The following is a 69,478-nucleotide window of genomic DNA, read 5'->3' as shown; positions in this document are numbered from 1 at the left end:
AGTCCCTTCCCTTCTCTGGGCCTGGTAAGCCCAAGAGCAGTGTGAATATTCCCAAGCCTTGTCTCATCCTACAGGATGCACTCAGGGTCCCATCTACCTTCCTTTAGGACATTTTGGGGACCTCCTGCTACCTCATTCTTCTCCCCAGGAATATTATGTAGGTTTTGAATCAGGAAGACTTAGGTTGAGCCCCTGCACAACTCATCAGGTGACCTGAGTCAACTTGATTCATCTTTTAGCACCTTGGCTTCTCTTGCAGTATGGCTGGGAGGATGGAGTGACAGCAGTGTAAACCAACAACCTGCAGCACCTGCTATGTGCCTAGCCTTGGCCTGGGATCTGGAGACAAGGCTGTGCCTTCTAAGGCAGGGGATGGGGTGGACAATAAGTGACTAAATACAAATTTAACTGGATGCGATGGTCACATCTGTAATCCCAGCACTCTGGGAGGCTGAGGCAGGAAGATTCTAAATTTGGGGTCAAATTTAGAACAAATTTGACCAAATTTGTCAAATCCTTAAGGAGAATGTTTTGGGCTTTGAGGAGAAATAGAGGAAACAGGCAAATGATGTTACCCAGAGGCTGGAGAGAGACAAGGCCAGGAACTCTGGCCACAAAAGCTCGAAAGAGTACCCCAGGTAGAGGAGCAAGCTCAGCTGTCAGGAGACAGGGGACCTCCCAGAAGTGGGTGAGCAAAAGGAAGCCCCTGGGGACTTTTTGGGCAGGAGAGTGCTATGCTTGGAGCTGTCTCCTGCCTTCTGTAGGGTTTTTGGTGGTGCTGGGGCTTGAATGTAGGACCTCACAATGGGTTACATTCCCGGTCCTCCTTTTATTTTTTTTATTTTTATTTTTTAAAATCCCCTCAAAGATCTTAGTTTTTATTTTAAAATTTTAGTCATGAGACAAATATAAAAGCTTTCAAATTTAAAGACACGTGGACTCAATAGAAAAAAACAGAGACCCAGCCAGGTGTGGAGGCTCACGCCTGTAATCCCGGCACTCCGGAGGCTGAGGCAGGAGGATCATTGAGAGTTTGAGATCAGCCTAGGCTACAAAGTGAGCTCAAGGCCTGCCTGAACTGCATAGAAAAACCCTGTCTCAAAAAGACAAAAAAAAAAAAAAAAAAAAAAAGAAAGAAAAGACAAGAAAGCAAGCAAGAAAGAAAAAAAACCGAGACCTCCCTCAGAAATATACACGTAACTTCAATGGACCAGTTAGATGTTAAGAAAAAAATGCATCTCATTATTAGGATTTATCTGGAGTCAATAACAAAAACTAGACCTTTTGTCTCTTTTCCTTTTTCTGTCTCTATCTCACTCTCCTCAAAGTTTCTATTTCAAAATGAGTAATGTTTTAGGAAAGACTTGCATTGATGGCCAAGGGTATAGTTCAGTGGCAGAGCACTTGCCAATCATAGAGAAGCTCTGCTTTGAGTCCTTGCACCACACACACAGGGCTAGAAGTGAATTTAAATCCTAAAGTAATAGCAAAATAGGTACATTTTAATCAAGGAGTTTTGAGAGATACAGTGTGTATTAAATTACTAGTTAGGCTTTCTTTTTTTTAAGGGCAGGATAGCCTCCTTTCTAAGGTCCAGATCTTTGTTTCCAGAACTGAGAATGGAACACGGGATGCTCTGAATCTGCAGCTTTTTATTTTCCCTTTAAATTTTGAAATGGCCCGTCTTGATAAATTGGTTATGTTGGCCTCCAACTTGGTATCCTCCTCCCTCAATCACCCTAGTAACTGAGATTACCACTACCACATGCACTACTGTGCCTGGCTCCAATGTCTTCAGGTTCTTACGATATGTGTAGGTCTTCTGAGACACATAGGTGGGCTTTAAGTGGTTTTAAAAGTATATTTTAGAAGTATATTTATGATTCAATTTGTAAGACACAGTCATTTGCTCTCAAATGCCCCAAGAACTTGGTTGTAGCCTGAATGTCATCAAGGGTCTGGCTTATTCATCTAATAGTACTGTCTTTAATTTGTTCATTTTAATCAAGGGGCTTTTAAGATGTAAATTTAAAAATTATCTATTCTGGATTTAGAGTGGTTGGTCTTTAAAATGCATCAATTCATTTTTTTCAATATATAACTCCATTTTAGTTCTGGAGAAAATGTTTGTATTACTCTGTAACTATAAATCAATGCTTTGAATCACAAGCACATCTATGGGCTGCAGATGTAGCTCAGGGGTACAGCACTTGCCTAGCAAGCTCAGGGTTCAGTCTTCAGTACAGAAGAAAAAGCACATCTAAGCAGATGATTTAAACTAAGAATGAATTTAAACTAAGAATGGAAGTCTATACAAGCAAACTCAAAATCCACGCCACTTCCAACACTAGGTTACTGAAAGATTTACTAGCTGCACATGGATTTGCAAACCACATTTTGTCTACAATATTTTGGGATCCCATTTCTGATTGGCTGTCTGCAAATTTCTCTTAGGAAAGGCAGCAAAAATAATCCATAAAATCCAGTTGTGGTGGCATCTACCTGTAATCCCAGTACTTGAGAGCCTGAGGTAGGAAGATTCTAGCTAGTTTGAAGCCAGCCTAGGCTTCTAGTGAGTTTAGCACCAACCTGGAACAGCAAAAGCAGACCAGGTCTCAAAACGAACACATTCCCCCCAAAACCCCACAAGTAACCTGTTTGGTAAGGTAAAACAGGAGATCAAAAGCTGTCCATGGGAGGAGATGTGAAGTAAGCGCTTCAAATTCAAGTGACATACAAATGATTTTAAAAAATTTAATGCTTTTCCTGAGCCAGAAGGAATTTACTGAAGATTTATGATGAGTTTTAGTGTTTGTTTTGTAGCATGTGTACTAAAACAGAACAAAAGGGTGTGGTGGGCTTTAAAAGCTATTGTTTTCTTTTGATTCATTCTTTTTTTTAAGACAGGGTCTTACACTGCAGTTCAGGCTGCCCTTGAACTCATTTTGTAGCCCAGGCTGGCCTTGAACTCAGAGATCTTTCTGCCTCCAGAGGGCCAGGATTACAGGCCTGCATCACAACACCAGGCAAAAATTCATCATTAAATACATAATAAGCTCTGTCTAAACAAAGCTAAAGTATCTCTCTCTTTTTTTTTTTTTTTTTTTTGTCTTTTTCATATTTATCGGTACCAGGGATCGAACTCATGACTGCCTGCTTGCAAGGCAGGCGCTTATGCCGCTGAGCTAAATCCCCAGCCCCTAAAGTATCTCTTTCACCTTTTTTCTCTCTAAAACGCAAAGGGCAAGCAAGAGCAACAACTATGCACATTTTTGGTACTACAATGCAAATATTCATCATGAAACAAAGAATACCAAACTTCTCTATGTTGTACCCATACAAAGGATAGAGTGTTCTAGTTTTTAAAAAGTACTAATTCTTAATTTTTAAAAGTACAAATATATATATTTGGTAACGGGGACTGAACTCAGGAACTTACAACCTCAAGCTTACCAGGAAGGCGCTTATGCCACTGAGCCAAATCCCTGGCTAAAACTATTTAAAAAAAAAAAAAGTTACATTGGCAATTTCTCACCTACTTATGGTGAAAATCTCCAGGGCTCCTACATGCCAAGTGCTAACAGTCACGTCCAAACAACGGTTCACTGGTGTACACGTGTGTGCTATACTAAAAATGTTTCTGAAAAGAAACTTCTGTTTATATACATTAACCAAATTACATATTCTATATGTGGCCCAAGACAATTCCTCTTCACTCTTTGAGGCCCAGGCAAATGTGGGTATCCCAAATGCATGCAGTAAGAAGAATACATCTAGCTTGGTGCCAGCTGGCACAGGAGCCTTCAGTCCTCCTTTTAAAAAGGAGGCATTTTAGGCATATAAGTTAGAAATTTATATACAGGGCTGAGAGTTTAGCTCAGAGGCACAAGTGCCTGCCTGGCAAGCTTGAGGTCATGAGTTCAATCCCCAGTACAAAAAAATAATAATAATTAATTAATTAATTTTAAAATAAAAATAAATTGGTATATAGTCAGAGAGAGATTGGGCTCTCAACGAAGTCAGTGAAGATAAAGACATCAGAATTGTGGTTATGAAGAAGAGAAAACCTCGAGACTGTATTGTACTTATTTTTGGGACTGTATGTAATTACTAACACCCAGTCCATTAAGTCCAGATATGCATCAGACATCCAGGTGAGTGACCAGAACACTTGGATCCATCCCTTTGCAAAAATGTTCCCGTTTTAGTAGTCATAGGTAAACCAAGATGAATGATGTCAGCATGGATCTAGCTCAGGACCTGTTTCCCTACTGGATAAATATCAGCTAACCAGCTCCACTACTAGTAATCCCTTAGGTGGATTACAGTTTGACCCACGCTGTGCCTACATTGTGACTTTTTTTTTTTTTACAGGGACTCAGTAGTTTTGAACACCCAACGATCCTTCTGCCTCAGCCTCTGGAGTGCTGGGATTACAGATGTGTGCCACACCTGGCTACATTGTGATTTAGCTGTAGAAATTACACTTGACAAAGGGCCTCAGTGGCAACTCACTCAAGACCCTTCCTGTCTCTCAGGAGCCATTCCTATCCCCCAATAAATCTTCTTCACTCTGAACCTCCTTTGTCCTTTGGAATTCATTTTTTTTTTTAGTGGTACTGGAGATCGAACTCATGACCTCGAGCTTGCCAGGCAAGCAGTTATGCTACTGAGCTAAATCCCCAGCTCTGGAATTTATTGTTTGATTTCAAGAGACAGCTATGGCCCATCAGACATCTAGCAGGTGGGGAGTTATATTTGTCCTGTATCATCATTAAACTGCCAAGGCTGGCCTTGAATTTATAATCCTCCTGCCTCAGCCTCTCAAATACCCAGGTTACATGCCTGTGTCACCATGCCTGGCTAGTTCTCTCTCTCTCTCTCTCTCTCTCTCTCTCTCTCTCTCTCTCTCTCGTTGCCCAGTGCTGGGAATTAAACCCAGTCCTCATGCTGAATATACAATCTACAGTATACAATATATAATCTACAGTATATAATATATTATACAATATACATTCCACATGCTGAATATACAATCTACCACTGAGCTATACCTCTAATCATCCTGAAAAATAATATTATTATTATTGCTATTTTGGAGATTGAAACTAGGGCCTCACACATGCAAGACAACTGCTCTAAAAACCAGGTGTGGTGGTAAAAAAAAAAAAGGATAAGCACCAGTGAGCTATATCCTCAGCCTGGAACTATGATTAATTTTTTTTTTAATTTTATTTTGAAAGGGGCTGGGGATTTAGCTCAGTGGCATAAGCCCCTGCCTTGCAAACAGGCAGTCGTAAGTTCGCTCCCTCGTACAGATAAAAACAAAAAAGACCAAAAAAAATATTTTATTTTGAAAGTAGTAAAATACAACAGAACAAGACAGAATAAAGCCAACTAAGATTGTACAGTGAAATTGGTACAGAACTTCACAGCAGGTTACCAGGATAGCAGTAATAGGTATCACAGTATATTTCGTTATCTTTACAATAGTTGTTCTTTCAATCACATATAGCAAAATAAAATGAAATACAGAACATTATAGAACTTATCAAAACAGAATATTGAATAGAGCAGTACTGTTAATCAGAATAGAGCCATACAGTAATAAAAATATTTGCCTTGGGCTGAGGATTTAGCTCAGCGGCATAAGCACCTGCCTTGCAAGCAGGCGGTCGTGAGTTCGATCCCTGGTACCGATAAAAAAATAAAAAAGCAAAAATACTTGCCTTCAAAGAGATGATAGAAGGAAATCCCCCTTATTCACTATGGTCAACCTCCCAGGAGATGTTCAGATTTCTGGTTCCCATTTGCTAACAGGGGGACAGGAGAAGGGGAATAGGAGAAGTGGGATGTTTGACTCTAGGCCGTGCACCACTATTGCTTAGCAGGGAGGCAGGCTGGTTGCTTGGTTTCCCAGCTTCGTGAGTTCCAACATGGTGTGGATCTCAGAAGACACTGGTGGTTCTCCCCCTGGAGGGGCTGTAGTCTGCCACACTTCAGCCACTTACTAGGGAGGGGAGCTGCTTGCTTGATTTCCCAGGTTCCTAAGTTCCAACATGGTGCAAATCTCAGGAGACATTGGTGTTTTCCCCCTGGAAGGGACACAGTCAGCCACACGGGAGCCACTTACCAGGGAGGGGAGGTGCTTGCTTGGCTTCCCAGCATCCTGGATTAATTAATTTTTATATTGCTGGAAATTGAACTCAGTGCCTTTACACTGAGTACACCCTCAGTCTATTTTTAATTTTATTTATTTTGTCCTTTTTGAGACAGGGTCTTGCTATGCAGTTTAGGCTGGCTTTGAGCTTACTTCATAGCCCACATTGACCGGCGCAGCCCCAATGAAACAGGAGAGGCTCTTGTGGGCGACAGTTAACTGCTGCTTTATTCACGCGGGCTCTGGTTTATATATTTGGCCGTGACCAATCACAGGCTGCCACGAGGAAGCAGGGCGGGAATGGGACGCAGGCTCTGGCTACTATATCCAGCTGTGGCCAATCAGGGGTTGCCACAGAGTACGGAGTGAGCACGGGGTGCGCACGGGTTGGCTAATTTAAAGAGGGACGTAGCGCATTGCGGAAGCTGGCGTGGTCCTTAGTCCCAGGTGGGGTATGGTATGTTGAGCGCCTGCGCCCAACACACATGAGTCTCAAATTCCCAGTGATCCTCCTGCCTCAGTTTCCTAAGTGCTAGGATTCTAGGCGTATGCCACCACATCTAGCTCCTTTTTTATTTTTTATTTTGAGACAGGTCTTGCTAAATTATTAAACTGTTCAGGCTGAGACTTGAATTTATTTATAATCTTCCTATTTCAACCCCCTAAAGTGCTGGTACTATACCTCTAAGCCCTGCCCACGTTGATTTTTTGTTCTGTTCTGTTTTTAACTACTGCGATTGAACCCAGGACCCTCACACTGAGCTATGTCCTCAGCCCCTTTTTTATTTCTTTTGTGAGATAGGGTCTTGCTAAATCACTAAGTTGCCCAGCTCCCCAGAATACTGGAATCACAGCTGTGTGCTATCATGACCAGCCCAAAATTATGCCTTAAAAAGTGACTGGCAGAGTGAAGCAGGGAGTGCAGGAGGCAGGGGAGCCCCCGGCAGACCTCTTGGTGGCCTTTGTGATCTGGAATAAGCCTGAAGATCATGCTCTCTTCCTGCATGTGTGAAGGTCTACACACTTGGGAACACGTGAAACAGCAGCTTCAAGGAAGATGAAGGGCGCTGTGTGGTGAAAAGGCTAGAAGAGGGGCGGGAAAGGACACTGCATTCACTGGGCTGCCTCAGTTTCCCCTGTGGGTCCACTCTGCCCTCTCTACCTCCCTGCTGCTTGCTGGGAGGCTGTGGCCCACAGGCTGCAGTCTCCAACCTGACTGGAGTCCGGGGGCCCACAGGAGATGGGTAATACTCGTTTCCTGCAGGCCTTGGGGACAGGTGTCCACTGAGGCCACAGCTCCCTAGGGCAGTCATCTCTCTGGCTCCTGACAGATTTGCCAATTAGGTTAGGTTGTGTGTGAATGTAATGGGGTACCAGCTCTTTCTAGCCCTTAGGTAGGGCTAAGGGCTTCCTGTTGCCAGCCTGGAAGGAGATGATGGCTCCCTCGCACGGTGTGAGGCGCCCAGTACTTCCTGCTGAGGCCCTGAGAGCTTTGGCACTGGATGAGACAGCAGGCAAACTGGAGCATCGATGCATGCTGTGCTGGGCCAAGTGCCCTCTCCCATGTCCCCAGCCCCCGGGGACACTGCCTGCCCAGTCCTGCTCTCAGCAGCAGCACAAGACACCAGCCTCACCCTCTACCCAGACTCTCCTGCCTCTTCCTGCTCCAGTGCTGGTTTTCTCTTGGGTCTCTGGGCTGATTCCAGCTCCTCTCCAGGACCTGGGAATGGTAGCCCCTCTGCTCTGAGCCCATGTCTCTCCCTAGCTAAATCATCTCTCCCTGCCATAGAAATGCCTGGCATGCTGAGGACTGAGCCCAGGTCCCCAGGCCACATGTCCTGTCTGATTCCAGCTCAGGCAGCTGGGCTTCGATGACGCACCACACCCCAGACACAGCAGGTCCAGCCAAGCTGCTTAGAACCCTTCCCTGTGCTTTCTTCTCCTCCTCTGTTTTTCCTCTCCCGCCTACCCAGGGGCTCCAGCCAGACACCTGGGAGCCATCAGTGCCACAGGCCTCGCCTCTCCTCCCAGGTTCTCACAGTCTGTAGATTCCAGCTCCCTGTGGTCCAAGCAGAGTTATCTCTATTGGGGACAAGGCAACAGTGCCCTCCTCTTGCCCTGACACAGTCCCCTGGCAATGAAAATGAAACCCAAAAAAGGGGCTAGGGATTTAGCCCACTGGCACAGCTCCTGCCCGGCAAGTGTGAGGTCCAGAGTTCTATTCCCAGTATCTTTCCCCCTAAAAAAAAAAAAAGAAAAGAAAAGAAACCCAAAGGCTTCACCCTGACCTACCCCTGCTACCTATGCTGCTCTCCCTTACCCCCAAGCTGGCTGCTCCACCAGCTTGCTTCAGGGCCAAGAGAGCCAATTTTACGCCCTCTTCGGTTTCCTCAGTTACCCCACCCCTAATAGGCTTTCCTCAGCAGCATCCCCCAGGCTTCACTAGAAAAGTCCCTCTGTTAGAGGGACCCCCAGGTCTCACAGCTGCTCTTGTTCTTCTCGGTCAATGCACTGACCTCTGTGGTAATCTCTCCATTATGTGTGAAGTGATTGTCACATGCCCATCTCCCCAGGGACAGAGGCCTGTCAAGGGTGGGGTTCTTCTAGCTGTAGGGGAGAGCTCAGCATGGAGTGGGTTCCCACACCACAAGAGAGAAGACTGGGGCTTAGAGAAATTGAGCCTCCAAGCTGGATGATTTTATGAGCTGTGTGCCAAGGTGAGCTCTCGGCAGGGGAGGACTCAGACCACTGTGAGGGGAAAGAATGAATCTAAAACCTTCAGGGCTGAGCCTGGCAGGTGCTCAGCTTTCAGTATTATTCCGTGCCTCAGAGTGTGATCAGAGCCGAGGGAGGGACACCCCTGTTCAGGACTCCAGCAGCCGGGAATTCACTGTCACCTCCCAGCCCTGCAACACTAAATACTAAAGGGCCGAGCTGGCACTGTCACTGAGCAATTGAGTCTCCCTTAGTCCCACCCAAAGCTACCCACATAAACTCACCGTCAAGATAAAAAAAACTCTAGTTCTTTGAACAGGTATGCCTAGGTAAACCCTAACCCCTTTCCGCAGGGGACTGCCAGCCCTGGTGCCCTCCCTAGGAGGGTTTGACACCACCCTGATTCTGCCTCCTGGCTTCCTGGCCACCCCTCCCCCTGCTGAGCTGAGTCAGACCCTGGAGCCTGGGGTCTCGCTTATGGCCTGGGTCTGGGAACACCACAGCTTCCTTTCCAGATCAGTGGACAGAACTGGCTCCTCTCTAGCCTTGATCAAACGTGAGACCCCTCCCCAACCCTCCCCAGCCCCTGCCAACCCCTGCTCTGGGGCCCTGCTGTGCCCCTCCCCAGCCCCCTGGGCCCTTAACCAATGTCCCCCTCCTCGAGGCTGTTAGCCTGGGAAGGGGGCCAGGCCCTGAGCTCAGTCCTTGGCGATTCCAGAGTGTCTGAGGCCCAGAGCCAGTCCAGCCAGCCCAGCCAGACGAGGGGAAGGGGGGGGGGGTGTGGAGTGGCAAAATGGGCACCAGGAAGCCCTCTAAAGGGGGGTTGACAGGGGAGCTGGATTTCCAATTTTGTATTTTCTGCTCCCCTTCTGCATCCCACAGGCATTTTTTTCTTTTTTCCTGAAACATCACTGTGACTTCCAAGAATGCCCCTCTTGGAGTCCTTTCCTCAGAGGGGAGCAGAGGAGAACTATGAACTGACTTTGGGGTCTTGAGACTCCTCCCCCACTCCCCCAACGCACAAGGGCGACTGGTGAAGAGCTGAGAGGCCTGGGTTCCAGTCCTCGAATCGATGTGACCCTGGGCCAGGCCCATCTTCCGGGCCGCGGAATCCCCGCTTAGACGGGGCGGGGCGCGAGGTTTAGCGCTGGCCGCGGCCCCGCCCGGAGGAATCCGGCCGCCCGGCCCGCGGGTCCCAGGTGAGGGCGCCCTGGAAAGGGCCCAGCGGGGTCCGGCGGAGGGGGCATGGGGGGAGCTCCCCCACCTCGGCCTCCCGCCAGTCCGCACACCCTCTCTCCTGCGGGCGGCCGCGGCGACGCTTTGCACAGAAAAAAAAAAAGTCTCCCTGGCTCGGGGCCAGCGTCCCAACCCCCCTCGCCGCCGCCGCGCCGCGCTCCAGCCAGGGAAAACAACTGCTCACTTCTCCCTGCGTCCTCCCCGCGCGCTCTGTGTCCCGGGGCCGCGGGAGCGCAGCCGGCCAGGGGGCGCGCAGCGGGCCGGCCGCCCGCCTTCCCCTCGCCCGCCCGCCTGCTCGCTCCTCCTCTCCGCCTCCACTGGCTCCGGCCTCCTCGGCCCGGCCTCACTGCGGGGCCTGGCGGAGCTCCTCCAGGCAGGGAAGTTTCTGAGCTCCCCGCGGTCGAGCCTCCCTCTCCCGCCGCCTCGCGCTGGGCCCCCTCCCTGCCCGCTCCCTCCTCACTCCGCCGCCTCGCTGCGCTCTCCGCGCCCGGCCGCGCGCTCCCGGCCCTCGACCCCTGCCGGCGCCGGGCCCTTAGCCCCTCGCCCGGCGCTCCCCCGGGGTCGCGCGGCCCGGATGCCCGGGCCCCGAGGGGTCGCCAGCGGCCTGGCCCCTGCGATGCGCGGGGCGGGGGCGGCGGGGCTGCTGCCTCTGCTTCTGTTGCCTCTGCTGGGCCCGGGCGGCGGGGCCGAGGGGGGGCCGGCCGGCGAGCGAGGCGCCGGCGGGGGCGGGGCGCTGGCCCGAGAGCGCTTCAAGGTGGTCTTTGCGCCGGTGTACTGCAAGCGGACGTGTCTCAAGGGCAAGTGTCACGACAGCTGTCACCACGGCACCAACATGACGCTGATCGGAGAGAACGGCCACAGCACAGACACGCTCACGGGCTCCGGCTTCCGCGTGGGTGAGGGCCGGGGGCTCAGGCTGGGAAGCCTGGGGAGCCAGAACTGCAGGCTGCAGAGCAGAGCCTCAGGCATAAGCGGTGGGGACCTAGGGTACACAAGGCAGAAGTCCAGAGCCCCTGGGCTTGGGAGGTTACAGTCCTGGAGGCCGGAGTTGGGGGGCCCAGCGGCCTTAACTTTGAAGCTTGGGTTGGGGTTGGGGACTCGAATGGGATTGTGGATGGCACAGGCTTTCAGGAAGGTGCTGGAATACACAGAGGTTTTGAGGAATGTGAGCAGGGCCGGAAGTCTCCAAGAAAGGGTGAATATTTTCCTTACAAAACAAGTCTTTTAAATGACTAAAGTAGGCCCTGCCCAGAGCATACACCTGCTTTCTCTGGAGGAGGAGCCTAGGTCACGGCTGGGGTGAAAGAGTCAGTTGGTGGCAAGGTCTGAGAGGGAACTGTTAAGTGGGATCTGAGAGGTGGGGTGCAGCCTACAGGTGGGGGCTAGCTTGCCTCTTTTTTCCATGGCTGTTGGCAGGCTTTTTACACGGTGAAGGCCCTTGAGCCAACCTCAACCGAAGCCCTTACAACTTTCCCACCCATCCTGGAGTCTACCTCTTCCCCAGCATCTCTCCTCAGAGAGCCTGACTTGGGGCTCAGGCCTCCTCGAGGGCCCTTGGGCCAGGCTGGGGGAGGTGTCCCAGCAGTAATTACCCTCCTGGACAGGGTAATTAGGCTGAGCCCAGGATGGCACCAGCAAAATAGCCCCTCTCACACATTCCTCTATTCACTCACCCACTCCAGCCCTAAGGAACCCCAATGGGAATGTGTGTGTATGTGTGTGCACTCATATGGCCCCATATCTGGGGAGGCATGGTTCTGCCTTGGAGCGGTGATTAGCCAGTGTCTCTGTGTTGTCCTGGGTGTGTGTTTGCATTCACTGTCAGGGAGGGGAGTGTTTACATAATGAGCCCATGTTGGTGTCGAGTAAGTCTGTGTATGTGAGGAGATGACTTTATGTGAATTTGTGTGTACCCTGCCTCCCAGGCCCTCAGCCGTCCTGCTCAGGCTGCTGTCTCCATCCATGCTGCCCACATCCCCAGGGCTAAGTGCCCAGGCCACAGTGGGCGGATGTCACTGGGAGGTCACCCTCACCGCTATGGGTGACTCACTGGGAGGAAGGAAGGAAAGCATTCTGCCTCTCCAGGCCTGGGACACACCTCTTCTGTCCTGTGAGGCCTCCTGGCCCCAAGGGGCCAGGCAGGATGAGCTGGATGGGGCTGGGATGGTCTTAGCCTGACCCTAATGGCAAGGGATTAGGGCTGTCCTTCTGGACCCTCAGGTGTCCAGGAAAACTTTCTTTCCCTGGAAAGTGAGGCCATTCCCTGAGGGGAGACAGGAGAGGGACTCCGGCTAGCACAGTAGCTCAGGGCTCCAAGATCCTGAAACACAGGATGGGTGTATGTGACAGAGAAACCAAGATCTCATTTCTTATTCACCCCTTCACTCATCTCCTGGACCTCTGCCCTCCAAAGTACCCTGTAGAGTGGGAGCAACAGATAAAACTATAAGCAAGCAAGGAAACTCGAGAGCAAACGTGGTAGGTGAGATGTGAGAAGGGTCCCCTTCCTGGGGAGAAGCGGAGCTCAGAAGAGTTACGTTGGAACATGCAGAGATGGGGGACAGGGCGTGGGGTGGAAGAACAGGCAGGTAGGAGGAAGGCGAACCCTGGAATGTAGGGTACACGTGGGAAGACTGAAGGGGATTGGTGAGAGAAGGTTCTGGGCTGTGAAGAGCTTTGAAAGTCCCAGCAAATTCCAGAGCTGGTGTGTTGTGCCAGAGTTCTGCTGAGAGTAGGTTTCTCTGGGGGTGCAGGGATTGAGGACAGGAAAGAGAGAGGCAGGGACATGAAGAGTCTGGCATGGCCAGAGCTGGGGGAGGGGCAGGGGCCATGAGGAGTGGGGAGATGGGCTCACTGGAGGCCGCAGGAAAAGCCCAATTGTGTGTGGCTGGGCAGGCAGGGGAGGTAGGGAGAGGTGACTGCAGACAGTGCCGGAGCAGAGGTGGCCAAGAGGTAGTGGAGAGGCTGGGGACTATGGCTATATCTAGAGATTGGCATCACTAGCAGTGTCAATCTTGGGCTCAGATGGCAAGGCAGAGGCAAGAGGAAAGGGGCAGAGCCCTGAGTTAGGAGGATGAGAAGGGAGGGATCACTTTCCCAGATAGGCCATGCGGAATCACAGTTGCTTATTCCGTAGTTCTCTGTGCTGAGCATTGCCTGGTTTAACCCATACAACATGCCCATGGCTGGGGCAGTGGGGCACAGGGCAGAAGTGAGTTGTCAAGGGTCACACAGCTGGCTCATGGCCTCGCCGGGATTTAAATTGGAAACTTGACTCTGGGAGCCACTGTGGGTATGCCAGGGCTGAGGACCAAGAGTGGGAATTTCTGTGCGTGTGATGTGTCATCAAACCAGCTTCCCAAGGACAACAGCCAGTGGGTGGCAAGGAAAGGGGGACAGGATGTGGGTGAGAGTGGGCCTGGGGGCTGGAGGCCAGCCTGTGACCTGATGCATGTCCTTTCTCAGTGGTGTGCCCTCTGCCCTGCGTGAATGGCGGCCAGTGCTCCTCCCGGAACCAGTGCCTGTGTCCCCCCGACTTCACTGGTCGCTTCTGCCAGGTGCCCGCTGGAGGAGCTGGCGGGGCCGGAGGAGGCTCAGGCCCAGGGCTGGCCCGGGTGGGGTCCACAGGCACCCTGCAGCACCTGGTTCCAGAGGGCGAGTCTGTGGCAAGCAAGCATGCTATCTACGCGGTGCAGGTGATCGCCGACCCTCCCGGGCCAGGGGAGGGGCCTCCTGCCCAGCACGCGGCTTTCCTGGTACCCCTGGGGCCAGGACAGATATCAGCAGAAGGTACCAGGCAAAGGGCAAATTACGGGAGGGGGAGAGGGGTTGGCATGAGGGTGGCTGGATCTGGGCAGAGACCTGCCTTGGAGGAGCTCAGCGCAGTCACTGGCAGCCCATGCTGCCCATGCGATGAGCAGCTCTGAGGCCGCTGCGCCCCGCCCCCAGTGCAGGCCCCGCCCCCCGTGGTGAACGTCCGAGTCCACCACCCGCCCGAGGCCTCTGTCCAGGTGCACCGCATCGAGGGGCCCAACGCTGAGGGCCCTGCCCCTTCCCAGCACCTGCTGCCGCACCCCAAGCCTCAACACCCTCGACCACCCACCCAGAAGCCCCTGGGCCGCTGCTTCCAGGACACCCTACCCAAGCAGCCAGTGAGTGATTCCATGGTTCTACAAAACCGAAGCTCCATCTCTCAGGGTCTAATCAGGACTGCGAAAACTGAGGGCTGGCAGGCTGGGGAAGAGTGCCCCAAGAAGGGGGAGTGGCGCTCTGTGACCCCTCTGCCACCTCTCTCCTAGTGTGGCAGCAACCCCCTGCCCGGCCTCACCAAGCAGGAGGACTGCTGTGGGAGCATCGGCACTGCTTGGGGCCAGAGCAAGTGCCACAAATGTCCCCAGCTGCAGTGTGAGTGCCTGGGCCCAATGTGCCACCCAGTCCTCCTCCTCCCAACCCTGCAAGGGTCTCCACCTAGGGTCCACCAACTTCGTCTCCCCATCCCCTTGGCCTCCCCAATGCTTTCCCCCACCGCTGCAAGCCCCCAGCACCCACTAGCATGCCATCCTCTCTCTGCAGACACAGGGGTACAGAAGCCAGGCCCTGTACGGGAGGTGGGCTCTGAGTGCCCCCAGGGCTACAAGAAGTTGAACAGCAGCCACTGCCAGGGTACTGCCAGCAGGGGACCTGGGGGCTGGGGAGGCAGCAAGAGGTCACTGCAGGGAGGGTGTCCCAGTGTTGGCAAGGGAGGAGTGGGACTGGGGCAGGACCCTGAGATTCTTGGAACAGCTTGTGGTTACCCTGTGGCACCAGAGGGACCACAGTAGTCTGCTTTCCACAGACATCAATGAGTGTGCGATGCCAGGGATGTGTCGGCACGGCGACTGCCTCAACAGCCTGGGCTCCTATCGCTGCATCTGCCCACCTGGCCACAGCTTGGGCCCCTCCCGCACTCAGTGCATTGGTGAGACAGGGGGTCAGGGTCCTGGAAAGTCAGAGGCACGGGTGGGAGGGGTAAAGCTCCCAGCGGCAGGAGTAAAAGCTCACAAGAGGTCAGAGTAGGGTCAAGGGTTGAGTATATGAGGAACAAGGCCCAGAACAGATAGAATTGGAATCAGTGGGGTCAAGGGTTATCTGAGATCTGAGGTTAGAGGTCACTACAGGGCAAGGCTTACACCAAGTCAGGGCCCTATAAATAGTGGGTTTGATGGGAATCAGGGTCATTGAGGTTAGTGGTCACATAGGTTTTAGGGGTCATAGGAAGTCAGCAACCATGTGGGGATAAGGGTTGTCTGGGCCACAAGAAGTGAGGTCTAGAGCAGCTGGGCAGAGGGACATAGGGAGTATGCAGGCCCAGATGCCCATGGCCCCATTGTCCTCTGCAGCGGACAAGCCGGAGGAGAAGAGCCTGTGTTTCCGCCTGGTGAGCCCAGAGCACCAGTGCCAGCATCCCCTGACCACGCGCCTCACCCGCCAGCTCTGCTGCTGCAGCGTGGGCAAGGCCTGGGGAGCAAGGTGTCAACGCTGCCCAGCAGATGGCACTGGTGAGTGGAGGGTAGGGGGGAACGGATGCCACTGGTGGGGGGCATGCAGGGGTAGGGGCTGCCTGTCTATGACATGGCCAGGAAAAATTCATTTCTGTGTCTGCTTTCTTGACCACAGCTGCCTTCAAAGAAATCTGTCCAGCTGGGAAGGGGTACCACATCCTCACCTCCCACCAGACGCTCACCATCCAGGGCGAAAGTGACTTTTCCCTTTTTCTGCATCCTGATGGGCCACCCAAACCCCAGCAGCTCCCTGAAAGCCCCAGCCGTGCGCCACCACCTGAGGACACAGAGGAAGAGAGAGGTCTGGCCTGACCCCTTGACCTCTTCCACAGCTATGATCTTGTGTCTAAGCCCTAATTCTAATCCCTGACCCCTAGGCCTGAACCTCTGACCCCTGACCCGACCCTGGATATAACTTCCTATCCCTTGATCTGTAATCACAGACATGTCTTTTTATGTTTTTATTTTTGGGCAGAGGTACTGGGAATCGAACTCAGGCTTCATGCTGGCCAGGCAGACTCTGTGCTGCTGAGCTATATCCCCAGCCCTATAACCCCAGGCCCTTGATCAACCCAAAATTGCTCTCCTGACCCGGCCCCTGACCACCAAGCAAACACATTCTGATCCATGATCTGATTTCTACCTCTGAACAAAAGCCATGACTGCTGAAGTCTTAGAGACCCTCACCATACAGCCCTAGCTGCTGACTCCCCAACTGACTCCATCTCCCACCCTAACCCTTAACAGCCTCATCTTTTTCCCCCTTAGGATTGACCACGGATCCAGTGAGTATGACCCCAGGTGAGGGGGCAAAAGAGGTGAGGGATTCAGGGAGGGCTCATATTGCTGTCACCTGCAGCCAGAGATCGAGGAGCGGTCAGTACAGCAGAGCCACCCTATAGCCACCACCTCTCCTGCCCGGCCCTACCCAGGTAAGCTGGGCAATGCAGGGATGAAGGTGGAGTATGGATGGGGAGAGGTCACAGCTCAGGACAGCAAGGCTGGGCTGTGACCTGGGGGGAGGAGAGAGGCTGTTTCTGACCAGCCTTGTAATGCTGCCTGCAGAACTGATATCCCGCCCCTCGCCACCTACCATCCGCTGGTTCCTGCCCCCAGACTTGCCCCCCTCCCGCAGTGCGGTAGAGATCGCCCCCACTCAAGTCACAGGTAAGGCCTGCCTGGTAAAGCCGCTCCCCTGAACTCCGTCTTTCTCTTCCTCCTGTACCCTCCCATCATTCTCTAGCTTGTCTGGGACTGGGCACTGCAGAATTCCCGGTGAGCAGTGGGAATCCCTCCTTGCTCACAAATAGTCCAAGTAGTGGTGGTGATCCTCCCAGACTGGGGACATTCATTCTTTCAACCTGTATTTATTGAGCACCTACTATGTGTCATGCATTTGTTGAGGTGCTCAGGATACTACAGTGAACAAAAACAGATAAAAATTTCCTGTCCTTGCAGGGCAGACAGACAAAAAAAATATCAGTATATAAAAAATTAGAAAGTCTTGGGGCTGGGGATTTAGCTCAGCAGCATAAGTGCCTGCCTTGCAAGCAAGCAGTCGTGAGTTCGATCCCTGGTACCGATAAAAATGAAAAAATTAGAAAGTCTCATAAATGTTATGAAAAAATAAATCAGAGAAGGAAGGAAGTCTGGGGGTTGTGATAATATGTAAGGGGTGAGTAATGACTTAAACTTTCTGGCAGAGTTTTAAAGATTGTTAGAAACTCAAGAGAAGTGGAGACAGGAGGGGAATGCAGGTTGAAGAGAACATTCAAGGGGAAGCTAAATTTGGGCAAAGGCGTGGAAGTATGAAACGCTGGGCGGAAGAGGGAGAAACCACATTCCGGGGGTGTCTGAACCTGGAGAGCAGGACTGCCCCCTTGTAAAGAGGCTTGGGTTTGGTGCCAGAGGCTATAGGAAGTGCCCACAAAGATCTGAGCATCATAATAATTGTTACTGCAGACAGCAATCCCTCTGTGCCAGGCGCTGCCTGAAGAGCTCTGCAGACTAAATATCGTTTAACTTTCTCATAGAGCGAAGTGAGTATTGCTTGCCTCCTTTTCCAGATGGGATATATGAGGCACAGAAAGTCTTAGTGACTTGGGCCACACAGTTAAGCCAGCATCAAGCCCTGTCACTGTGTGCCCTGAAGCACAAGGGACCTGCCTGGCTGAGTGACACCCTGAGCCTCAGTGAGCTCCTAGATGGAGGGCTCAGGTGGAAAGTGGTTCTCCTGGGAGCACTAGGAGTGTGGCTGATGAGGAACCTGAGGAGTAGGGTGTCAAGGAGCCCCTTGGAGAGCTGCTCCAGGCAAGAAGCAGCCTGCACAGCCCACCAGCTGGATGGCTACAGGGCTAGGCCAGGTGTAGCGCAGCCCAGGATGCATGGAGGTAGGGGTGGGGTGCTGGAGGTAAGACTTGTGGGTAGAACGGATCAAAAAGAGAGAAAAAGAAGTCCTTGGCTTGAAGTCAGAGAGAATGAGAGGGGTTCCTGCATCAGACCTGCTGTGCACACTGTGACACAAGTTAGGAGTCCAGCTAGTAGCAAGTTCAAGGCCAGCCTACACTTCAGAGCAAGACCCTGTTTCAAAACAATAAAAAAAAAAAGAGAGAGAAAAAGAGTCCAGCTGGGCATGGTAGTACACACCTATGATCCCAGTGCTCAGGCGGCTGAGGCAGGAAGATCACCTTGAGTTTCAGATCAGCCTGAACTACACAGCAAGACCTGTGTCCAAAACAAAACAAAGGGGGCTGGGATTTAGCTCAGTGGCATAAGCACCTGCCTTGCAAGCAGGCGATTGTGAGTTCCATCCCTGGTTAAAAAAAAAAAAAAAAAAAAGAGAGAGAACAAAACAAAACAAAGCCAAATTGGGAGTTTATAGTCCAAGGAAGAGATTCCTGCCTGGCTTTCCCCTGACTCAGGGAAGGGGTACTCCACCATCCTGGAATGGGAACCCAAGTCCCCAGGGGTGGGGGGAACAAGGTGTTTGGAGTCACTGGCTAGATGATGTTGGTGTGACTGAGGCTACAGAGTCTAGGTATTGAGGTGACTTGGGAATTGGGTCTCAGAGCCCCATGGGTGAGGGTATTGGGATGACCAGGGGACATGGCTTTGTTTGGGGTGGTTGAGGTCAGTGTCTTGGAGTGAGTGGGTATGGAAGTATCAAGGGTCCCGGTACTGGAGTGTTCAGGGTGTTAGGGACCTAGTATTGTATAGAGCCATCTGGGATCATGACACTGGGATTATTTAAGATAAGGTGTGTTGGGGCTGGGGATTTAGCTCAGCGGCATAAGCACCTGCCTTGCTAGCAGGCCGTCGTGAGTTCGATCCCCAGTACCGATAAAAATGAAAAAGACAAAAAATAAATAAATAAATAAATAAATAATTTTTAAAAAAGTAAGATAAGGTGTGGAGGGATCAAGGTACAGCTCAGCAATGCAGTGCTTGGGTGGCAAGCGTGAGGCTGACTTTGATTCCCACACACAAAAGATAAGGTGTAGAAAATTGTAAGAATTGCATCCAGGTGTGCAGTAAGCTAGGGTCAGCCTATGACTCTGCTCAGGTGTCCCCATCAGTAGGCCTGGGGTGTCAGCGTCTGCTCTGGGGACATGGCAGGAGACTCCCTGCTCAACCAACCCCCTGGCATGCTGATTTCTCCCCTTCCCCCAGAGACCGACGAATGCAGACTGAACCAAAACATCTGTGGCCATGGAGAGTGCGTCCCCGGCCCCTCCGACTACTCCTGCCACTGCAACCCGGGCTACAGGTCGCATCCGCAGCACCGCTACTGCGTGGGTGAGCACGGTCGGGGCGGGCGCGCGGGTGGCCGGCGGCGAGGCGGGCCAACTCACGACCTCCCTTCGCCGGTCCTTCCCAGACGTGAACGAGTGTGATGCGGAGCCATGCGGCCCGGGGAAAGGCACCTGCCTGAACACCGGGGGCTCCTATAACTGTCACTGCAACCGCGGCTACCGCCTGCACGTGGGCCCCGGGGGCCGCTCGTGTGTGGGTGAGCACCGAGGGAGCAGGGCTTCCAGGGTGGGACGGGCTAGCCTCCCGCCGAGGGGTGGCCCCTACCCTTCCCTCCCCTCCCCAAATCCGGTTCTCCCGCTCAGACCTGAACGAGTGCGCCAAGCCCCACGTGTGCGGCGACGGCGGCTTCTGCATCAACTTTCCCGGCCACTACAAGTGCAACTGCTACCCGGGCTACCGACTCAAATCCTCCCGCCCGCCGGTGTGCGAAGGTGGGGGCGGAGTTCGCTGTTGTCTCTGACCTGGTTTGGGAGCGGGAGGTTTACGATCGTCTCTGCCCAGCTCCGCACCTTTCAGGCTGAAGCCTCAGAGCCCAGAGGGCTGGTTAGATTTGGGACAACGGGGCTGGGGATTTAGCTCAGCGACATAAGCAACTGCCTTGCAAGCAGGCGGTCGTGAGGTCGATCCTCGGTACCGATTTAAAAAAAAAAAAAAAAGATTTGGGACGAAGGCCCTGCTGAGGACCGGGAGCGCCAAGCCAGCCCCGCTGTCCTTAGCGCTGTCCTTGTTTCACCCTGCCATGCAGATATCGATGAATGTCGGGATCCCAGCACCTGCCCTGATGGCAAATGCGAGAATAAACCCGGGAGCTTCAAGTGCATCCCGTGTCAGCCCGGCTACCGCAGCCAAGGGGGCGGGGCCTGTCGCGGTGAGGGCGGGGCATGACGCGGTGGGGCGGGGCCTTCAGGCCGTACCCGGTGAGGAGGCGGGATCTGGCTCAGGATTCTGCAGGGAGGCCGGTGGGGCTAGCGACAGCCAGCGGAACCTGAGGGGTAGGACCTCCTGGGGCAGAAGGGCGCCCCCTAGCCGTGGGCGGAGGAAATCCATAACTCAAGAGCGGAGCGTGCGGGTAGTGCCTGAAGCGGGTCATCTCTGCTGCAGACATCAACGAGTGCGCTGAGGGCAGTCCCTGCTCTCCTGGCTGGTGTGAGAACCTACCCGGTTCTTTCCGCTGCACTTGCGCTCAGGGGTACGCGCCCGCGCCCGATGGCCGCAGTTGTGTAGGTGAGCTCCCGCCGGCCACGCAGGCCACCCCCTAGCCGCTGCTTCGGGGAACACGCCACTCTGTCTGGGAAATGGCTGGGTGGTAGGCGACTAATTCACTTCAGCTCACTGATCCGGTGACTCATGGCTCTGAGAAGGGAAAGCAGAGTTTGCAGGGAGGGTCTTTGCGGCAAGATTGGAGCTGCATTCGCAAAGCATGTTACTTAAATTTATTATTTTTTTATTTACTTACTTATTTTGTCTTTTTGAGACAGGGTCTCACTGTGCAGTTCAGGCTGGCCTTGAGCTCACTTTGTAGCTCAGGCTGGTCTCCAACTCACCACGATCTTCTTGCCTCAGCCTCTCCAGTGCTGGGATTACAGGTGTGCGTAACCACACCCAGCTCATTTTTTTTTTTTTTTCTTGTAGGCATGTTACTTAAATTTGAAGAAAAAAAAAATCAGTGATTTGGGAAGCATTAGTAGTGGTTCCTGCATCAATGTTATTACACATCAAGCTAAGGGTTGAGATTCAGAGAAACTGAGGCACATAAGACAGTGTAACGGCTGGGCTCAAACCCCTGATGGAGTCAGGGAAAACACCATTGGATCGGAGCAAGGAGGTCTGAGTTGTCTAAAAGGACCAGCAGGAGCTAGCAAAGAAGGCAGACAGGGTGCCAGGAAGTGGTGGGTGGGAGGAGAGTAGTAGCTTCAGGATAGCCATGAAATGTCTGATGTTAGAGAAATATTAAAAACAATCAATTGTTGACTGGCTATCAAGGGGAAGAGAGCTCTAGGGGTCTAGTGTGGGGACTCATTGGGTAACACTGCACATTTGGGAAGGAAGTTACTGAGCTCCACTCTGGATAAATTGAGGGGGTGGCCCCGTGCTCAGCTGGAGATGCCAGTAGAGGCTGGGAGTCCTAAGCCAGAGCTTCCCTGCTGAGCTTGTGGTGCTGTGCAGGTTTGAGGTGGTACTTTCACCCAGTGTCGAGGGGGAGTGCATGGGGATGAGGGAGAATGGTAGGAGCAGGGATAGTGGAAAGAGGGACACAGGGAGGCCTGCAGAGCATCATCTGAGAAGCTAGGAAAGCCCAAGGCAGTGTGGTGAGAAAATGCAGGGAGAGTGCTCTCCTGTTTGGTGAGGTTTTTAGATCAGATGTGGCCCAGGGACGCTGGTAGCACCTGCTGTGGCTGCTGTGGCTGCTGTGGCATGGGGTAGCACATGGGAGTGGGGTGAGGGTCTCTTGCTGACCTCCGTTCAGGTGCTGTAGGCCCTGGACAGGAACTTAAAGAGTAGCAGAGGCCTGAGGCTGCTCCCAGCCTGGCCCTCTGACACTACCTTGTGCCCTGCAGACGTGGATGAGTGTGAGGCTGGGGACATCTGTGACAATGGCATCTGCACCAACACACCAGGCTCCTTCCAGTGTCAGTGCCTCTCTGGCTACCATCTGTCAAGGGACCGAAGCCACTGCGAAGGTGAAGGGCTCTAGAGCCAAGGCACTGGCCTGTACCTCCCTCCTCCAGAACCCCTAGCCAGATTCAGTACCCATCCAGCTTCCAGATAGGGTGTGGGATTCCGGATTAACCCAGAGCTCTGTGCTGGGGGTGAGGGCTTGGGCAGGTTCTGGCTGTGTTTGGGGTCAGCCCTGCTATCCTCCACCTGCTCCTTCCCTACAGACATCGATGAATGTGACTTTCCTGCTGCCTGCATTGGGGGTGACTGTATCAACACCAATGGCTCCTACCGATGTCTCTGCCCTCAGGGGCATCGGCTGGTGGGTGGCAGGAAGTGCCAAGGTATGAGGGATGGCCTAAGGGCTCCTGAGCAGGGAGGCAGGGAGCAGCAACCCCCTAGACACGCTACAGATTTTCTGCGGGTTTTTTTGCCTTCTCACCCATCCATGCTCCACTAGTCCTTCTACCCTTCCGACTAAAAGATGACAGTAATAATAACTTACTACTAACAGGCGCTCTGCTCAGCTCTTTGCAGATCAGTCTAACCCACTGACTCAGCCATACATTCATCAACAAGAGATACCTGAGCACCCAGTATTGTATTTACAAGGCTCTTACTGTATGCTAAGTATTCAGCAGCCACTTGGTGCTGTGCTCCCAGCAGGGACAGGGGGAGGAAGTGTAATCTGAGTCTTAGGGTTTGGGGGGTGTGGAGTGCTCAAGAAAGTCAAGGCTAAGTGGTTAATGGAGAGGTTACCACTGAATTGGGACTTGAAGCAGAGTAGAAGCTTCCTAAGTGGAGAAAGACACAGAGTGGTATTCTACCCCCAAGAACAGATCTGGGAGCAGCCAGCTTTTAGGGACTGGACACTTTTGTGGAGGGGGATGGAGTACCGCGTGGACCAAAAAGTACTGAAAGAGTGAGCAGAAGGTCCTCAAAGCTGAGCTGAGGGGACTCCATTCAATTGTCACCAAGGGTGATGGATGAAGTGAACATGCACCCCCTTACCCATCCACACAGATAGACTGGGGGGAGGGGGGACTTAGGTTGTGTGTACTTTAAAAATCAAACTGGAAATCCCGGTTCTGAAATCGTGCGGGCATATCCCAGGGCAGAGGGTGGGACCTCATCAGAGCCACTCCCTGCAGACATAGACGAATGCAGCCAGGACCCCAGCCTGTGCCTGCCCCACGGGGCCTGTGAGAACCTGCAGGGCTCCTACGTGTGTGTCTGCGATGAGGGCTTCACACCCACCCAGGACCAGCATGGATGTGAGGGTGAGTGTCTCCCTAGCTCCCTCCTCAGCCTAGACAATCCCCTGAGGGGAAGCTGGTGTCCAGACATGTGTCATGGTCCCACCCTCCTGAGTTTGCAGAACAAGAAATATACCTTTTGCCGGGAGAGTCCTCTAAGGGCCCTGACCTGGGGGAAGTCTCTCACGTGGCACTAAAGGGAGACAGGGAAAGTGGGAACCACTGTGACTCGGTGGACTGACGGGGCAGATGGGGATGGGGGCTGGCTGACTGCTGGACCCAGAGCTGCCTCCCTCCTCAGAGGTCGAGCAGCCCCACCACAAGAAGGAGTGCTACCTTAACTTCGATGACACGGTGTTCTGCGACAGTGTACTGGCCACTAACGTCACCCAGCAGGAGTGCTGCTGCTCGCTGGGGGCTGGCTGGGGAGACCACTGCGAAATCTACCCGTGCCCAGTCCACAGCTCAGGTCAGGCTCCCCAGCAGGCCCCTCCCTAGAGCCTTGCTTGGTTTATCTGCAAAGCGGCCGGGAGAAATGCCCCCTCCGCGGGTAGCGGGGAAGCCAGGTGGGGAGTCCCAATCTGTCTTCCGCGGCCCGCAGGCCACGCTTAGTCCTGCCTCCTTCCTTCTCCGCGGCCGCTCTCTCTCCCTGCAGCTGAGTTCCACAGCCTCTGCCCCGACGGAAAGGGTTACACGCAGGACAACAACATTGTCAACTACGGCATCCCCGCCCACCGTGGTGCGTCCCGCCCCGCCCCCAGGACGCCCCGCCTCACTCCACGCCCTGCAGCCTGTGGTTGTTTTCAGTTCTGGGGCTGCGCCCTGCCTATGCCTCCTCGCTGCGGGCGGAGCGGCTGGGGAGGTAGAGGCGGCGAGACACCCATGGCTGTCACCTCCGCAGACATCGACGAGTGCATGTTGTTCGGGGTGGAGATCTGCAAGGAGGGCAAGTGCGTGAACACGCAACCTGGCTACGAGTGCTACTGTAAGCAAGGCTTCTACTACGACGGGAACCTGCTGGAATGCGTGGGTGAGCGGCCTGCGAAGGCGAAGAGGTGGGCGAGGCCCGGGCCAGAACCCAGCCGGCCTCCGCTGCCACGCGCGCTTCTCCCCGCAGACGTGGACGAGTGTCTGGACGAGGCCAACTGCAGGAACGGCGTGTGCGAAAACACGCGCGGCGGCTACCGCTGTGCCTGCACACCGCCCGCTGAGTACAGCCCGGCGCAGCGCCAGTGCCTAAGCCCGGAGGAGATGGGTGAGGCCCGCGCCAGGCAGTCGGGGGCAGGGGTCGGCGCGCCGGGCTGAGCTTTGACTGCCACCCCTGCCCATCCCTCGCTGCCCATAGACGTGGACGAGTGCCAGGACCCGGCGGTGTGCCGCCCTGGCCGCTGCGTCAACTTGCCGGGCTCCTACCGATGCGAGTGTCGCCCACCCTGGGTGCCCGGGCCCTCCGGCCGCGACTGCCAGCTCCCCGAGAGTCCGGCCGGTGAGGGCGACTCCGGGGTCCTGTCGGTCGGGCGGAGCCCCGGGTCTGCAGCCCCCACGCGAGTGCGGCGGAGCACGACGGCTGCACTCCGCCGCGGGCGTCCTGACGCCCAGTGTCCTCTGCAGAGCGGGCCCCGGAGAGGCGCGACGTGTGCTGGAGCCGGCGCGGGGAGGACGGCATGTGCGCGGGGCCCTTGGCCGGGCCTGGGCTCACGTTCGACGACTGCTGCTGCCGCCAGGGCCGCGGTTGGGGCGCACAGTGTCGCCCGTGCCCGCTACGCGGCGCCGGTGAGCAGGGTGGGGGCCGCAGTGGGGTGACGGTTGGGAGCGCGGGTCGCACCGAGGTCCCTGACCTTCCCGCGCCCTCCCAGGGTCCCAGTGCCCGACGTCGCAGAGTGAAAGCAATTCATTTTGGGACGCGAGCCCCCTGCTGTTGGGAAAACCCCCGAGAGGTGAGCGAGGCAGAGGTGGGGGCCCGCTGCCCCTCGTGTGGGGGGGTGTTGACGCCCGCATCCCTCCGGCTGGCACAGACGAGGACAGCTCCGAGGAGGACTCCGATGAGTGCCGCTGCGTGAGTGGCCGCTGCGTACCACGGCCGGGCGGCGCTGTGTGCGAGTGTCCCGGCGGCTTCCAGCTGGATGCCTCCCGGGCCCGCTGCGTGGGTGAGCAGGGCCGGGGGACAGCGCTGAGGCTGGAGAGATTGGGGGTGAAGCTGCGGCTTAGGCGGGGACTGGTCGCTAAGCGGAGGCTTCGCTGTCACCCCCTCCCGCAGATATTGATGAGTGCAGAGAACTGAACCAGCGCGGGCTGCTGTGCAAGAGCGAGCGCTGCGTGAACACCAGCGGCTCCTTCCGCTGCGTTTGCAAGGCCGGCTTCGCACGCAGCCGCCCACATGGGGCGTGTGTACCCCAGCGCCGCCGCTGAGTGGCCTGGCTGCTTGCTGGTCACTGAGAGGTTTCCGTAGACACTGGGGGCAAACGTGGTACCTCGCTCCTGCCCCAACTGGGGATTCGGGCCCAGGAACTCACCAACTCACCGGGGCCTTTTCTGCACCAAAGGCCCCTGATTTATGCCTGGGTGTTGAGTCTGCTGGTCACTGCCAGCCATCCTGAGGACAAGTCCTAGAAGTTGGTAAATCAGATCGTGCCTCTTCGATTTACTCTTGGCTTTCCAAGCAAACTGACATTCACACTGTGGTTGGCCAGGACTGTGCAGGGCAGTGCCAGCCCCCACCCATCTTGGTGGGGCCACACTGAGCCCAGGACCGAGGGTGTGAAATAGAATTTATTGTGGCTCTGATTATGTACACGTGAGATGTGCCTGGCGGGCCAGCCGGGCTCACATGGTTTGTACAATAAATACATGGGCTGGGCCTGCTTTCCTGGTAGGAGCGCCCCCCCAAGGGTTCAGTCCAGCTTCCTGGCTCCCAGCTTCATGGGGCCCTTTGCTGCCTTCTTCTCTGCACGTTTGGCCTCCATCTCCCGCCTCCGTTCCTCACGCTTTTTCCTAGCCAGCTCGGCCTTGGCTTGCCCTGGGGAAAGCAGGCTGAAGGCTGACCTGTCCAGGTATCAGCTATCCATCCCTACTCCCACCTTGGCTGCTAGCCCTGGGTGGGGAAGCACTTACGGCTGTCTGTCTCCAGGCCTTCCCAGCTGTCCTCACCCCACAAGTCCACATCTGGCCTGGGCTAAAAAAGGAAGTGCTAGTTACAGTGGGGGCTGACACCCAACTGACCCCTACCTGGTCCACACCCTCACCTGACCCATACCTGGGCACTGGAACGCACAGACAGGGCAGCAAAGGGGTCACCCTTGTCACTGGGCTCTGGGCCACCCCAGTTATACTCGCTGGTCAGCCTGGTGCCTTCAGGGGGTGGTTCTGGGGAGTTGGATTCCTGCCAGCCCTGCTCCCAGGAGCCCTCAGCCTCCCAGCTGCTCCAGTCGGACTCTGGGGACTTGCGCTCTGGGTGGCTGATCTGCAGAATAGCATGTGCTGATGGGAGGAGACAGGGGATTCCAGCCCCACACACTCAGTGCACCTTGCCAGACCCAGCTCACCTGCCCAGCTTTGCTTGCCTGGCCCAATGAATTCCAGTCATCCTGCTGGGCCAGCACTGACTCCGCCTCCTGCTGCAGTGTGAGTTGAGGAAGGAGGTGTGATCAGTAACACATCCAACTCCCAAAAGGGCAAATGAACTGGCTCCAGCCCCTCCTGGCCACCAGTAGTGTTGCACAAGTGCGTGATACTGGGAGTCCAGGGCCTTTGTGCCAAGCTACATCCCAGGTCCTTTTTTTTTTTTTTCTTTTTTTGAGTCAGGTTCTCCCTATGCAGATCAGTCTGGCCGTGAACTCATTTTGTAGCCCAGACTGGTCTTAAACTTGCAACAATCCTGCCTCAGCCTCCTAAGTATGTGCGCCACCACACCCAACCCCAGCCTTTAATGATTTAGTTTTAGGCAAGGTCTCATACCTGCTTGTAATGCTCTTGTCTAGCTTCCCAAAGTGCTGGGACTACAGGCTTGCACTGCCATGCCCAGCTACTTGGTGGCCATTATCTGCCTTCTCACTTGCTTCCCTATCAAGAGGATACCCTGCCCTCACCCATGGCTCTCCCCTCAACTCATGTGCTGCTGTCAGACAGGGAAGCTGGCCCAGAGCTTTGTGATTCTCTTCAGGGCAGCACACTGCACCTTCCAGTCATCCTTGGCAGCCCTCCAGGCTTGGTCTGGTTCAGGCCTCAGGTGGCCTCGCCTTGCTGACCCTGAGCTGGATGGACACTGACAGGTGAATGACAGGGTGCAGAGGACACTGACAGGTCCAGAGGCTGTTCAACCTGTCCGCCCTCCCTTTCCCACTCTGCTGCAGGGCCCCAGAGCTGGGGGGTTCAGCAGGTGGCTCTGGCCTACAGGGCAAACTCCATGAGCTAACTTGCAGTGGCTCTGTGCAGATGAGGGCAGGCCTGACTCCAGGGAGCCCCATGCATGCCCTGGGGTACCCTGGGGAGGCCTCAGCTACTCACCTCCAAGCTGCCCCAGTCCTCTTCATCCCATCTGTCAGTAGTGCTGTCCTCTGCTTCATCTTTGTCCTCCTGCTGTGTCTCCCAATGGCTTGAGGTTGTGGAGGCAGCAGGGACAGGGGTGGGCGCCGGGGTAGGATTTCCTGGGAACAGAAGTCCTTGAGCTCTCAGGAAGGTCTTTGGATAGGGAGCAGGATGAGTGTGGGAAACCCACAAAGGGACTATACCCTGTCACCCACTAGGTCCCCATCACCATTCCAGGGGAAGCCAGTCATCAGCAGCCCCTGGGGGCCGACACCTCCTGGCCCTCTCAGCCACTGTGGCAGCCAGGCCAGAACACTCACCCTCAGGGGTCGGTCTCTGGGAGACATTCGTCTCAGCAGACGTGGCCGTGGGGTGTGTACGGATCAGCTTGGAGGTGAGTGAGGAGACTCCAGTCACAGCCCAGCCTGCCCAGCTGGCTGCAGTTCCTCCCATCCCAGGACTAGAAGCTGCATGGACATCTTTCTCTGGGTAGTGCAGAAGGAAAAAGCAAGTATGGGCAACTCAGGATCAGTGGGGAGGGGAAAGGAGGGCAAGTGACCTGCAGCTGTCCCCTCTTCTCCAGGCCTGGCTCCTCCCATCTATGAAGCAGAAAGGGAGTCAGCTCTGCTTACCAGGGTTTACCCAGCTTTAGACACACCAGTGGGACAGGACACACCACCTGAGTGTTGAGGACATGGCAGAGGAAAAGCAGCACAGCTGTGGGCCACTCACCTACTTCTGCCAGCTGGGTGGGATCCTCTGATACAGACTCCAATTTGGACAAGAAGCTTCGAATGGCTTTGAAGGCCTGTGGGGTGACAAGGGGTGGAGCTGGGGAATCCCAGGTCTTTGGGGGCCTGGCAGGCTGCGCAGGGCCCACACACCTCAGAGCCCCAGCCCAAGGTCCCACATCAGCTGTGGCTTACCTGCTCCCGCACAGATTTTTCAGGATCAACAGTGAGGCCACAGAGCACAGGCAGGATCTTGTGGGCACAGTCACTCAGTGAGTAGAGGTTGTGGGTAGCAGCAAAGCCCAGGACACCCGCAACCCGGGATGGGGCAAATGGGTCTTTTGTAGCCCGACTGAAGGCAGAGGTGAGGACTCTGTGTCTGGTCTGGGGGAGCAGGAAAGGAAAGGACTTCTAAGTGCTGGGTTAACATGGAGCCCCAGAGCCATTAGATCTTACGTCCCAGAACAGGGAACTTACCTTAACTAACAACCTACATGGGAATTTACCTAAAACTCAACCTGGCCTCCTCCTCCTGACCCCTGGGCTCCAGGATGTCTCAGGAAAACTGGCTGCCCAGGGATAGGTACACACACTTCTTTCCTCCCTCCCTCTCTGCTAACCCAATCTACTCATTCCTGTTAACTGTCTAGATACCAGCACCACAGTAGCAGGGGCCACAGACCCTGGCTGAGGGGATGAACATGCAGGCCCAGGTCCAGATCCCAAGCCTGCCTTCCACAGGTTGTACAGACCCAGCACAACCCACTCCAGTTCTAGGAGTTCAACTCTGGAGCTAAGAGTGCCCAGGGCCTAGGTCTCGGGGGATGATGGCCCAGCATGCAGGCATCCCAGCTCTGGGACACTCACGCTGGCACTGAGGTAGGAACCGATTTTGCCCAGACAGACTGTGGTGTTGCAGCGGATGGGGCCCTGTTCATCCTTGGCCTGCAGCCGTGCAAAGTGCTTCATCAGCTCCACATTGAGGTTGTTCTCATTTAGCTTTGGGGCCAGGAGCAGCATGGACTGCAGGGGAAGAGGACAGTAAGGATTACATGCCCCGACAGGGATGTACACTGGGCCTCCTGGGAGTGTACACTGGCCACAAAGATGCCCTTGGCTCTAAGTGAACCTGCCAAAAGCTATGAAAGCTACCAGCATGAAGGCCCCCCATTTCTCTGTGTCCCTTCTCTCTCATTTCTCTTGTCTGCTCTCTGCTGTCTCCACACCACTCAGACTTTCACTCGCTACCAAGCTGGCTCAGGTTGAAGACACCACTGACCTATGTTGCTACAGTCAATGGTCAACTCTCCGTCCTCACCAAACCTGATCCCTGCGCAGTTTTAACACTCATGTTCTCCCTTCACTGTAGAAATTTTACCTCTGGTCTTCTAGGACACAAGCTCCTCTAGGCCTCCCCCAACTTCAATGGATGCTCCTTTTGCTGTGATCTTAATGTTCAGACGAGTGAATCCTTTTGCCTTATATTTATTATATTTAATGGTCTTGGCCTGGACTCTCCCATTTCATGGCTTTAACATGCTCATAGACTTATTAGCTAATAGACTGCAGGTTCGCACCCTTAGCCCAGACTTCTCTCCTAAACCCCCCATGTGCATGGCCAGTGGCCAGCTGGATAGTTCCAACTGGCTGTCAAGCAAACCAAGCCCAGCCAGGGCCCAGCCCATTCACCTGGTCTTTGGTAGACCTTTCACTGCTCTGGATTCACTTCTGAAGAATGCCCCAGATCCCTGCCACACCCCGTTACCCCTGAATTCCACCTCCCATAACCATTCCACTTCAGCCAGGCTAAATTTCTTGCTGCTACTTTTGTATTCCTTCCAGCCACAAGGCCTTTGTATCTGTTCTTCCTTCTGCAGGGAGTATGTTTCCTATCTCCTGTACATCTCCTGGCTGCCCTTTCCTTAAAGGCACTGCTCCTTTTTTTTTTTCATAAATTGAGACAGGGTCTCACACTACATAGCTCAGGCTGGCCTCCAAAATTTCCTTACATAATATACATTTCTTCATTTTGTTTATTGTCTTCTAGTCTACTAGTCTGCTTCCCTTAAGGGCAAAGGAGTGGGATGCACTGCATCCTAGCCAGGGCATAAGCTAGGCCCAGACAGGTGCTTAGGCAGTTGTGGGAAGCCGCCTATGATGGCGCCCATTTCCTGCTTCCGGGTTCTTCCCGGCCTGAACAAGCCCGCCAAATTGTCATATCTGCCCAGTTACCCGTGACGCTAGCCTATCAGCTTGTTAGGCGCGCTTCTCTGTGATTGGATACTGCTTCCCCTTATAAGAGGTTGTTCCTGCCCCCAACGGCGGAAGAGGAACCAACGTTGAGGGTGGCGGACCTTGTTAGGTCCGGTTCGCTGTACATAATAAAGTTTGAGAGCTGATCCTGCTCGAGTTTGGTCTCCTGTCTCCCGCGGCTCCGGTCATCTGGTGGCCCCCGTACGGGGAAAAAGGTAAAAAAGACTCAGCGACGTGCCTCTTCGGCCGGGAGGTGCGATTGCTGTCGCCTGCGGTACGACGGAGGACCTGGCCCAATAACAACGGAAGGCCGCGAGCGCCTCTTCTCTTCACCCTGATCAGCTACGTGAGATACAGCGGTTCCCGGGACAGGTGAGTACTGGGTCACCTGGGTTGGGTGGACGCACCTAACAGATTTTGACCGCCACACGAGTGGACGCTGGTTTTTTTTTTTTTTTTCTTTTCTTTTCCCTTTGCATCTGTTTTGCTTTCGCTTCGCTAATACAGCCCGACAGGCTTTTGATAGAGCTCGATTGGAATGCTCAGAGGAGCCCGGAGCCACTGCCGATTGTGGGTCTCCGGAGGACCCTCAGGGCTCTAATTCTGATTCGGATTTGGAAGGCTCAGAAGAGGAGGTCGTCTTTGCTAAGCATGACCCTCCTACACCGTTAAAAGAGGAACTTAGAGCTCGGGAAGATAAAAAGGGGAACCAAACACCACCCTGCCCGAGCTACTCCGCCTTACGGGAGGAGCTTAAGCCCTTCCGCCCTTTGGCAAGTTCGCGACCCATGGTCGCTCCCTTCAGGGCGCCAGGCCCCACTGCACCGCCGTGGCCGGAAGAGGAGTTGCTCCCTGGGCTGCCACCACAACCTATGGCACCGCCCTGGTTAGAGGGAGAGCTACTTCCTGGGTTGCCTTCTGCGCCCCCATCTGGGGAGGGAGGAGGACGTTCCTTCCACCAGAGGGTATGGTCGCGGCTTCCCTTTGAGTGTCCCGGTCTCCATGCATTCCCGGTACAAGTAGGAGGCAGGGGAGGAGGAGGATATTATGAGCCCTTAGAAATTAAACAACTTAAAGCTATCAAGGACGCAGTTTCAGCTGCTGCAGCTGCAATGGGCCCAATGCGCCATTTACCATGGCGCTTTTAGAGGCATTGGCAGGTCTGCTTTTAACTCCTGGAGATTGGACCCAACTGGCACGCGCCTGCCTCTCCCCCGGATTCTGTGTAGAGCAGGCGGCAGCCAACAGGGAAAATAACCAGAAAAAATGGAACAGGGATATGCTATTAGGGCGAGGAGCCTTTGAGGAAGATCAAACTCAATACCCTCGCCAGGTTTATGAACAAATTAGCCGCTGTGGCCTCCAGGCCTGGAGACGGCTGGCTGGAAAAGGAGAACATACGGGTCACCTTACAAAAATTATACAAGGGCAGGGAGAGCCATTTTCAGACTTTGTGGCCCGCATGCTTGAGGCCGCTAACAGGATTTTTCCAGATGCTGAGGCGGCTCACCCTCTCATAAAACAATTGATTTTTGAACAGTGCACTAAGGAGTGCCGTGATGTCCTAAGAACTAACAAAAATAGGTCCTTAGAAGAGTGGACACGCCTGTGCCGTGAATTGGGTGGCCACGGCCTAACGCCCAAAGGAAGAATATCATTGGCACTCTTTACCATAAATTTTTTAAATCTTAATCACAATAATCATTCCCCTGCCATGGAGCACAATAACCCATCCCCGGCCGACAAAGGGCTGGTGAGATGGAAAGATGTCCTTACAGGACAATGGATGGGCCCGGATCCAGTGATTAGCTGGACCCGAGGTGCGGTTTGTGTCTTCCCACAGGAACCAGGCTGCGAACCGCTGTGGGTCCCGGAAAGATTGACGCGAGCAGTAAACTCCCCACCAGTTCCTGATAAAGCACAGGAGGATAAGCCTGCGGACACAAGTCAACTCGACCCTTCTGGGACCGACGCTCAGCACCCGAAACCATCTACAAACTAAAATGTCTGGTTTGGAGCTTTTTCTATTCTGTGGGTTCCTATTAATCACCCCTGTTCGCACAAATTTGACCAACACTGTTAAAAATATGACAGCTTGGCTGCAAGACACCTACCTACCTAAGTTTCACTATTTGTCCCTCATAGTCGGTCAGGAACTTGACAATATGGACGGTATCCAACTAGGTCCAGTCAGGTTCGATTTATCAACTTTAGGCAGTGTTATAGCCAGTTTGTGGGAACGCGTCACCTCCTGGTTCTCCTGGCCCAACCTGACTATTTGGATCCTGATTGCCGTGGCCTTCCTAGTGGGGCTTGTGGTTATTAAATGCTTGTTAGATCACCTCATACAAACTCAGCAGCAGGTTAAGATCACAGCTATGGCAGCCATGCAAATGGCAGCAGGTGGCCCATCAGGCCAGCAGGCCGCCGCATATCTCCTTCACATTGCAGAACATCAGCTATAAGAGCTGAGTGGGCAAGCCAATGACGGGTAAGACGGGAAAAGCCCTCCCGGTCAACCTAAGACAGGCTCCACTCAGATATACATGGCCTATAAGGCCAGGGGTCCCTTCTGGAGTCAAATTATTGGCATTGAGATGCGAGACCAAGGGTACTGCAGTGCCATCCGCCTCAAAGGTTGGGGGGAAGGCAGGAATGAATGTCTATATGCATCCAGGTTCGGTTCACAAAAGCCTGGCCCTGCGAAAAAATGAACCACTCACCTTGAGCATGGTCCTGGCGCAAGGATATGCACAAAACAGGGTGATGCACAGCAGGGTATAGACCTCTACATTCTCTCATGCCTCGGCCTACAAGGTAGGCCCACTCCTAGGTGTCTAACAGCAACAAGGTCATAGACACCTTGGAGGGACCCACAGACCATCCTATTTTAATAAATAAAAAAGGGGGAGATGTGGGAAGCCGCCTATGATGGCGCCCATTTCCTGCTTCCGGGTGCTTCCCGGCCTGAACAAGCCCGCCAAATTGTCATATCTGCCCAGTTACCCGTGACGCTAGCCTATCAGCTTGTTAGGCGCGCTTCTCTGTGATTGGATACTGCTTCCCCTTATAAGAGGTTGTTCCTGCCCCCAACGGCGGAAGAGGAACCAACGTTGAGGGTGGCGGACCTTGTTAGGTCCGGTTCGCTGTACATAATAAAGTTTGAGAGCTGATCCTGCTCGAGTTTGGTCTCCTGTCTCCCGCGGCTCCGGTCAGGCAGTGTCCACTGAAAGGCCTACAGACCATGACTACCCAGTACCTCTGCTAGCAAGGCCACCCCCATGGCCTGGATCATACGAGAGTACAGCACAGACTGTGCCTGACCTTACACAACCTGCTTAGACCCGCAGCCTAAAACCAAAGCCTCTGTGTGCCGAGCGAGCCCTCTGGAGAACCAGGTGTGTTCACTGAACTGCTCTGGCCCAGCCACACTCACCTTGACAGTCTGCTCCCGGATGGCAGGGTTGGTGTCCAGGAAGCCATGCACGACATGGGGAAATATCTGGGTGTTGACTGTTGGTTCGTCAAGGTACTGGATGAACTGCTCCATCTGTAGCCCAGGGTAAGGCATGAGAACATGGCCAGCCCCTATACTGCAGCTTGGGCCACTCTAGATTTGGTTCTCCCAGGTCAGCCTCCTGAGTGCTGCCCACGTTTGGTCTCAGCATTAGAGAGAGACTGGTACCTAGGTGCCACTGATTCCTTCTGGTTCACAAGGGTCCCTCTCCCTAGATCCATCAATCCTGTCTGATGCTCAGTGGGCTGCCCTAGAATTGGCAGAAGGGACTGTGTGCCCATTCTGGAGGGCCAGAATGACTGAGCTAGGGGATGAGGAACCTCTGAGACCAGCAGCCTGGGTACCCCCAAGGCTGCCAATGAGCCCTGCCTCCCTGGCCCCTCACCAGGAAAGGGGCTTTGGAGTCCCTGGCCAGCCACCTGCCTGAGGCTACAGGTAAGGCAGAAGCCTTCCCAGCAGCCAGGGTAGAACCTAAGAGAAAAGACTTAGGGAAGTTCTGGCCAAGGCTCCCACCTGCTGCAGGAGGCGGATGCGCATGGCGCGGTCAATGGATGAGAACATCTTGACTACCACAGGGATGATCTTCTGCTGATACTCCTCAGCACTGAGGAGCTTGCCCACCTGACAGACAGAGCAGGAATAGGAGTTCAGTGTCATCCATAAGAAAGGGACAAGAGTGGCTTGCTTCACCGGCTCAGGCTCCCTGCTGGTTCCCCACGATGGGAATGAGGTAGGGTGACGGAGTGTGTGCGGAGCTCTCAGCCCCTCTGAGGGCCACACTCTGTCTCAGCTAGTCCTGCCCTTAGCCTTTTGGGGACAAGGCCTCTTTGAGGAGACGGATCAAAACTTCATACTCCTTATAAACAGGCTCCTTGAGAGGAAAGTGATAAAAAGAATTAAGATGTGTTTTATACATGTGCCAGCTCCCCACAATGAATGTAATCATGCACTGCAAATGAGTACTAAAGAGAAATATGTACAGACACACACACACACAAAGAAACCTATCAAGAGCCAAGGGTGGTAGTGCATGCCTGTGATCCCAGCACTAGGAAGGCTGAGGACTGCCTCAAGTTCACAGTCAGGTTGAGCTACACAGTGAGTTCAAGGCCAGCCTGAAATACAAAGTAAGACCCTATCTCAAAAAAAAAAAAAAAAAATGGGCTGGGGATTTAGCTCAGCGGCATAAGCGCCTGCCTTGCAAGCAGGCAGTCGTGAGTTCGATCCCTGGTACCGATAAAAACGAAAAAGACAAAAAAAAAAAAAAAAAACAGGAAAAAAATCTATGAAACAATATGCTGCCTGGCAAGCACAAGGTCCTGAGTTCGATTTCTGGAACTGAAAAAGATACATATATGCACACATACACAAAAAACAGGTACCTAGCAAGACATGGTGGCACTCACCTATAATCCCAGCACTCAGGAGGCTGAGGCACGAGAATTGTTGTGAGTTTCAAGACCAGTCTGGGCTACAAAGTGAGCCCAAGGCCAGCCTGAATTGCATAGTGAGACTTGTCTCAAAAAGAGAAAAAAAAGAAAGAAAAAACAAGTATCTAGACACAACCAGCAAATTTAATTTTGCCTACAATTTCTGGGTGTTCCAGTTGCACAAGATTTAATGGCTGTCTTCTCCCCCTCCAGCAAGTGCCTTTGGGGCAAAGGGTTTCCTGGGGTGGGTAGGGAAGGGAAAGGCAGGTACCCACAGCAGAGTGGGCTGGAATCCAAGGAAGTGGGGAGGATCCAGTTCCCAGAAGTCAGGAAGCCAAATGCCGAGAGGTGAGGAGGGAATATAGGAAAATGGGGTGGTGCTAAGTACACACTGTCCCCTGGGCTCTGGGAACCAAGGTGTATGGGTCAGAGTAGGGGAGCTGTCATGGGGACATGAGGAAGGGTCAATGGCTCTGGATCAAGGGGACTAAAGACAAATCAGGGTTTCTGCTTCCCAAGAACAAGACATCCTCACAGACTTCCTACAGCTGATCAGGTGGCACCTGCTTGCCAAACCATCATGAAGCTCTTCCTCATGTGGGCAGGGGCTGCTCTGCCCTACTGCACCCCAGGATACTCTGCAGGTCCCCACCCCAGACCTCATTTTGGCAGTTTGCATGCACCCCATCAGCTGTTTGGGCCCCATGAAGCTCTTTGCCCTCCAACTCCACTGGCCACACTGACCTTGAAGAGAGGTGTGAGGACCACAGCCCCAGCATTGCCAAACTCAAAGGCAGTCAGCAGCTGGGGCAGCACTTTGTGCCGACAGAAATCCTCAGGAAAGGAGTCCAGGCTCTTGCTTAGCTCTTGGAAGAACTTTTGCTTTTCAGCTGGTTCTTTGATCTACAGGAGTGAAGACAGGACCCAGGGAGGAACTCAGCTAGTCACACACCACCCAGCTACATATGAGGACAGAGGGCACGGCCTGAAAAGGCAGCAGCAGAGCTGTGGCCTCTGGAGTGCCCACTGCCTGGGTTCAGAGCCCAGCGCACTCACCTACTTGCTGTGTGATCTTGGGCAAGGTCCTCCATCCATAAAATAGGACAATAACTCTATGATGTTTCATGGCTATTCAAAGGATTCAACCAAAAAGTGCACATGAAAGCTCCAGCACAGGCCTGACACACAGCAGCCGTAAGGTCAGTCACTGCCACAACCTCTGCCACACCTGACCTGTTACTAGGAGCGGCAGTGGATCTGAATCTACTGTGTCACCTCTACTGCTCACAATCCCCTAGTTGAGGAAACTGAGGCTCAACAAGGCTAGGGCCTTACTTGGCTTCCCTGCCACGCTGGGTTGAGCACACCTCTGGCCCCTGTGAGAACAACTCCACGTAACAAGGCGTCTGTTGCCTCCACCCTGGCCAGGAAGCAGCAGCACTCAGTGCTTTCAGTGGTTTCTCCTTTAAAATGTAGCTCAGGTTCTCCTCTTCCGGGAACCTTTCCTGCCCTCCTGAACCACAACCAAAAATACTGGGGAAATCAACATTGAGTACATAGTAAACATGTATAGACATACTTTTCTCATCATTCCCAAAACAAGAGAGTAACTATTTACATAGCAGTTACGCTGTATCAGGGATGATAAAATCACCTATAGCTTCACAGGAGAACCTGCATAAGTTGTGCACTATGTTATCTAAGGCACTTATACACTATCTTCAGGGGTCCTGGAAAGGATCCCCCTGGACACCCTGTGTTACGTACTTTAAACTCTGATCTCTGTCCCATACTCCTTTGTTTGCTCTGTTTTTCTGCAGTACTAAGGATGGAACTCAGGGCCTTATTTATGCAAGGCAAACACTGTACCACTGAGCAACATGCCTGGCCCTCATGTTCCTTCAAAGTAAACACTATTATGAGGGCTGAGCTTCACCCATGGAAAGTCACACAGCAAGTAATAGATGGAACCAGGATACTATACCAAAAGGGCCAAGGATCATAGTCCATGCTTGCGGTCAGAGGGTCCAACTATGAAAGCCGAAAAGCTGTGGTACGAGGCAGAGGCAAGGAACGCAGGGTTTGGAGGAGGATTCACCTGAATCTCTTCCAGAAAGAGGTTGGTCTCTACAAAGCGGTTGTTCATGAAGCCGCCAGGTCCCTGGCAGTTCTGTAGGAAGCGGGCCGGGTTGGGACGCACCTTGGGATTGGCTCCCACCAGCTCGCAGTAATGGGGAACCAGCGATTTGGGAATCTGTGGAGGGAGGCTCAGTGTCAGCAGAGGAGTAGTGGGTAGCTGGCAGGGGCAGAAGGCCTGAGGCAGGCAGGATGGCTGGTGCTGGTCACTTACCTTCCCAGGGTTGCGAAGGGCAGCTGCCCGAGGTAGAGGCCCATTGAAGACTTCCCAGATGAGGCAGCCCAGGCGCCACATGTCTGCTGACCTGTGGCAGTGACCCAGAGCAACTCAGGGCCCCACCATTCCTTAATGCAGGACTCCAACCCTCCTTGGGCACCAGTCCTGAGCCATGTCCCTCAGCTGATCCATCAGCCCCAAGCAGAAATGGGTTTCATTAACTCAATTTAACAGATTAAAGGGTCCAAGGCTCAGAGAAGCAAGGATATATGGCCTATGTCTGTCCTGCCCTACCACACTGAGGACCCTGGAAGCAGAGAGGTGGGGCCCATTCTTGGGACTCTGATTCCCTTCCCAGCTAGGCACAGGGATGGGGAAGTGGCAGCTAGACTAGGGGTTCCAAGGTTCCAGGGACCTCCAGAAAAGAGCAGATTGAGGCATGCTGCCCACAGTCACCCACCACTTTTCTCGGAGCACTCTGCCACTGCTGTCGGCCAACTCTGGGGGGTCATACTGCTCAAGCTCAGGGATTCCCTTTCTGGGGGGTCCCCCATCATTGCCCTGGGCTGAGTACATGTAGTCCAGGCCCCCAAGTTTCCATTCGCCAGCTCGGTCCACAAACACAGCAGCCATGCAGACATTGTTGTGAATGAGGCCGCAGTCATTGACCAGGAAGCTGAGAGCTTTCACCACTTGGTGGAGCCCCCAGGACAGCTCCTGCTCCTTCAAGCCACCAGCTTCTGCCCGAGCCTTGAGGTACACTCCCAGCGGGGTCACAGCCTCTGTCACTATGTGGAGGCACTTTTCTGTCTGGGGAAGAAGACAGCGATGTCAGAGTAGTCTGGAGGGCTGGAGAAAAACATGATGAAGGAAGAGGCAATGGAGAAGCAGAAACCAAATCTAGGAGTGCTGAAGCCCAACGGGTAGAAACCAAGGGACAAGCAGAGAGAAGACAGGAGTGGCAGAACAGGTGAGGTGGAGGTGGGCAGACAGGCCAGCAGTTACCTCCAGCCCATCGATGTAGGCCAGGATGTTGGGATGCCGGAGAGTTTTAAGGCGCTTGAAGGCAGCTTTGGCCACTTGGGTCTGTTCCTCTGCACCAGGCTTCACATCGTACACGAAGATGGACACTAGGCTGCCCGTGGCCTGGGGAAGGACAGTATAGCCTCAAGGGTGGCGGCCAGGCTGCCCACCGGCCGGGCCTGGTCTCGCAGCTCCGGGATGGTCGGCGCCGCAGGAGGAAAGGGACCCGGAGCTCTCCCAGGGCCAGCCCTTAAGGACTCGGCTGGACTCACGTGACCGTCGCCCGTCGGCCCGTATGTCCCTCAGTCCTTCCGCCCGCCACGTCGGCATCTCCGTGCCCCCTCCGCGGCCCCCCGCCCAAAGTCTCCTCCACCACGTCAGGCCAAGAATGACACGACGGAGTCGCCAGCGCAGACAACGCAAGGCCGAGGTCGGCCGCGGCCTGTGAAGCAGGACTGCACTCACCTTCTTCCGGCCGCGGTGCAGGGCCCAGGGCCCTGGCGGGTTGCCTTCGGGAGGTTCCTGGCTGAGCTCAAACGGGAAATCTCGGACCGGATCCCGGGCAAAGAACCACATTGTCCCCGCCGCAGCCGCGGGCTCGGGTACCTTCGCTCCGGGTCCGCCGGCCGCCCGAGCCCGGGGCGGGGCGGGGCCTGGGCGTGGGGGCGTGGCCTGTGTGGGCGGGACCCGGATCGGAAATGGATGGGGCCTGATGGGCGGAGCTGGATCCGGGGCGGGGCCTGAGTACCCAGGACCTGGCCCAGTGGGGGCGGAGAGAGGGCGGGGCAAATGTCATGGGCGGGACCGCCACTGGCGGTTTCCTGGTCAACGTCCGCTGTCTCCACCGGCTCATCCCTGGCTATTCAACCAAATTCTCCCAACCTCTGTGTCCTTATGTATAAAGAAAGAGTGGTAATAGAGCCTACCTTCCAGCACTGTTGTAAGGGTGAGAGCTTGAGAGGGGACAGACCGAGGCAAGGAGGAAAGACAGGCGGACATCAAAAAAGGGAGGTGGCTGACAACAGGAAGCAGTGAGGTCAAGACCTGGAGAGGACTATGGCTCTGAGTCTGACACTGCCTCACCAGCCCGTGGGCGGCCCCAGGGCCCAGCGGGGCGACCACGAGAGGGATCTAGGCGACAGTGGAGAGACTTCTGAGAAGGAGTGACGGCAGGGAGGGCCTAGTAAGGCAAAGGTCCTGGGGAGAGACAGAGCAGTGACCCCAGGAAAGAGGGCAGACTTAGGTACAGGTGGGCAAGTCAGGAGGCCTAGCAGCTGGGTCTCTCTGAATTCCAAGGCCAGCATTTGCTCCAGGCCCGAAGAGCTACAGCCGCTCAATCTACCTTCGACACTGACAGGATGGGTGCTGGAGAAACCTCTGTGTCTAAGCCGGGCTGGGCTTGGCTGGACAGGTCCTGATCCCCTTGGCTCCACCCTATGAAGTGTGGGTGAGATTCTGGAAGGGATTATGCAGTGTTTGGATGGGATGGCTTTGGGAGCCTCTCTATGGGATGACAGGGATAGCACAGTGGGGCAAAACTGCGTTCAAATATTGGTTCAGCCTCCCACTGGCTGCGGGAACTCCCAGCCCCCTTTCATTGTCTGGAAAGGCAGAGATAATAACGGAGGTACCTCGGCTCATCAACTTAATTGTCTCCAGATTCTGGTAACAAACGGAACTGAATGGGAATGGAATCAAATTTCCCTACAAAGTCAACATTGAACCTAACCATTGAATTTGATTTGGTTCTAGTCCAACCCAGTTTGGGACCAGAACTGTGGAAAGAATCAAGTTTGTGAGCCAACGCAGCACTGTGATTGCAGTTGTAGTTAGGACAGTGGACAGACCTTGAACCCTGTTGGAGCTACAGTCCCCTATCTATAAACTGGACTGTATGGTGGGCGCACCATGGCTGACACAGAAGAGCCCTCAATGGCCACTCGGTCTCCTTGTCCTTGTCCAAAGGTTAGGGTTAGTCACACAGAGGCAGGATCAGACAGTGGCAGCTGCTCAGGACTGAACAGAACCCCTCCTGTGTGGCTTCCATAGGCAGAAGACAGCAACAACACTGTGATTATGGAATGAGTAATAGTGGGAGTGGAGAGGGTCCTGCCACTGGAGAGGGCAAGTAGAGGTCTCAGACATGAATACAGCATGCAGAATGTTAGTGACAGCTGAGCCTCCGCTGGAGCTGTTGAGGCAGTGCTAACCGATAAGGAAGGGTATGGGCTGATGCTTTGGGGGACAGCTATCATTGGAGGGAAGAGGTCTAAGAACATAAGGCTTGTGTGGTGACATTTATTTAGTGGCACATTCCTGAGGCACTTACCAAAGTCAGGGCCTCCCCTGGAGAAAAAAGAGGCATGGGAAGGGCAGGACCACTGGGTTGGGGCAGATCTGGGTGTCTCTGGGGGTAATGGGGAGGCAGGAGCTAAGCAGAATATAGGACTGGCAGAGATGGCAGGAGACAGCAAAAGGAGTTGCCTGCCAGGGTCCTTGTTCCTGAGCCCCACTTCTGCAGTGGAATGCAGCCCAGGAAGGTTGCCCTTTTAAGACGGGGCCAGCATCCCTTTGCCTTGTGCCTGCCAAGGTCCTATGTGAGCGTCCACTCCATCAGCTATAAAATGGGCATAACAGCATTTCCTCCCTCCAGCAGTGGAGACCATTGTTGTCCCATCTTATAGCTAAGGAGACTGAGGCTATGGGAGCTGGTGTGGCAGGAAGTGGCAGAGCCTCAGCCACTGTGCTGTCAGCTGCCTCCCGAACCTTACTAGCAGCTGTGGGTGTCCTGAGGCAGACAGGCATAGGACCCTTGGGGATCCTGGGAGGGCAGCTGCTCCAGATGAGGTACAGGCATCGTGAAGTGGGCAGAAAATCTGGTGGCAGAGGCCTCAATACAAATCATATCACTGTGGATCTTGGACTACTCATTTTGCCTCTTCCTCATCAAAGTGAAGATAATAAATGCAACTTGAGGAAACTTTGTGCTGTGGTCAACAGATCTATCTGGGCCCAGATGAGGAACACAGTGGGAGGGGAATGCCAGGCCTTGGGAAGGAAGCTGTGAAAGAAGAGACTTGTGGGGGCTGGGGATTTAGCTTAGTGGCATAAGTGCCTGCTTTGCAAGAGTGCGGCTGTGAGTTCAGTACCGATAAAAAGACAAAAAAAAAAAAAAAAAAGAGAGAGACTTGTGGTGTACATGCTGGAGGGCAACAGCACTGGGAAAGGCATAATAATGGTATTGATTTATAAACTAGAGATCTTCAGAAAATAACTTGGGAGATGAAAATTATTTATGAAGGCAGAAAAATAGTCCTCAAATACTGTACTTCTGACATCTCAGTGAGGAAAATAAGGTTGTAGTCATGATCAACTGTATTTAGGTTAGCACAATATTTTCAATCTTCAGTGTCTTAAGTGAACCATGTTTTATTTCAATCTTCAGTGTCTTAAGTGAACCATGTGGCTAGGAAACCAAGGGTTGTATTATTATTTTTTGGTACCAGGGATTGAACTCATGACCTCATGCTTGCCAGGCAGGCACTTAATGCTACTGAACTAAATCCCTGGCCCTATATTTTTTTATTATTAGGAGGTAATATTCCTCTCCCTTTCTTTCTTTCCTTTTTTTGGGGGGGGTCTTTTTCCTTTTTATCAGTACTGGGGGTCGAACTCATGACTGCCTGCTTGCAAGGCAGGCACTTATGCCGCTGAGCTAAATCCCCAGCCCTCTTTCTTTCCTTTTTGAGACATGATCTTGCTATGTAGTTCAGGCAGACCTGAAACTCACAGGTTTTGCCTCGGCTACTTGAGGGTTGGCATTACAGATGTGTGCTGCTGTGCCTGGCCCTTCCCTTCCTCTCCTTTTTTTCCTTTTGGTACCAGGAATCAAACTCAGGACCTTGTGCTTGCCAGGCAGGTGCTTATGTTGCTAAGCTAGCTATACCCCCAACCCCTTCCTCTTCTTTCTTGAAAGAAATTACTTCTCAGTTACTAAATTAATAAATTGTAAAATCCCTTGATTTTTGTGCACCCTCAAGGGTCAGGATGGAGAAGGATTTAGGATTTTAGGCTCTACTGGAGGAAATTAACTGATGCACTGGGATTGAGGACAAATTCTCAGTTAGGGATGTAGCTCAGTGGCAGGGCATTTGCCTAGCATGTGTGAGGCCTGGATTTGACCCCCAGCACAGTGAAAGAACAAATTCTCAGTACCCATTAAGCAATTACAAATGCATCTACTTTGCCCCAGTAATTATGCTTCTATGCAAACCTGTTGTCAAATCCACAAAAATATATACAAGGTGAGATCCAAGAGAACTGTGCTCCTTACCTGATATGGACCATTGACCTTCAAGAAATTCCACTCACTTTTATCCAAAACATGTCTGTAGAGGGCTGGGAAATGCTAGAAAAGGGGCTCAGGGTCAGGGATTTAGTTCAGTGGCATAAGCATCTGCCTGGTAAGCATGAGGTCATGAGTTCAATCCCTGTTATCAAAAAATTAAAAAAAGAAAAGACAAGAAAAGGGGCTTACTATGATCCCATTCAACCATTAACACCTCAGTTCCGGGTACTGATTTCAGGGGTCTTTGTAGTCCCACAAGTAAAATAGTCCTGCTATATAGACCAAGAGTCCAGCTATTCATAAAACTCAGTTATGGTAAGTATTTATTTAAAATAAAGAATCATGGGGAGCTGGGGATTTAGCTCAGCGGCATAAGCTCCTGCCTTGCAAGCAGGCAGTCGTGAGTTTGATACCGATAAAAAGGAAAAAGACAAAAAAAAAAAAAAAAAGAATCATGGGCCAGGGTTTAGCTCAGTTGCCTAAGTGCCTGCCTGGCAAGTGTAAGGTTGTAAATTAGATCCCCAGTACCAAAAAAAAAAGTCTCAGGGTGGCACACACCTGTATTCCCAGTTCTCCAGAAGGCTGAGGCAGGAGGTCACAAATTCTGTCTAGCCAAACCTAGGCAATTTAGCAACTTAGTGACAACCTGTCTCTAAATTAAAAAAAAAAAAAAAAAAAAAAAAAACAAAACGCCTGGTGGACCGGAGATATAGCTCAGTGGCACAGCACCTGCCTGGCAAGCACAAAGTTGTGAGTTTAATTCCTGGTATCAAAAAAAAAAAAGTACCTGGGGCTCTAGTGTGGCACACACATGATCCCTACACCCCCCCTCCCGAAAAGCCAATCAGGTCTCCTGTTTGTTTTTGGTGCTTGCAGTATGAAGGATTGAACCCAAGGTTCTTTGCACTGAGCTATACCTCCAACTCTTCTTTGTATTTTTTGATACAGGGTCTCACTAAGCTGCTAAATTGCTCGTGTTGGGTTGTAAATTGTGATCTTCCTGCCTCAGCCTCCTAGAATACTCAGACTACAGACATGTACCAACATACACAGTTTCTCACTAGTACTTAAGCATTAGCACCCCATTTTTATTTTTTTTATTGGTATCAGGGATCAAACAACTGCATGCTTGCAAGGCAGGCACTTATGCCGCTGAGCTAAATCCCCAGCCCCAGCACCCCATTTTTAGAACTATATATTTACATTATGTTCTGTTGGACACTGAACTAAAAATAAGACCAAAAGGAGAAAAGACTTATATATAAGGTTGTGTGTGGTTACAGCTTAGATTCTGAAGTCAGACTGCCTTTGTATCCCAGCTCTGCTATTTATAAGCAGAATGGCCTTGGACAAATTATTCTCCTTCACTGTCAATTTTCTCATCTGTAAAACGGGTAGAATAGTAATGTCCAGCTGTGGATATAGTTCAGTGGCACATGGCATGCATGAAGTTCTGAGATCAATTTCCAATATCAGAATCATCATCATCATCATAGTGCCTACTCCATTGATGTGGTAAACTGAATAATATCATCTGAGATATTTACCTCCTAATACTTGGAACATGTGAAAATGGTACTTTACATGGTGAGACATTTTGTAAAGGTGATTAAAATTTTTGAGAGATTGCTCTGGGTTATTTGATTAAACTGACATAGTCATGGGGTCATTATGAGGAGGAAGCAGGGTGATCACAGTGGGGAGTAGATGTGACCCTGATGGGGGAGGGTCTCTGGAGGGCGCTGGAAATCGAAGGGAGCTGCCCTGTAGGCCCGCAGACACCTCCATTCCACACCTCTGTGAGAATGCTAGGAGAAGGGTGTGATGCTCTGTGCACTGACCTCAGGGTAATTTTTGCAGCAGCCACAAGAGACTAAGAGACTACATACTGTGAGCATTCATGAGTTACTACAGTAACTGCTTCCGGAAATGCTGGTGTTCCTGTGGAATTTTGCGCACATTGTTAGTGATGATGAAATATTGCTATTATTAAATGTCCCTCGGGAGTGGTGTTACTCAAACCTGCCTCCAAGAACCACAGCAAGCTCAGTGCCTGTAATAGAGGCACCCTCAGGGTGCAGCCAGGTCTGCGGCTGGCGCTGCTGGTGGTGACGATGCTTTCCAAGTCCTCCTGGCCCGTCAGGCACTGGAGCTGGGCCCTCTACCCCTGATCCTCATAGCAGTGTGGGGTAGGAAGCTGCAACAGCCTGGGTCAAAGCAGATGAGAGGAACCACCGGGTAATTTCAACAGGCAAAGTTTAACTTACAGAACTGTTCACTGCAACAGGAGACTGCAGTAACAAGAGACTGAGTAGTAAGGAGAGAACCTTAAAGAAGACCGGAGGAGCCCTCGATGTGGTGCACACCTATAATGCCAACAACACTTCAGACACGAGTCAGGAGGACTGCTGCGAGTCTGAGGCCAGTATGGGCTACATAGTGAGTTCAAGTCCAGCTTGATCTACATAGCCAGACCCTGTCTCAAAACAAACAAAACACAACAAAACAGTAAACCAGAAAAGCAGATTGAGAGAACAGCTTTTAGAGCTCTTTTGCCTCCACTAGGTAGGAAGGAAGCTGCTGAAAAGTTGTGCAGCCCCGTGGAACTTCCCGCGAAACCATCTTGACCTGGGCAAGCTCTTTGTGCCGAAGTAGCAGTTGCCACTGGATGCCGCTGGCCACCGTGTCCTGGAGCCTGGTGCTGGCAAGCTGTATGGGCTGCAAGGCTGAGAAGCCCCAGAAGCTCACCACAACTCAGGGCAGCGCAGGAAAACCGGGAAGCAATGCCCGCTTTTCCTCCAGAATGTCTCTTGGCGCCCCCTGCTGGCAAAATTTAACATTGTGTCCTCTGGCCAAGGAAAAGTACTTGAAGAGCCCATGTGAATGTTCAGAGAGGACGAATCTGGAGCCGAGAGGCAATGAATTAGTTAACTGGTCCAGAAGCATTAGTCCCATTTCACAGATATGGAAACTGAAACCCCTGAGAGGGAGAGGCTGCTAGCCCAAGGTTATTACACAGCCCTCGCTAGGATTTACTTTGCACTACAAAGTGTTTATTTAGAAAGTGGGTTGCAAAAATTCTGTATATTAGGCTGTGGTGTGGCTCAATAGTAAAATGCTTGTGTACCATGGGTGAGACCATGGTCTAATCCCCACAATGCAAACAAAAAACAAAAAAAAAAAAACAAAAAAAAACTATGTTACATCATTGTGGTAACAATTTCAGGAACTATGGACGTGCACAGACACACAGCCAGCCTGCAGGGAGGCGCATACTGGGCGCCCCACAATGCAAGGGTTACAGGAACTTCTCCTTGCCATGTTATTAGGTTGAATGTATTAAATTGTGAGGTTTTAAAAAACTTACTGTGTCTGAAGGCAAAAAAAAAAAATCTGACAATTCAACTTAATATTTGTTTCTACCTCCTAGAGTTTAGAGTGTTCACAATGAATGTGTTACACTTTTATACGCAGGAAAAACTATATTTGCACACATATGCTATGCATTATCTGTAATTTCATGATGGTTATGCACACATCATGTACATGTATGATGTATGTTTGCTTTGGAAAGACTTCTATCCAACTGTCACCCATAGTGACTTCTTTCCCTCCAATAAAATACAAAGGTTAAGCTTAGCTAGCAGGATCCAAAGACTTCAGGGGAAAAGATTTAGTTCCTTTGAACCCACTGTGAGATACCAACAGCTACTAGTAATTAATGGTCTGTGTCTTGTTGATGACTTATCACTGATAAATGTGTCATGAGTTGCTCGGAGCCTGGCAAGATCCTTGTTAATGACAGATTGCAAGTGACATCTCTGGTAGTTCTGCACAGGTCACACTAGATGGGTCTCTTTCAATGGAGTGAGTCTAGCCTGGTCTCTGTTTAGCGCAGACAGCACAGGAAGGACATCAGGCCTTGGTGAGCACCTGCCATGGGGGAGGAACCAGGTGTCTGACCTTGAGCCAGGCCCTTGGAGCCCCAGCCCTCCTACTCCAAGCAACTCACTCTGTAGTCCAAGGTGGTCCTGAATCCACTATGTAACCCAAACTGGCTGCAAACTCCTAGCAATCCTCCTGCTTCAGACTCCAAGCGTGCTAGGGTAACAGGCATGAAACACCACGCCCAGCCCAAATATTACACTTTTTAGAAATGCCCAGAATGTTGCCACATTTGGAATGACCTATCAGGTATTTCACTGGAGGAAGGAGTTTGTCCTCTGTCCTACTGCAGGCCCATGGGGAGCTGGTGCCCAGCAGGGGTGTAGGAGGAGCCTAGACAGGTGGAAACCGCATCATGCTGAGAATTCAGGAGTGCATCACCTGGTCTCTCCCTTGCACTCTCATATGTTTGTACAGCTATATGACTTTTCTTTTTCTTTCTTTGTAATTATTATTGTTATTAGTGATATTGAGGATTGAATCAGGAGTTTCATACTTAGCTACATCCACAGCCCTTTTGTTATCTATTTTATTTTATTTTATTTTTGGTACCAGGGATTGAACTCAGCAACCTTGGGCTTGCCAGGCAGGCACTTATGCCATTTTATTTTATTTTGTTTGTTTGCTACCAGGGATTGAATTCAGTGAGACTCTGCTACTGAGCTCTGTCTCCAGCCTCACTATGCAGTTCAGGCTAGCCTTGAACTCATTTTGGAGCTTAGGCCATCGATCCTCCTATCTCAGCCTCCTAATATTGGGATTATAAGTCTATTTTTGAGACAAGGTCTGGACAAATTTCTCAAATAAAACTCAAATTTGCAAGTCAGCCTTCTCCCTCAGCCTCTTTGAATCCTGGGATCACAGGGCTGTACCACCACAGGAGCTACTATGGGATTGTTCTGTTGCTAAAATTTCCTCATGTCTGAGATGTCATGGAACCACACAGGCTCCGCCCTCCTGACAGGACACTGGAACTGCTGGAATTCAAGCTAAGCGCCAGCTTGGCAGACACAAGGTCGTGAGTTTGATCCCTGGTTCCACAAAAAAAAAAAAAAAAACACTTTTTAGCTACATCAGAAACATGATAGCACACACCTGCAATCTCAGCACTCTGGAGGTTCAAGGCCCACCTGGACTCCCAAGTGAGTTCAAAGGACAGCCTGAATTGCATACCAAGACCCTACCTCAAACGAACCAACCAACCAACAAACCATATTGAAGTCTAGAGGGGCTAGCTCAAATAAGCAAGTCTCACTCCTTGATCTCTGGCTTCCCAAGCAGAGCTGTACAACTGACCTGTGGCTGCCTGCATACAGGTCAGAGGCTCTGATGCTGCTTGGGGCTGAGCAGGGTGGTACATGCCTATAATCCCAGCATGTGGGAAGTTGAGGCAGGAGGATCACTCAAGTCCTGTAGAAACTACACTATGAGATGTTGTCTTTAAAAAAAAAAAACCAAAAAAACTGCTGGAGACTTCTTCATGCCCTATCTTCCTCCTCTCCTTTGCCAATAACTGATTGCACAAGTTCTTTAGCACCTAAGTATCTAGGAACTTTCTAGAATACTGATAAATTTGATGACTCCCAAACCTTTCAACAGGGGCTTAGCTACTGGCTGAGTTGGCTTGGAGGAGCTGCTGGTCCTTAGCACTGCTTGACCTATGATGCTGAATTAATAGTTAGGCCTGTGTTTTTTACATTTAAAGATATGTTTTAAAGTTTAAATATATTAAGACTTGGTTCAATAAACTTTTTTCTGTATCTGTATGTGCACTTTTATTCTTTCGTAGGTATCTGTAGTTTATCAATTTAGCAGCTAATGTCTAGAGATTTTTTAAAAGTTTCTTTATTGGTACATTTTAAAGTTTTGTTTTGTTTTTGTCTTTTTGAGACAGGGTCTTGCTTGCAGTTCAGGCTGGCCTTGAACTCAGTTTCATAGCCCAGGCTGGTGTTGAACTTACAATGTTCCTCCTGTGTCAGCCTCCTGAGTGCTGGGATTACAGGGGTGTGCCACCACACCTGCTTTACTCTGCTTATTTACAAAAACTTTGTTTCCATTATTCCTTTTTTTTTCCTGGTCCCTTCCTTCCTTTTCCCTGCTCCCTACTGTCTAGGTTTTATAAGCAATAACTAAACTTCTACTTAAAACATTAGAAAAAGAAGAGCAAAACCCTAAAACAAATGGATAGCAAAAGTGGATAAGAGTGACAATTGATGAAATAGAAAATAGAAAAGCAGAGAAATATCCATATTCTTTCACTTTCACACTTAAAAATAACTGTAATCCCAGCACTCAGGAGGCTGAGGCAGGAGGATCATCACAAGTTTGAGGCCAGCCTGGGCTACACAGAGTTTTCAAGGCCAGCCAGAACTACATACACAGTGAAAACCTGTCTTAAAAAATGAAATAAGAGGGGCTGGGGATTTAGCTCAGCGGCATAAGCGCCTGCCTTGCAAGCAGGCGGTTGTGAGTTCGATCCCTGGTACCAATAAAAAAGAAAAAGACAAAAAAAAAAAAAAAAAAAGAAATAAAACCGGGCTGGAGGGTAAGTCAGCAGTATAAGCACTTGCTTGGCAAGCACAAGGTCATGTGTTTAACCCCTGGCACAAAAAAACCAATAAAACAAAAATAAAATTTGAGCTCCAAAGTCAGACATGGTAGTGCACACTTCTTGTAATCTCAGCACTTTTTTTTTTTGGTACCAGGGATCAAACTCATGACCTCAAGCTCGCCAGTCAGGAGTTTATGTCACTCAGCTAAATCCCTGGCCCAATCCCAGCACTCTTAATTAAAATTATGAGTCAGGGGGCTGGAGATTTAGCTCAGCAGCATAGGCACCTGCCTTGCAAGCAGGTAGTCATGAGTTTGATCCCTGGTACCAAAAAAAAAAAAAAAAAAAAAAAAAGAGTATGAATCAGGAAGGTGATGAATCAAACTCAGTCTGGACAACTCTGTAAGACTTGTCAATAAATAAATAAAGTTAACTGAATTTTTATTTTATGTTGAGACAAGGTCTAAATTGCCCAAATTCCCTGAATTTGCAACCCTCCTGCTACACTTTCCCAAGCAGCTGGGTTACAGGTGTTACCACCAGAGCCGATCCCTTTTTATTAGAAGTGCTGGAACCCAGGTCCTCATGCATGTTAAGCAAGTGTGCTGTCACCTAATTAAACCCCCAGCCCCTGGAAGCAACAGTCAGACACGTATATAAAATATACCTCAATGATGGTGGTTTAAACCAGGCCTGGTGCCCTTGCCTAGAATCCCGGATTTTGGGAGACTGAGGCAGGATGACTGCAATTTCAAGCCCAGTGTGCGAAGCTTGGAAATTTAGCTGGATCTTGTCTCAAAATAAAAACAAATAAAAAGAGCCGGGGACATAACTTTTTTTTTTTAATTTTTTTTTTTTTTTGTCTTTTTTCGGTTTTTTTGGTACCAGGGATCGAACTCACGACTGCCTGCTTGCAAGGCAGGTGCTTATGCCACTGAGCTAAATCCCCAGCCCTGAAGCAGGGCATAACTTGGTGTGAAGACCCTGGATTTAATCCCTAGCACTGGAAAAAAAGTTAAAAACATACACCTACAATACAACCCAAGAGAAAAGTATAAGCCTATGTTTGCAGATTTGTACACAAATGTTTATAACTGTTTTATTCATAACTTCCAAAAATATACACAACTCAAATTTACATCAAGAAGTTAATTGATAAAAAAAAATTATGGAGTATCCACACCACATAACACTATTCAGCACTAAAAACGTGTTTGTAGGGCTGGGGATTTAGCTCAGTGACAGAAGCACCCACCTGGCAAGCACCAGGTCGTGAGTTCGATCCTTGGTACCAAAAAAATAGCGTTTGCTGAACAAATACATATTGTGATTCATTCCAAAGACACTGCTGCAACACTACATTGCTTCACTAGGCGGCAGCAAAAGCCCATTTAGAGTTCAATTGCCCTTTGCTGTGGCTACCCTCCCTTGTCAGTGAACAGAGCACTGCTCCCATTTCAGGAATGGGAAATGGAGTCTGGTGCAGCTTGCCAGAGCCAGTAGCCAGAATCTGACCTGGATCTCCGAGATTTTCTGGGCTTTTGATTTGACAGTTCACCTAAACCTTCTGAGATCTTTCCCCAGGGCCTGTCTCCTTCCTCCCCCTAAATCTTGCCTAATTTCACCCCTATCCTGAAGGTAGAAATACACTGCTGTGTCCTAGTCCTGGGCCCTGAGAGCAAAGGCTTAGGGTGGGGTTGCCATTGAAATTAGGATTATCAGGATGACAAAGGCCCAAAAACCCAGTGCACCTTTGTAAAACTAGAGGAGCAAATATAGGACACTCTGGGATGTAGCTGTATCATCAGGCTCCTTAAACGGAATGCAGTGGCACATGCCTCTAATCCCAACTGCTTGGGAGGCTGAGGCAGGAAAATGGCAAGTTCAAAGTCAACTGAGACCCTGTCTAAAGTGGTGAGGGGGAGTAATTCTGTGGTGGTGCAGTGGTGGTGGGGAGCTGGGAATAACCACCTGTAAAATTCAGCACTTGGAAGGCAAGTTAAAGGCCAGCCTGGGCTACACAGTGAGTTCGAGGCCAACCTGAGGTGAGACCTGTCTCAGTCATAAAACCCCTTGGCTATGCATAACCTTTGGGAAGATTTTTTTCTTACATCCTGTTGTGCTCGGCTGGTAGAAGCGCCTTCTAGCCTGCTTTTCTATCCCTTTTTAAACTAAAACTCTGATCTGTGCCCGGCCCAAAGGCTGAATCCATGGAGCCCCTGCTTTTGCTTTTGCTCTTTGCTCTCTAGTGATGTTTTTTGCCTCTATGGAGCCTTCAACTCCAAAAACACGAGTTTTATTTTTGGTACCAGGGATCAAACCCCTCATACTTGCCAGGTAGGTGCTGTGCAGTCACTGAGCTATAGCCTGGGCCATTTTATTTTTGTAGATAGGGTCTTGCTATGCAGTTTACCAACTCTTCATTGTCTTCCTGCCTCAGCCTCCCAAATACTGGGATTAGAAGCACCCCACTGTGTCTCCATAAGACCAAGGCTGGGGCACCTATTTACAATAAACTCTTAAACCAAGGACACCATGCACTAAACCAGCTTCTCCCCTAACCATTAGATCACCTCACTGGAAGATGCCGGGGTTGATCAGCAGCTGGCCTGTCTGGGGTCTCCTGGGAAAACACTCACCTACTGAACACAAGTTGTCAAGGACTGGACACTTGGCAATTATAATGGTGCACACCTGTAATCCCAAGCACCCAGGCGCTTAGACAGGAGGATCATTCTGAGTTTGAGGCAGAGTTCAGGGGCAACCAGCACTACAAAAACCCCAAACCCAGTATGGTGGTGCATGACTGTAATCCGAGCACTCAGAAGGGTGACACAGGAGGACCACAGAAAGTACAAGGCCAGCCTGGGCTACAAAGTGAACTCAAGGGCAGCAAACTGAGATTAGGATCAGATGGTTGTTGCCTTGGCAGATCCTACTAGATCCTGGTTCCACCTTTGCAAACTTATGGTCTTGCTGAATCCTAAGCTCAACAATTTTTTTTTTTTTTTTTTTTTTTTTTGATACAGGGTCTTGCTGTATGTAGGCTATACCTAGCTCAGTTAAGTTCTCTAATGCCCTGGGCGCAGGACTAAGGGGGAAGACTTACTGGAATGAGCAGCAGTCCAGGGAACAAACTGATCTGAAGCAGAAATAAATACTCTAGGAGGATTGAAAGCTGAAACTAGATGTATTAACAAGGCAACAGAGCGGGAATAGTCGAGCTGAGGTCTAGAATTGTCTGCTAGATGGTTGTTACTCTGCTCAGGTGGGTTTGGACCAGGTGTCACAATACAGTTGAAGAAACACTACAAAGTGGTATAAGAATTAAGTTTTAAGAGCCAGGCATGGTGGCTCATGCCTGTAATCCCAGCACTTGGGAGGCTGAGGCAGGAGGATCATGCAAATTCGAGATCAGCCTTAGCTAAAGTGAGCTCAAGGCCAGCCTGAAGTGCATACATAGTGAGACCAGGTCTCAAAGACGAAAAAAAAAATTAAGTTTTAAATTACACACCACAGCTGGATACTTGGTAGAACTGACAAAAACTACTCCAGTGACTTTATTAAATTTCAAGTTATTTGGGCAATTCAAATTCCAGACTAACGCAGTCCACTTATAGACATTAGTAAAAAAACTAATAATTAGATTCATAGGGGAATGGGGGGGGGTGCCATCCTCCCAGCACTTGGGAGGATAAGGCAGGATTGTTCCAAGTTTGAAACCAGTCTGGTTTAGTGTTTGACAGGACCCTGCCTCAAAAAAAAAAAAAAGCTGGTGGGAATGCGTTAAGGAAAAGCTGAGGCCAGCATTTAGGAGGCAGAATCCAAGGTCTGCCTGGCTGGATTACATGGTGACTGTCTCAAATAAAACCTCCTAAACAGTAATAAGGTAAACAGGGCACACACTTAGCTCTTGCCACTTACATGGACAAAGTAAATTTATACACAAAATAATCACACTAATAGAACTTTTCTTCGATCTTTTATTTCACACACCAAAAAAGCTTTTAAAGAATTTCTCCAAATACCAGATGCATTAATTACTTAAAGGCAGATTTATGAACACACCAACTTCCAAGAGCTACAAACCATAGAGTACTGCACTCTACCTCGACTTGCTTCCCAAGCCCAGCAGCACTCTCCCAGCAGAGGCAAGGTTCAATACAAGGTTCAACAGACAGATTGAGTAAAAGCAAAGACACTGCAGGGATTTGAACCCCGTCCTGGAAACCAGGAGTGCCAACCACCAGCATCTTTTGCTTTTTTTTTTTAAAAAGTTAGGAAAAGGCCAAAAAGCAAAACCTGAGAAAACAAAAACATTTGTTTTCTCAGGAAAAGAAAAACCTTTGCAACCCTACTGAAGAAGAGCACTGCATTGGAGTCTGCTTCTGCTAAGATGCTAGCTTGGCCAAAGCTGTTTATGTTCACCTGAAAAAGTCTCAGCAGAAAATTTTTGCAATCCCACCCAGCAGCCCTCTCCACCACTACATACCTGTCTCACTCTGCTGTTTGCTGACAGGTCAGTTCCCACCCAGCACTGCAATTTTTAAATGTTACTTTACTGTCTCTTAAGATGTCTTAGACACTAGATTAAGCACATATATAAACACCCTAGAGTTATTTGGTTGTGGCTTTAATAGTCTGTTAACAATTTACACACAAACCAGTGGCCTCTTCTGTAGTACAACCCACCGGACCTTGGCACCATGGTTACCTTGAGCAGATAAATGCACCATGCCCACAAGGATCCAAGCTACTGGCTGCATCGAAGTGAGGGGTGAAGGGTCTGTGCTAGGCCAAAGGCAGGGGGTGGCGATGTGGCAGAGAAGTCACTTGTGGGGAGGCCTTGCTTTTAACAGGCTTCTGGAAAAGCTAGGGAAAACTGGTTGCCCGCTTTCCCCCTTTCCCTCCCCTTCAAGCATCACCTGTGATTTGGGCTTATTAAAAGCTGCTATAAAAACAGCTTTACATGTTAAGGTGAGCCCAGGGATACTTAAGCCTTCTATGTTTCACTCCAGAAAGGTGCTGAGGCGAGTCCTCACTGCTAAATAAGGGTCAGGTTATGAGGCTGACAGGACTTAATGGACCTTAGCGTAACAGCACCGTGTTGTCTCTTGCCACAGCAAGGCTCCAGGTGTCCTACTTTAAGCCTTTGGTGCCTTTAGAGAGGGGTACCTGGAAAATCTTAAAAAAAAAAGGCTTAGCGCCCACCTCACCCCTCCACCCCCAGGCCAATACACAACTTGCTCACATGCTGATTACCTAACTCCAGCATAAAGCTGAAGCCTGTCAACACTGAATTATTTATCCATAACGGATCTGACTTCATAGGTATATAAAAAGCTTGTTCACCTGTTGTCATTTTGTCCACTGGTGAATTCAACTGGAAGCTTCTAGTTTGAAGAGGACCATCTGAAAGAACTATTTATTCCCAATCCCCACATTGAAACTGGAATGTTTGGCTTTTTAAAGTAATTAAGCTATTTTTCCTTACTGGGTGTGGATTCTCTGGCCCTTCGAATACGTGTCTGTTGTTCTCAATGTTCCTGCATGTAAGAATTGAGACCAAGGGAGGGGAAGAGAAACTTCACACAAGACAATGCACTAAAAGACCACTGAACTGTTAGAAAATATTTCCACTTGCCAGTTAACAGTTCTTGATGACTGTTGCTTGTTTGAATTTATTTCTTGTCACTGACTTTAAAGGTTGAATCTGGAAAAGACTAAAGGCTTCAGTGCCCCCCACCCTCCCTACCAGAAATAAAAAGCATTTTTTACCTAAGAACAGCAAAAGATACTTGGCTTCAGTCACAAACATGGATTACTTAAAAGCTGCAGAACAGCTCAACACTCAGCCTTTATCACTCCACTCATGGGTTTTTCCTTCAACAATCGCTACTCCAGACAGTGGGAAACACAACTTTTAATCATACTCCAGTCGTTTCACAATGCATTCTAATAGCAGCGGATCAGAACAGTACTGTTTTTATTACTTGCCAAAAGGACAGACAGACCTGAGGTCAAGACAACTGCATTTTCTGTAGTCTGTAAAAAAAACTAAAACAAGTAAGCCCCATCCCCTCCACCCTTCCCTTCAAATTCCAGGAAAACAATTTTGAGTATGCTGATGAACTCACTGGAAGATCTCACACTCACTAGAACAGAAGGCAGAGCCAAGCAGATATATGCAAGTCAGAATCCTGAACAGCTCCATGAAGGATGAAATGAAGCCTCTGCAAAGGAAAATTCTCCACAAACACCCACACATGTCCCCTTCCCGGATGCCTGGATCAACAGTGTAATATACTTATGAGAGGACTAAGCATTTTTAACATGCAAACTTAGGAAATATGGAAAAATCCCATTATTCTAACCACTGTCATACTGACTTCTGACTTTCTGGAAACAAAATAGTTACCTTTTCTCTCATTAGCTCCCACCTAAGAGGTATTTTATTCCTTATTAAGAGGTTCTCTATTGCCATGTGTCTGGGATTTTAAATGACCATTTTATGAAGAATAAAACTTGTCTTTCCTGCCTTAAAATAGTTAAATTCGGTCTTCTGCTCAAGTCCTGCTCTTGTCCATTTAAGTGTTCGAAGACAAAGTTTCTGAAAGATTAGAGAAGAATACCCCCCAAGATTGCCCCAACACTAACTACAAACAACATTTTATTTAAATAAGGAGACACCTTTTCTAAAAACATACATTCTCTAGTAATGTTTTATTAACTTGTATGATTTAATAGTTTAGGCACAATACATCGCAACACAAAACTTGTTTTAGCAAGATTAACACATCTGACTTAATAGCACATTATCCTATCCCTATTAAGGTCATCGGATTAATGCTAAAAAACTATTTCATAAGCATTGTGGTTAAGGCACTTCTCACATAAAGAGGCTTTTTAATTCAAGACATAAATGCCTCAAGTGAAGAGTAATATCCCATCTCATGAAAGGGCACTGGCACAAGGCCTAGTCAAAGTTTTTTAAAATGGATGGATGGAAAATCCCTCACAATCCTGAAACGCCCCAGGGACGGGGTCAGGAAAATGTGCCACATTAGTTACTGCATCTCCACAATTCATAATTAAGCACTTATCCCTAACATGCAAAATTCAGATGCAAGTTAAACTTATCTGTGAACAGCTGCCTGCTGTTTCCTGCTCCCAGATGAAATGAAGCAACTCTTCAGATAATGAAACCTGTCTGAGGCAAACGAAAGATTGGCACACAGCACAGCCTCTTTCAATCCACTTGATCCCACTCAATTATTTCAGCTTCTTTTATTCCAGGATTAATGTAGTATTATTATCATTTTTGTTTCATTTCACTTTATTTTGCTTTTGTAAAAAGCAGGGTTTGTGGTGGACATTTGCTCTTCGTTGTTCCTCATCAATTCCTTATTTTTGTGGGTATAGCATGATAAACCATTAACTTTAAAATAGTAGACTCCATAATTTTTAAACTTTCATTCGTTCATTCTTTTAATTATTTTGCAAATGCAGGCCAATGTTTTTTCATCAGTAGTAAGATTTCAGGGTTATGCTTATTCCCCAATGGAGGCATGACATAATCTTTTTTCTGCCTTTACTTATCATTCACCAAGGAGCTGTTCCCTCTGCATACTAGATCACCATCATACTGCCAGGCTGGTTATGACTCAGATGATGTTATCTGAAAAAAGTCTACAGAAAAAAAAAGGTTTCCCCTCCCTCATCAACAAAAAGCCCACCCACTAAGACAGACATTTAAAGCCAAACTATCATAATTCTGTTAAAAATACACAAACTTAAATACAATTTACAAAATTTTAAAGCATACCTTTACATCACGTATTGCCAGTCATACCAAGGAAAATTTTTCCTAAGCTAGGGGAAAAAAACTCGCTTATACACACAACTGAAAATGGAATCTTACTTGATAATATTAAAAGCTACCATCAGAAGAAATCCCTTCAGGATCATTAAGTCACTTCCTTTGCTTTGAAGTTCCTACACAGTAGTATTAAGTTACATTAAATCACCTGAAAAAAATTCCAAAAGAACACCAAACACTACCATCTCTATATATCCAAAATGTAGTTTTTAAAAATTTTACCAAGATTGTATATTAAGATGTCACTCCGGTGGGCCAGATCATCCCCAGTCCAAAAACTTCTTTCCCCAAGACTCATGTAAATACGTTGAGGGGAAAGAACCACATCATGGTTTAGTTTCCTTGCCCAAATTAATGCACTGGATGCACCTAGTGAAATCTTCCCCCGCTGCCCATTTCAAAGACTAGGAGAAACAAAATCTAGGATTGGTTGGGAGTTACTTGCCAAGGTGAACGGAGATTTTCTTAGTTTTTCCATCCTAAGTATTTAACTTCGCTGGAATGAATTATCTGAAATCATAAACTAAACAATTACCTAACCCCCCCTCCCAACCACGACAAGCAGCTGCCAACTAATTGCCAAATCTGCCCCTCCCCTTTTGGTATCGTAAACCAAATTATTTTAAAACTTAACTTCAACATTTGGCCTAGCCAAGCTCGTCTGAAGTTCTCCTGAGGTGACTGAGTATGAACCAAAGCTGCACTGTGCTGTACTTTTCAGCTTCAACTGGGAAAACTCTTCAAAGGTAAAAGCAGCTCCAATCCCTGCAGGTGTCCGTGCCAACAGCATAGCAGCAGCACACGCCTTCTCTAACCCAGTCTGCCTCTGCCAACAGTACTATAGCATCTGTGGAAAATCTTAGAAAAAAAAGATTTCCTCCCCCACCCTCTCTTCCCTGTTACAACCGTCCCCAAACGCTGAGTACAAACAATTCACAAGTTAAAAGCGCTTTGAAAGTCTAATTAAAGGGATTTGTTCAGAGTGAATCTACCAGCCACGTCTCCAACGGCCAGCTGCTCCCGCCTCACAGCGTGGGCGCCCCTGGCGTCTACTTCTCTACTGTAACCTGCGCGCTGCTCATTATCCTGATACTGGATTCTCTTTCCTGTTAACTTGAGCCATTTGCCTTTAGGATTCTAGACAGACCTAAGGGGAAAAGAACTCAAAATGATTTTGCCCCCATCCCCACACACGCAAATCTCCCCGTTACAACACCCAGACTCCGTTTAAGCTGTTAATGCAGGGTGAGAAAAAAAAGAAACTAAAATCTCATTACTCCAACCAGAACCGCACTCCTCACAGATTTAAGATTTTTAGCTGCAGGCTCTGCAAAACTCATGTTTTTCCTCCAAGGTTTTTAAAACTTGCCATCTACCAATTCTCCGTGCCTTGGCAGTGCCCTCACACGCTTCAGACAAGATGCATGACAGAACGTCAGGCCTGAAAAAGAAAAGCCTACGACACCCGGCGATCGGCCTACACCCGGGTAAACCACTTTACCGAGTACGGGGCTCCCCCGATACCATTGGGAAAACAAAGTAAAAGGTTACCATACACAAGAGCTTACGGGATGGAGCACACAGCCGAACGGGTCGTTACCACCACTCGCCCGCTCCCTGGAGCCTAGCACCCCGGCGTGCGGGTCTAGGGAGCCGCTATCTATGCACCGCGCCTGCGCCGCCTCCGGGGTCGCCACGCCCAGCCGCTAGCTCCGCCTTGCTCGCCTCCTGTCCTAGCGCCACACCACCGCGGGGGGCGCCTTCCGCACCGCACCGCCGCCAGGCCTCCTTCCTATCTTCACACCAGACTGCCGCCGGCTCCGCAGGCCGAGCTTCACGATGCCGGTCCCGGGTCCTGTCCTGCTGTCCTCCTAGCGTCACTCAATCCGCGTCTGCGCCATCTGCCGTCTAACACTAGTCCTCAGATTTTTTGACTATCAGCGCAAAGTCCAATGCGAAAAGGCTAAATTGGAATTCTTGATCTTGAACTCAAAAAAGTCCTTCAAAATTTCCAAAGTGAACTATACTGGACTCACAGCCTTTAATCCTAACTCCTCCGAAAGCGTTCTGCCTCGGCTTATAAATGACTTCAGTCCTTCTAGCTGCTTTTTCATGGTGGCTTAACTGGGTTTCCCTCCTAGCTTCAAATAATCTTCCAAATTGGCTCGGGTCTAAACCCCTACTTTTGAGCTTTTTAACCTCTACACCATAAACTTAAAAATCGACTACCAGCGATTACACTTTATCCAGTATTTCTGACTTCAACTTCTCTATCTTCTTTCTTGTTCAGGTTTAGCTCGTTTTTCATTTTCTATCTTAAGTATCTTTCCTCGACAGTGTTATTTTCTATCTTGTTCTATCTTCTAATTTTCTTCTGGGTTTGAATACTTTGCCCTTCTGCGGCTCCAATACCTTCCTTCACAGTATTTTCATGCATCTTCTAAGTTTCTTCTGCCTATCTGGTAGCTTAAATTAACACTTGTCTTCCATAAGGCAAAATTCTTCTATTTTCCTATCTTCTCTACGTCTTTTCGCCACCTCCCTTTACTCTTCTTAAGTTTCTCATTTTAAATTGCCAGTCTTCAAATTTAACCTATCATCCCCGACTATTATCTTCTATACTTCTGCCTCACCACACATTTCTCTTGCGTAATGGCGCCTTATTTCATTTAAACTTCTTAAATCATCGCCTTCTAACTGTAATTACCTACAACCTTACTTTAAAATTTTTAACTTAATCACGTATAGCAATCTACAAAGCTACCCTTCATTCTAAAGGTTAAACTAAAACGCTTCCAAAAGCTTTTTCTGGAGACTTAACCTTCTTTGATAAGCTTCATTTCAATCGTCTATTTAAGCATATTTGTTTAAAAGCACTTAAAATTAAGACCTAAGTGATATTTTCGTTTAGCTAAAAACTAAATCTCCTAGTTATAATTTTTCGAAGTTTAAAAAACTTATCTGCCGCTTCCTCTAGCCGCCTCTGCAGTCGCTGCCTGAAAGCCTGCTTCAAGGCCAGGGCGAGCCATATTTATATACAAGGGGCAGCGCACCGCTCCGAAAAAATAACCCTCCGCAGCCTTTGTGAGAAAGAAAAAAGTTCCCCGGAAGAGATAAAAATAGAATCGAAATTATACAATTCTCTAAATTGTTCTTAGCAGTTTATGGTAGTTGAATGCAAAGTAGTACCCAGAAATACCTAAGATTCGCTAGCAAGTACATATAACCTGAAAACAGACCAACTGAGGAATAGAAATCATTTATATAAGATTATCAATGGGAGACTGGCACCCGGGTCGGCAGCGCCGGGCTTTATAACGACAGAGCCGCTTGGCCGTTTCACCTTCTAAGTCGCTAAACGCTAGCTCGACCCTAGATATTCGGTTGTTCCTTCAAACGAGAACTCTCTGAAGCCTCCAGGCCTCACTTAATAGTGAGCCAAAGCCGACCGCTATGACGACCACGTTCAAGCATCCTCTTAAGCGTCTCTTGCGACCTTGGGCAGCCAGGTCGCAAAGATCTCCTGAACCGTTCCTGCTGCGATCGGTTCTCTAAGAGTTTACCGATGCCGTGTCACCCCTAGATTCACCTTCATCTTAAGACTTTTTACATCTGAGTGGGAACGAAAGTAAAACTTGAGAACCCCAGTTTAATTTCTTTCTACACAACTTAAAATACTTTTTTAAACAACTGTCTCCCTAGTGAGTGGCATCCTGCAAACAGTGGTTTTTGGTCGAGGCAGGGGGTGACGGCTGCGGAGAGAAGAGAGGTGAGAAGCAGGGCAGCGCCAGACGCTAGCTGCGGTAAGTTTCCGGGAGGAGACAAACGCAGGCGGCAGTCACAAAGGCTGGGGGTGGGGCGCGGTTTCACCACGCGCCGCGCAGGGATACCTAGGCCGTGAGCCACGGCCTCCCTGTGTGGAGTTCCGGCTCGCGGGCGGACGCCGCCGGTTCTAACCGGCTCCAGCCGGCTTTGGCTACCTTCCGGGAGCGGAGGCGTTTGACGCAACGCTTTAGTGCGCAGGCGCGCCCTACACCCAAAGCCGTTCCCGTTCGAGGAAGTGGCATGGGGGCAGGGTGGAAATGGGGACGTGGCGAGGGGCTACAGTCGCCATTTATGGGCCGAGCTACCACTCTTGGGGTTCGGTTTTTCCTGAATCTTCGGCGTTCCAGTCCTTTTAGCCTAGGTTCTTATTTCCTTTCTCGCCTGTCATCTCCTTAGTATCTGAGTCACCCCTTAATTAAAGATGAAGTGAGCCCCTTGTAATGATCAGATGCTCTGTCCATGGGAACACCCGGTGGAAATCTCTGCGGCGGAGAGTCACAGCGTTTATAGGCTCAATGTTGAAGCACTAGCAGGTGCTTCATGTTTTGTTTCTGCAGTCCTGTGAACCCAAAGCTTTTACGCTGAGCTGTATCCTCTGCCTTTTTATTTTTTGAGACAGGGTTTCACTAAATTTCCCAGGTTGGCCTCAAGTGGTCTTCCTCCTGTCAGCCTTCAAAAGTGCTGGGATAAAACAGGGCATAGTGGCTCACGCCTGTAATCCCAGCACTCAGGAGGCTGAGGTGGGAGGATCTTTTCGAGTTCAAGACCAGCATGGGCTACAAAGTGAGCTCAAGGCCAGCCTGAACTGCATAGCAAGACCCTGTCTCCAAAAAAACCAAAAACAAAAGAGTGCTGGGAAGTCCCAGCTTCCTGTTTTGTTTTTTTGGTTTTGTGTTTGTTTTTTAAGAAACAAAGCAGAGAGGCATAATGAATGTCCCCAGGCCACCTAAGGTCTGAAGCTTGGGACCAAAGGCCCTTGTTAGCATCTGCCCTCTTCTGCTTTACCCCAGTTTTATTCTAGAGTTTGTAACCTGGCATGTGTTTAAGCAGTATCATCCAAGATAGGTTGGATAGACCTCAATGACACTACAGGTTAGGAAAGTCACTAAATAATGACATAGAAGAGCCGGGCGTGGTGGCTCACACCTGTAATCCCAGCATTCGGGAGGCTGAGGAAGGAGGATCGTTCCAAGTTCGAGACCAGCCTGGGGTATACAGTGAGCTCAAGGCCAGCCTGAACTGCACAGCGAGACCCTGTCTCAAAAAGACAAAAAAAATAATGATATAGAATTGTATATGAAATTTTTTTCTCTTTTGAGACAAGGCCTCACTGTGTAATTTAGGCTGGCCTTGAATACTATGTAACGAAGGCTGGCTTCTGACCCAACAGTCTTTAGTCTCCAGAGTGCTGGTATTACAAGTGCTCCTCACCACTACCAGTTTATCCTCTTATTTTTAAAACACCTTTGGAAGCCTGGCATGGTGGTGCATGCCTGAAATCCCAGCACCTGGAAGGCTGAGGCAGTAAAATTGCTGTGAGTTCAAGGCCATCCTGGGCTACAGAGTGAACTCAACGTCAGCCTAAACTGCATTAGTGAAATTTTGTCTCAAAAAGACAAAAAATTAAGAAAAAAAAAAAACACACCTTGGTTGCTGTGAAGGACAATGCTTGTGTTGGATGTGGTGGTGCACGTCTGGGATTCCAGCATGTGGGAGGCTAAATTGGGAGGACCTCTAAGAGTTTAAAGCCAGCCTGGGCTACATAGCTCAACACCAGCATGCACTACACAGTGAGACCTTGTCTTAAAATACAAATCACTGGCTGGTCCGATGGCAGTGGGTTATCAGAACTTATTAACATTAGTGTCACTAAAGTTGGTATACCACCCCCACTGCTAAATTTGACTGGCTAAAAAAAAAAAATACAAATCACTGATTGTGAAGGGGTGGTGACTCCAGCAAGTCAGTATTGGTGTCCCTAGCCCCTGCGGCCCCCACTGTCAGCCCCTGTCCTTCCACCTCCCATCCCCCAATAAGATGAAGCCAGTTTAAGTCTCTCTTCTCATCTGACCCTGACAAAGCTGTTGTTTTATCTTCCTTCTTTTTTTTTTTTTTTTTGGTCTTTTTCATTTTTATCGGTACCAAGGATCGAACTCAGGACCGCCTGCTTGCAAGGCAGGTGCTTATGCCGCTGAGCTAAATCCCCAGCCCCATTTTTGAAAAGCCCTTCAGCGTGGAATATTACTGAGTTGCCAATGATTCCCTTTGGACATAGTCGTGATGTTTGCTCTGGAGCTGGAAATTTTTTAGTAGAATTTCAGCTGTGGGAGGAGGAAAACTGAACTGGGTCACCTCGATTTACAAGTCGGGACTTTAGAGCCTGAAGAGTCTCAATACATTAGCAGAATGTGTTCTTCACCCCCCCTCATTTCACCCTCCTGCTCCCCACTGCATCCCTGAGCTGTAGTGTTTGGAGCCCTGAAAAAGACCCTAGGGCAAGGGGGTGAACCTGTAACATGAGTGTGCAGGGGCCTGTTCATTATCACTGAAAATTCTAAAAATTTCCACACCCACTGCCTTAAGAGCTGCTCTGGGGGCTGGGGATTTAGTTCTGCAGCATAAGCACCTGCCTTGCAAGCAGGCGGTCGTGAGTTTGATCCTTGGTACCGACAAAAATGAAAAAGACCCCCCAAAAAAAGCTGCTCTGGATCCCAGTGAACTTTACAAAGCCCAAGGTGCTGGGTGGTGCAAGCCTCTGATCCCAGTACTCAGGAGGCAGAGGTAGGAGGGTCACTGAGAGTTTGAGGCCAGCCTAGGCTACATAGTGAGTTCGAAATCAACTGGAACTACATATTATATTGAGATCCTGTCTCAAAAGAAACAAAATGATAGTAATTGAAATTAAAAAAAACAACTCAAAGAGCTTTAAATAATTGTCAGTTTTCCTCCCCAAGTGAAAAATGTATGTTTTGAGAATATTATGATACGAACCTGTTTGTACTATTCAGGCACAAACACTTACTGCCTTCATCTGCTTTTTGCTTCATAAAACGATACTCAGGCTGTCTATAGGACATTTTGATCCCAGCCTTCTCTTCTTGTCTCTTCTCTCTCTTCAAGTGGTCACTCATGCATGTCCAGTCTGTGAGGTGCAGGTTGAGCCATGGGCTGGGCAAGACTACAGTCTCTTCTTGTCTAGATATTATTTTACAAGGCCTGCCTGCCTTGGGGATGTCACTCAGTGGTAGAGCACTTTGCCTACCACGTGTGAGGTCCTGGGTTCTATCTCTAGCAGCACAAAAATAAAAGTTAAAAATATCGCATGCTTTGGTGAGACGTATTGATTGTGTGTGTTGATGATGTGTATGTTTGATTATGTGGTCTTCTTTAAATTTTTTTTTTTTTTTGGAGGTAGTGTCTTACTATGTGGATCAGGCTGGCCTAGAGCTCCACATCCTCCTGCCTCAGCTTCCCAAATCCTAGGATTAGAGGTATATGTCTCCCATGCTCAGCTTTTCTCAATTTTTGGGAACTAAGGATTCTTTAGGTTGCATGAAAATTTTTTTCTGGCAAGCAGCAATATTCCTTTTAGCCTCAGAATCGCTGATAACAGCTGCTTGCTCTACTGTCCTTTAATACCATGCTTATTCCCTTCTGTCTCTCAAATCTGGTTTTCATTTAGGCTGAGGACACCAGTTTAAGAGGCAGTCCATTTAGTCAGTCCCATCATGCACCCTCTAAACAGTCCAGGGGGAAGACCTCACTTCTTGTTTCAGGGGATCACTCTGCTGACAAACAACCATGTGACCTTGGGTGGGACCTAATAAGTTCTCAGCATATTACCTAGTGCATAAAAAGAAAATAAGATGAAAGGAGCTGGAATAGATGATGAGAATTTGATAAAATGATAATAAACACAGGGGTGGGAAGAAGACAGAGAATGTGGAAGATTTTCAGTTTCCTATGGCACTGAGGAGCATTAAAGCAGCAAAAATTTAAAAAAAAAAAAAAAAGCAGCAAAAATTTAGCACAGGCCTCTGCGTAAATCTCTGCCAGAAACTTCCAGGCCTGCCAGTCTCCAGTTGGGCCCAGAGGCCATCTGGATTAGGGGCTGAGCCAGGGAATCCCTCCCAGGCTGCTTGTGATCCTGTGATTTTTATCTAAAAGGAAAAGGAAGTTAGAGAAAACAACCTTCTTGTCTTCTAAAGGCAGAATTTGCCATTCCTAGCCTCCTCCCTGGCTGCCCCCCTTCTAGAAGGCCCAGGGACTTAGACACTTCTGCAGAGAATTCCACCCCTTCCCACTGCAGGAAAACCCGTGGAGATAACCTGACTCAATGCAGAACTCCGCTTTTCTCTTCCAGGGGATTTTGGAGGCTAAAAGGGCACCTTGGAGAAAGCATAAAATGAATCACTGGGTCCCACCAGACACACCCACAAACTAGAGCTGTCTACATCCTCACTCTTCCCCAAAATGAAGTGGGGACAGGGCAACACCAGCCTCTCTGTCACAGGCACTGAAACCCTCAAGACAGAAGAGGAAGGGCAACGGATTCTCCACCTGGCTCACTGAGGAACCATTTTAAATTTCCCCTCCCCTGTATTTCTAGGGAAAGGGTTCCATCAGGCTAGAATGTTGGTTTTTGAGGGTTTTTTGTTTGTTTGGTACTGGAGATCAAACTCAGGACCTCATGCTTGCCAAGCAGGCACTTGTACTACTGAGCTAAACCCTTGCCCCAAACTAGAATTTGGGGAGGGAGGGGAGCTTAAAATTTCTCCTAGGAAAAGAGCCATCACTCCTTCACCACCGGGCCTGAGCATCCAGCTTCAGTCCCCTTCTGCAATTTGTTAGTTGCCGAATGTCCTTGACCCTGGGCCCACCCCTGCAGCCTGTTGTGGATCTCTCCAGAAGGCCTGGCTGTGGGAGCCCAGTTGTAGGTGAGGGATGTGAGAGGGTGACAAACAATGAGGAAGAAAACAGTTTTCCAGAAGCGCTGTCTTAGCCTATCATTCCACGGCTGAAAAACTTGGCTAGAGCTAGGCATGGTGGTGCATACCTGTGATGCCAGCACTGAGCAGGCTAAGACAGGACTGCAAATTTGAGGCCGGCCTGGACAATTTAGCAAGAACATGTTATAAACAAGGCAGGTATGGTGGTACACAACTGTGATCTTGGCACCTGGGAGGCTGATGCAGGAGGATGAAAAACTCAAATCCATTTTGGGCAACTTATCAAGACTCTGTCTCAAAATATGAAGTCAGGGGGGAGGCTGGGGATTTAGCTCAGTGGCTTAAGCACCTACCTGGAAAGCTCAAGGTTGAGTTTGATCCCTGGTACAAAAAAAATAAAAAATAAATAAAGTTGGGCAGGCTGGGGATATTGCTCAGCAGCATAGCGCCTGCCTGGCAAGCACAAGGTTCTGAGTTTGATTCCTGATACCAAAAAAAAAAAAAAAAATTAAAAGAGCATGTATCTCTAGGAGAGCAACCCTGGGACGCCCCCACACACATACATAGAGCAAGGCTGCTTGTTGGCTCCATTCTAGCATTTCTAATTTCTCCTCTGTGGTACTGGGGTTGAACCCATGGCCTTTTCATTGAGCTACATCCCCAGGCCTTTTATTTTTTATTTCAGATGGAAACTCACTAAGTTGCTGAATTGTCCAGGCTAGGCTCCACTTGCAGATCTACCTGCCTCAGCCTTCCAAGTGCTGGAATTATGGGCATGTGCTGCCCTTGTTTCTTTCCTTTTTTTTCTTTCTTTTTGGTCTTTTTCAGACAGGGTCTTGCTATGCAGTTCAGGCTGGTCCAGGGCTCACTTTGTAGCCCAGGCTGGTCTCAAATTTGTAATGATCTTCTTGCCTCAGCCTCCCAAGTGCTGGGATTATGGGAGTGCACCAACATGCCCAGGGATGCCACCATTGTTTCTGGTTTCTATGATCCTTCCCCAGGTGCCTTGTCCCTCTGTTCCTTCCATCCAGGCAGCTGTACTTGGCTGGAGACTTGCTCGCTGACCTGCCCTCTCCCTGCTGAGGGCTGAGGCTGAGCAGCACTGCCTTCCTGTGACCCCTGGCTGCTCACTCTGAGGCTGCGAGAGTGTTGGTCCTGTGCCCGGCTCCCCTCCTCTACAGGTGCTGAACATTGTGGTAGCTACCCTTACGACCCTGAAGGGCAGGTGCTGCTGTTACCTCTTCAGACAGACAAGGAAACCGAGGCTGGGGTCAAGGCTCACTCACCCCCGAAAGCAGAGGGACAGAGTCAGTCCTGGCTGCCATTCTGCCTGGGTGAATCACTGTGGAGGCTAGGTCCCAGGCCAGGAGACCGAGCACACCTAGAACAGCCTGAAAGACCAGTGAGGCTTTCAGGCAGGCCGAGTCACAGTCTCATCCCCCAAGGGTGTTTGGTAACTGCTTGGGCCCCTGGTGGATGTTTGGGTTGGCCCCATGTCCAGGTGATGCTTATGAAACACTGTATGCCTCCTGTGCACATGCACACACAGGCATGCTCCTCCCTCCTCCATGCAGCTGTGGCCCATATGCCACAGAAGCAAGTCCGTGGGTGCCAGGCATAGTGGCACATGCCTGTAATAACCAGCACTCAGGAAACTGAGGCAGCAGGGTCACTTCAATGGCTGCATAGTTGGTTCAAATCCAGCCTGAACTACATAGCGAGACCCTGTCTCAGCAAAACCTAAAACATGACTGAATATGTCAGGTGACCTAGCTGTGAGGGGTAGAGGTAAGGCTACTTGGGACCATTGTCACAGTCCAGGGCAGAGGCTGTGGACTAGGGTTGATGGTGTGGCTACCAGGAGCTCTTCTTTCTCTCCCTGGGCAGCTGGCCCCTCCCAGATACAGGCTTTTTTTTTTTTTTTTTTTTTTGTCTTTTTCGTTTTTATCGGTACCGGGGACCGAACTCACGACTGCCTCCTTGCAAGGCAGGTGCTTATGCCGCTGAGCTAAATCCCCAGCCCCAGATACAGGCTTTTTACTCCACCTGAGCATCTGCCAGGAATGTTCCTACCCAGTGCCACAGGTGGCAGTGATCCCTGTCACCTGCCCAGTACCTTTCCTTAGGCTCTATAATTCCCTGAGGACCAAAAGGGACACACACACACACACACACACACACACACACACACACCCATTTGCAGGGATAGAACAGGTGCCCCTGTGGGGCCTCCACATAGCAACAGGGAAGAAGTAAGTTCTGCCATGGAGGCTGAAGGAGAGCCCTGTTGTGACCTGTGCCCACTGCAGGGATACCACCAGTGTGATACTGAGCCTGTGCCCTGTGGCAGGAGCTTGTTCCAGCCCAGCACCTCCAGCAGCTCCTGTTGCTCAGGGAGCTCCAAGAAGATGAGGCCTTGCTGTGTCTTCCCAGACTTTCTCACAGAAGCCATTACTACTTGGAAGTTTCTAGACATAGATACACAAAATATTGCCCCCACAGAACCAGGGCACACAGCTGTCTGGCTGCTTTAGTGTTGGCAGTGAGAACTGTCCTCCCAGCCCTCACCAGCAGGACCCCATCTTGTGTTGCCATCTACTGTGGCTCCTGAAGCTGTGCCAGCACAGGGTCACCCCTCACTCGGGAGACAGCATTTCCTGAGATCCCCAGAGCTCCCAATAAGGAGGGGAAAGGAGTAGCCACAGCTCCTCCCAAGGAAACCTCTTGCTTCTGATTCTCTTTTCTTCTTCTTCTTCTTTTTTTTTTTTTTTT

General features: G+C 50.4%; 2 protein-coding genes across 9 annotated transcripts; one reads left to right on the top strand and one right to left on the bottom strand.

Moving 5' to 3' along the window:
• The first annotated feature begins 10,267 nt into the window (after positions 1 to 10,267).
• On the top strand, positions 10,268 to 26,277 carry Ltbp3 (latent transforming growth factor beta binding protein 3). Of its 5 annotated transcripts, XM_063227512.1 has the most exons (28): positions 10,269 to 11,007; positions 13,577 to 13,900; positions 14,060 to 14,262; positions 14,410 to 14,515; positions 14,684 to 14,773; positions 14,946 to 15,068; positions 15,490 to 15,648; positions 15,767 to 15,952; positions 16,420 to 16,436; positions 16,511 to 16,583; positions 16,717 to 16,818; positions 19,321 to 19,446; positions 19,529 to 19,660; positions 19,767 to 19,895; positions 20,210 to 20,332; positions 20,566 to 20,688; positions 22,023 to 22,145; positions 22,347 to 22,466; positions 23,274 to 23,402; positions 23,680 to 23,847; positions 24,034 to 24,117; positions 24,280 to 24,408; positions 24,496 to 24,633; positions 24,724 to 24,864; positions 24,990 to 25,151; positions 25,235 to 25,315; positions 25,394 to 25,525; positions 25,636 to 26,277. In XM_063227512.1, the coding sequence occupies exons 1-28, from the start codon at positions 10,686 to 10,688 to the stop codon at positions 25,785 to 25,787; spliced, it is 3,897 nt and encodes a 1,298-aa protein (XP_063083582.1). In that variant the 5' UTR covers positions 10,269 to 10,685; the 3' UTR covers positions 25,788 to 26,277. The 5 variants fall into 5 exon arrangements, with proteins under 5 accessions (XP_063083583.1, XP_063083582.1, XP_063083586.1 ...); XM_063227516.1 differs by lacking the exon at positions 24,724 to 24,864; XM_063227511.1 differs by having other exon boundaries at positions 25,235 to 25,525.
• Positions 26,130 to 39,872, bottom strand: Scyl1 (SCY1 like pseudokinase 1). 4 transcript variants are annotated; one of them, XM_003468231.5, is made up of 17 exons: positions 39,675 to 39,872; positions 39,192 to 39,332; positions 38,647 to 38,996; positions 38,184 to 38,274; positions 37,932 to 38,087; positions 36,578 to 36,736; positions 34,917 to 35,024; positions 34,323 to 34,436; positions 29,501 to 29,656; positions 28,829 to 29,017; positions 28,635 to 28,710; positions 28,223 to 28,387; positions 27,882 to 28,021; positions 26,921 to 26,992; positions 26,632 to 26,838; positions 26,490 to 26,550; positions 26,130 to 26,394 (listed from the first exon to the last, which is right to left on the bottom strand). In XM_003468231.5, the coding sequence occupies exons 1-17, from the start codon at positions 39,783 to 39,785 to the stop codon at positions 26,270 to 26,272; spliced, it is 2,421 nt and encodes an 806-aa protein (XP_003468279.1). In that variant the 5' UTR covers positions 39,786 to 39,872; the 3' UTR covers positions 26,130 to 26,269. The 4 variants fall into 4 exon arrangements, with proteins under 4 accessions (XP_003468279.1, XP_013006206.1, XP_013006207.1 ...); XM_013150752.3 differs by having other exon boundaries at positions 26,921 to 26,989; XM_013150753.3 differs by lacking the exon at positions 26,632 to 26,838.
• Between the last annotated feature and the right edge of the window lie 29,606 nt (positions 39,873 to 69,478).

The sequence above is a fragment of the Cavia porcellus genome, unplaced genomic scaffold (genome assembly GCF_034190915.1).
Source record: "Cavia porcellus strain 051 isolate PalLab524CR breed Dunkin Hartley unplaced genomic scaffold, mCavPor4.1 scaffold_17, whole genome shotgun sequence".
Lineage (NCBI taxonomy): Eukaryota > Metazoa > Chordata > Mammalia > Rodentia > Caviidae > Cavia > Cavia porcellus.
Note: the sequence above shows the minus strand (reverse complement) of the source record. Positions and strands in the feature narration are given on the sequence as shown.

Bases quoted from the DNA above. Each gene is read 5' to 3' on its own strand.
- Ltbp3 (XM_063227511.1), top strand. From the start codon at position 10,686: ATGCCCGGGCCCCGAGGGGTCGCCAGCGGCCTGGCCCCTGCGATGCGC. The intron at 14,263-14,409 runs GTGAGTGATTCC...CCTCTCTCCTAG, and splicing joins ACACCCTACCCAAGCAGCCA to TGTGGCAGCAACCCCCTGCC. The intron at 23,403-23,679 runs GTGAGTGTCTCC...CTCCCTCCTCAG, and splicing joins GGACCAGCATGGATGTGAGG to AGGTCGAGCAGCCCCACCAC.
- Scyl1 (XM_003468231.5), bottom strand. From the start codon at position 39,785: ATGTGGTTCTTTGCCCGGGATCCGGTCCGAGATTTCCCGTTTGAGCTC. The intron at 28,711-28,828 runs GTAAGCCACAGC...GTCACCCCACAG, and splicing joins AAAAATCTGTGCGGGAGCAG to GCCTTCAAAGCCATTCGAAG. The intron at 26,839-26,920 runs GTGAGCTGGGTC...GCTATTCTGCAG, and splicing joins AGGCAAGCAAAGCTGGGCAG to ATCAGCCACCCAGAGCGCAA.